This window comes from Dasypus novemcinctus, chromosome 7 (assembly GCF_030445035.2).
Source record: "Dasypus novemcinctus isolate mDasNov1 chromosome 7, mDasNov1.1.hap2, whole genome shotgun sequence".
Lineage (NCBI taxonomy): Eukaryota > Metazoa > Chordata > Mammalia > Cingulata > Dasypodidae > Dasypus > Dasypus novemcinctus.
Window position 1 is genome coordinate 123338985 of NC_080679.1, and position 71046 is coordinate 123410030.

At 51.6% G+C, this 71046-nt stretch overlaps 1 protein-coding gene across 1 annotated transcript; it reads right to left on the bottom strand.

Annotated features, from left to right (window-relative positions):
• Positions 1-17952: 17952 nt before the first annotated feature.
• On the bottom strand, positions 17953-22170 carry EN1 (engrailed homeobox 1). The gene is made up of 2 exons (XM_058301274.1): positions 21309-22170; positions 17953-18307 (listed from the first exon to the last, which is right to left on the bottom strand). Exons 1-2 carry the CDS (start codon positions 22168-22170, stop codon positions 17991-17993), a joined length of 1179 nt encoding a protein of 392 aa, XP_058157257.1. The 3' UTR covers positions 17953-17990.
• Between the last annotated feature and the right edge of the window lie 48876 nt (positions 22171-71046).

Here is a 71046-nt window from a genome sequence, read left to right on the forward strand (position 1 = left end):
TATTTTATGGCCTGAGCTGATTTAGGGTGCGGGAGACCCGGGCTCCTCCCGAAGGCGAGGGCGCCCTGATAAAGTTACCCAAAGCACATTTTGTCCACACCTCCCAAGGAGGCCTCGTGCCTCTTGGGAATGGGTACATGGTAAAGTAGTAAATTATATTCCTCCCCATCTGGCCCTGGTAATAATAAAAGTAAGGTGAAAATCTTCACAACTTTTCGGTAAATCTAAAATTATTTTAAAATTAAAAGTTTATTAGAAGAAATAAAAATTGTAAAAATAAAGCAGTATCATGACTGTATAGCATCCACCTCTAGAAAGAAGATGCAGCAGGAACACTGTGCTACGTCTTGGTTTACTTTGAAAATATCCCAAGTATGTATCCAAGTGGTATTTATATGTCTCTCCTATGTGCCTATCTATTAATCTCTTTAATAATCTCGGAACGATGATGCACACAGGTTACACGAGCGGCTTGGGATGTGTTCGCATGTCCAGCAACACAAGAAATTCCACCACGTATATCCAGCTTGCCTGCTGCGTTGTTTCCAGGTCCAGCAGGCCTTTCCTTTCTTCACCCCAATTTCAGCATGTGGTGAAGGCATTAGCGAGGGTCGCAACACATTATTTCCTGGTTCCACTAGGTGAGAGGGATTAGCTGACTGGTACTTAAAAGTGCAGTCGCTTTGGAAAGTGTGCTCTTTTTTACAAACAGCCTGGCTGGAAGAAGTCTGTTGTTTCCTAGTCTGTCGAAGGACTCCTAAAAACCAAACCTCTTTACCATTGTTTTCTTACTCATTGGCCAAAAAAAGAAACCCACCCAATCCCCCAACCACCCCCCATAAAACAAAACTCACTTCTGACGTGTCTGATAACATCCTTCAAAACATCTTAAACAAATTACGCCTACATTGAAAGTGCCATCAGAAAAATTACATAGAGCCAGGGGCTTTCCAGAATCTACATCTGCACAGGAGTTTTCTAGTTCCATGAAAAGGTTTCTAAGAAGTGCCCAGAATATGAACTTCCAATAATTGTCTCCACAGTATTAATGTGTATCTTCTGTTGGGAGAAAATCTGTAACCTCATCTAGGAATTGCATTCAAATAAATTTTCATTGTCCCACTGCACAAAGCTAAGCTTAGGAGAATCCTAATTTGTTATTCATTCTTCTTGTTTAATTCATAATTTGATGCTATCCACGGTGAAACAGCAGTGCCCCACAAATTCGATTGCATCTGTCCTCAGATGTATTTCCTGAAGCTACACAGGTTTGAGTTTTATTCTAAAAATGTTTTTATAGTTATATATGGACGACCTAACAGGCAAGTGAGTTAGTTAGTTTTGTTATGTATATCGAGCCAACATTAATCTCTCTCAAAAGCCAAGGTCTATTTTTTTTATGATGCCCATACCAGCTAACTGCACTTCTCTGTATTTTTAGAACACTTATTTGAAGTGTTTGAAGCAAAAACTCCTCCTGAAAAAAAAAATGCTTTTGGCCTAAAACTAATGTTTGCCCCAATTGGGTGTGTGCCATTGAAGTAAAGAAAAAAAGGGGGGGAGGGCTTTTGCAAAATATTCCACAACCTTATTTTTAGTTTACTACATCTTCAGCCACTTTTACGATAATACTTAATCTACTGAAACAAAACGAGTCTCAGGGGGAAAAGAAACAAACAGCAACAATAAGAAAGTGAAAGATTATTTTTAGGAGCTCCATTCTCTTGTAAGGTGGCTAGTGAAAAACGAAAATGGCCTCTTTAGGGCACTCATCTCACTTTCTCTCTCTCAGTCTTCCTCCCTTCCACTTATTATTTTTTTTCTTTTTTCCCTTCTTTTTTATTTTCCCGTGACTGGGCTAATCAAGTTAAGGGTTATATTTCACTAGCTACAGTTAACAAGTCTCAATAAGCAGGAGGCGCCCGGAAAGAAACTATCCCCCTCAAAAAGAAATTTATAACATGATGATAAGTGTAAATATTCAACCACGGCCCAGATGTGCACAGCCTAAAGTGAAAAGAACTTCCGTGAATGTGCCACTTCATGAGATCGGGTTTAGAAAATGTGGCTCCGATGCCCCCAATTGCCAGGCCATGTTGGTGATAATGGCATTATTTAAAAGTTGGGAAAAATAGGGAACAGCCTCAAATTTTAGTGAGCTATTTCAAAACAGCAGCTTCAAACTTGTTCGTCCCCAGAGTTCATCATTTTTTTAAACGACAACTCAGATGGAAGTAATGGCAAACCCAACGAAGTATGCTGGTGGCTTTTTTGGTCTCTGTAGCCTATGTCTATTAAAACAGGAATTAAGTACCCCTGAGAGACAGTGAAGCCCACCCCGTGCAGAGAAAACACTCCGAAAAAACGAGGCGCTAAAGATGCAAACTGAGAGGGAAACTTAGGCAGGCCAAGGGATCCCTTCTTTAAAGGAGCTACTTCCAAACAAAAGGAGAGCCCCACCAAGTGCCTCGGCATGTTTAAAGGCTGGCCCGAGCTGGGCAGTCGACGCCACTGAAATCGACTCTTTTGCGTCCTTCTCCAGTAGCACTGCTGGTCGCGCGTGTTCAGCAACGGAGAAAATGTCACTCGAGCATGAGCTGTGACAATAGCAAGTACATAGACACGCAAACACTCGTCTGCCGAGCAGCTGCTGCAGCTGCGAACCACAAGGCAATCTAGAGGACGAAAGAGGCCAAAAAAACCCCCACCTCCAGTGATGAGGGCCATGGAATGTTATGAAAGTTCAGGTTTAGCTTTTGCCTTATGTTAGGACGTTTCCCCTGGAAATGCAGGGAAGTTTCCTAGAAGCTGTAAAATTAGCTTGTTTGAAAGCTGATTCACCTCCCCACCCCAATTCCTACTATCATGAATTTTGCATTATTCTATGCACACTAATGCACATAAAATTAAATAAACAATTTAATTAATTTAATTAAAATTAAATATTAAACATATTGTGTATAAGGAACCTGTGCCTTTGGTTTAATTGGGCAGGAGTACCCAAAGCAGTTTGGGTAACAGCAGAAAATAATTAAAAACAACAAGTGCGTTAGCCTCTGGGTACAAGAAATAGTTGGGAGCCTCCTCTTGAGAAAGGTTTATTTAATTAAAATTAAACTAATCTTTGGAAAACATTTGATAAGCATTTCATAATACAAATCATAATCCAAAAAATGAGGCTCAGCCTGACGCTACAATACAGGAAAATCGTGCTAAATAATTTATCTCTGCCAGTAGCTACCTTCTCCTTTACACACACTCACACACTCCCACACAGAGAAATTCAATCGACGTTTGAATTTGCTAGGTTTGAATTCTAGATAAGTCTTGATTCATCTAGAATCTAGATAAATATTAGCAAAGTGCATTGAGCATAATGTCGGCAGTGAGAATTGAGGAAACTCGGTGCTTCAGTTTGAATTGGTTGTGGATTTTTGGAGCCAACAAGCCCCTACCAAAAGAACATCCCCGTGAAGTTTATTAAGAGGAAAACTCAAGTGTTTTGACAAGTCACTATTTTGCCCAAAGTGCAGAAAAACCTGTGTTCCCAAGTCATCCTCAGCTACATTTTAATTCACAAGGTACCACCGTTAGCACCTCATGCCAATTCATACGCAATCATTTCCTCCAGTTTGTTGGAGCTGTTATTCAGTTGCAGAGTATTGGGTAAGTTTAGACAGAGACCACAAAAGAAAGTGACAGGGACCTGGTTTGTGTACACACATCCCTCTTCCTTAACTGTGCCACAACCTGCACCTAGCCACAGTCTTTCGCCAAAATTGGGCCCACTTTTGACACTGACAGCCTGAGAAAGAACATCACTAAATGGAGATGCCTTATGGTCCCATTCCAAAGTTACAGAATGCATGCCTCTCAGCTGAAAAGTGCCCGCAGACAAAACTCTGAGCTAAAATCATGGAAATTCCAATTGCCCACCTTTTCAATATCCTGCACCCCTAAATGAAGATCAAAGTTAGACTGTGCATTAACTTGAATAATTCTTTTTACATCTGTTTCAGCACAGATAGTAACTTAGTCTATCACACAGGTTAAAATATTTTATTACATTCAAGTGATTCAAAATGGATAAAGCAACTATATTCACCCCCAAAGATTTGCTAGAAGCATATAATAAAGCATTTTGTTCTATCTTTGCAATGAAAGATTTTCTATATATATCCTGACATCAAAAATCATATTTTTACAGTGGTCATAGGGAGCATAAAAGTCATTGTTGTGGAACAGGTGTCACATGTTTTGGAGAAAAAAAAAACTGAATCAAAGTTTAGACCTGCCTACACAAAGTTTATTTTGTAGTGGCTTTCCTCTGTAAAGAAAACCACAACAATAGACAGCATGCTATTTTATAAGCGATAATTCCTAATGACAACCGATCGTTATTCCTGCAATATTGAGCATTCCTCCAAAAATTCAGCTAAGCTTTTAACCCTTTCTCTGGTTGGTGCAACTTTTCTTTGATCAGAAGAACAAAGTACCTTTGGAGACTTCCAGGTGGGCCAAGAGACACGCCGATCCAAAAGGTGGGCTGTCTATTGTCAGACTTAAACTAAAACAAACAAACCAGCGTGCAAACAAACAAACAAAAAAAACTGGAGACCGGGCAGAGCCAAGAAGTACGCAGGTCAAAGGTCCTAAAGCCAACTCCAGTTCAAGTAACACGTCCACACAGTCACTGGAAACGGTGCTTAACTCTTCAGAAAACACCCAGCGAAGAGCCCGGAGTGGCCCAGGCTTCCTCCAGCCGGAACCACAGCTGCAGGAGGATTTCCCTCGCCATCCAGGGTTTGTCAGTGGTGCCCTTCATTTGCATGTCAATCCTTCTACATGATTAATATGTATTTATTGACCAGGAGGCCTTCCCAACCTAGGACAAAGAAGGCAGGCAGTCCCCTTTTACAGGGCAGCCATAACTTTCCAGGCAAGACTGACAATTGTGCACGGAAATAATTCTCTTCCAGATGAAAAGTCCCCGCTGTTCAGATACACGGGGTGATGGGAGGAAAACAGTCTAAATTGAGCACCACAACTCAAGCGCCCCTCTCTTCTCCCTTCCGCACAGAGTCAGCAGTCTCCATTTTCTACCACCTCAACACCCAGCGGGATGGACAGGCCCTTCAAGAACCAGAGGAAAACAGCAGGCAGCTGGGACTCTGCACCTCCCCTGCCCATAGAGGCCTCCGGGTGAGGCCAGCCCATGAGGCTGGGCCCACTCCAATCCTGAGTCACCTGCCCTTTCCCCAAAGTGAATGGAGAAATGGAGTGAATCTGTCACCGACACATCCCACTTTTCATTAATGTCTTATCTGCTCCCATCTATGTCACATTTCTCAGCTTGACATCTGGAGTTTTATTTATTAAACAGCAAACCCATTTTTAAAAACACCTCACTCTACCAATATAGTCTCTCCAAAAATCCTCTCTTCTTACGTCCTTCCTTCCTCCCGCACGTGAACATGAATAAGGACCATGTTCCGTGTCCGAACAGGGTGGAAACCTCCAGTTTTGCTCGGCCATCTTCTGCCTCTCACAGTGTCAGAGATGAGACTCTAGATAAGTTCAGAAAAACTGTGTGTAGGATTAGGCTGGCGCTTGCTCATCCTGGTGCCAATGACACTGAGTCAGATAATCCCAGAGGGTTCGCTTTCTTTTTTTGTCCCTGTGGTTCTGGGACCTGCTCAGTTTGATCCTGGGCTTCCCATCTTTGTTCATAGTAAATTCTTGGCCCCATGGAGAGGCTGACAGTTCACTTTCTAAGGTTCCCACGTCAAAGTACAAGGAGCCATCTCTCTTATAAGGCTTTTAACTGCAGAAAACAATATGAGAAAGGGAGCTTTCCCTTAGGCTGAACTAGATGGAGTCCGGCCTCCATTTCCACTCTATACCCTCTTGAAGGAGACACACACGCCCTCGTCAGAGGTCTAGGGTTTGAGTTCCTAAACTGGACGCCGACAGAAACAGGCATCGTCCTGCTCAGAGGCCAGCTCTGAATTCTTCCCCAGAGTTCAGCCTCCGTAGACCTAACCTTCGGCATGCATTAGACGCAGGTAGGTAATGTGACCTTCCTTTACAGGAATCCCGCTAACGCGATGACTCCTACGCATTACCCACACCTCATCAAACTCTAGAACATCAGACGTACTTAGTAGACCTTCCCAGGAGCCGGGCCACAGGCCTGCTTGGCACCCGCGGTCGGGGCTGAGAAAGGTGGCGGCAATGATTTAAACAATCCCATTACTGTTGGACTTCAACCACTATCTCCCTGTGTTGTCTATACTCGAACTGGTCTGCATGTATAGACTGTGCCTAAGAATTCCAGAAAGAATCCTAGAACTCCAAGAATGTAAACTTCAGCGACTAGGCCTGCAAAGGTGGATTTATCACAAGCAATTAAACCTAATATGGCTCCAGTAGGAGGTTTCCGATTTCTGCCCAAGTTTTGCCCATACTGAAATGGGATGCATATAATAAAGAGGGATTTTCCCTAGTAATAACTCATAATAGACCCCAAAATAGACCTGGGAGTCATTTCAGTGGCGGCCCCCCAGCTTCATCCACTTCATGCAACACCCGGAAAGCAACACATCTCCCCATCTCTGGGTCTTAAATGCCCCGCAAAACCACACTTCTGCACACTCTCTGGGACTGCTCCCTACAAATCACAGCTCTCCAGAAAAATTCGTTAAAAATGCAGGCACATGTGTCAACAGAACTTGAAAGCAAACACAAGGATAAAGAGGAAAAGTATCAAGGAAAAGTGAATACACTCTCTACAGTCTGTGGTTTCATGTTTTTCCACCTGAACAGATGCTATGGGATAGAAGGAAGGATGGAATTTTTTCGTTTCCTGAAGTTTTTGACATAATAAAGTAAGAGAGGCACACCTTACCTGGCTTTGTTTTCTATTTTGCCGTACTCAGCTGAGTTAACCGGCCAAAAGCGGTACCATGGGAACTGCCTCTGACATCACCTAAATGAAGAGACGGGCTCCAAGTGTGTTAACGACATGCCAAATAGCCAGGCAAAGGCTCCAGGAATCTGAGCCTCCGGGCCAGGCCACACCAGCACACCTAGGCGCCCGGATCTCCACCCCACCGGCCTCGGCTGGTCCTAACAACATCACCAGCATTTGGTTCGGGTCCGGGAGATTGATTAATTGATCAGGATTCAACGAAAGCTATTCCTTCCGATGTCTGTCACCATTAGAATCCAACTTCTGTTCACCAAGGGATCATTTTGGGTGTGTGTTTTTAAGTTGCCAGCTCACTGACCACTACCGTGGGCATTTGGGCATTTGGGAAGCAGGGGGCAGGGAGGGGAAGAGGAGAACCAAAACAAGTATAAAATAAAACAGCAACAAAAAGAAAACGCTCTAGATTCGAAAGAAGGATTGAATACTCCTACACATCCACTCCTCTCTTCACCGCCCCTCCCAACTAATTTTGCGGGCCAATAATCCAAAATGGGCACAGAGCATTTTGGTATTGGCTTTCACATGGAAATGACGGAGTAATTAATGAAAGCTGGCAACGGTTCATGCCAGCCGTAAGCCTTCTTGCCTCCCTTCCTGAATTAGGGTTGTGTGTTCACACATACGTCATGCTGTGCGCCCCTGACCTGGCTGCCTCGCCTTCCCTTACAGACCGTGGGGACCCTGCCCAGTTCGGAGGGGTGATCTCGCTCTCAGTGAGCCCTTTACCCCTCCAGGCCCCTAGGACCTGTCATCTCTCAAGGGCAGAAAGGGCAACTTTTAAATGGGCCTGCAGCTCTAGATAAGTCAGCAGCTACACGATAAGGGAAACTGCCTCCTTCTCAGCCTGGCCCACGAACACACCCGAAGGCACTTCCTTAAGTTGTCTTCTCAAGAAAAAGAAGTCCCTCTAAAACAAAAGCGTCACTTCCACCTCCCTGGCATCCAGTCTGTAAGCTGGGTAAGGTGGGGGGCAGGAGGGCCCAGAGCCCCCGTGGTCGACCCTTCCCCCAGAACAATAGCTTTGTGTCATGAGGGGCTACCAGAAAGGGATGACTGGAATGTGGAGAAGCCACCGGGTTGGAGGTAATAACACAGTGTCACAAAGGAATTTAAGCCTGAACTCTGGAAATTCTCCTTCCAGGAGAGCATATACTTCTCCCTCTTCAAATGCCTCTGCTCGTTCTCAAAAAATGAGAAGCCTCTGTCATTTTACTCCTGGCAAAAACGACATTCCATTTCCTTCTTTGTGAAATGACCAAAGCACCCGTGCTTAGGGAGGAGAGACACCGGGTGACCCGGCGAGTTTGGTAGACCAAAGGTTATCCATCCCCAGGATCCATTCCCAAGATAGCTCATGCCTTCCAGAGAGAACGTGTACAAAAGACAGCCAAAAGAAAAGAGCCCCGGCCAGAGCCATCTGGGGCACAGGAAGCTCATTGGCTGGGCATGGCTGGGTGGGGGGAGGTTGGGGCTGGTGTAGGGTTGGAGTGGGAATGCCAAGGTTAGGAGGTGGTAATTGGGTGTTGGCTCTCCAGCAGTGCACCCCCCACCCCCTGCAGTTCATCACGCCACTGTAAATCAGGAGCAAAGGGCCGGTGTCCAGTAACACCAGGATCCCACCTACACCTGATCCCACATACATCTGAGCCTCCGGGGTACATCCTGGACCCCGCCAATTTCCCGGGTTCCCTTCAGCCCTCAAGTCGCGGGGCTGCCACCCCCCCCCCCCAGATTGCTGTTGCAGCTGAGCGAAGGCCCGATTTTTGCAGGGGCATCCCCCCGACGGCGTCTCACGCCAAGCGAGCTTGTGAACAAGGAGACGGCTGAGAATCCGAGACAAGGGGCTCGCTAGCTCGGTTTTCCCCGGCCGTGTTTGCCATTTGCGGGAATAAATGAAGCGGCGGTAATCTCCATAAAAGGCTTTCACGCTTCATTCTCTGAAACTAAGTTGGGGGTTTAGACGGAATGGGAAAAGGGGGAACTTTTAATTTAAAGTAATGATCGTCAACACTGGCACTAGAAGGGCTCTGGGGGTGACAGGGTCCCCACCCTACCCGCGGAGGCGGGAGGGAGGGCGGCGGTGGTGCCTCACCTGGCAGGTCTAGGCTTGCTTGGATTGGTGGGCCAGATTCAAACCGGGGCCGCAATCCTGGAGGGGAGACAGAGATAGCAACACCGGTCTTGACCGGCTTGTGGGCGAAGGGTCGGAGACCCACAGTCCAGGGAAAAGAAAGCAGAACAGTCCCGACGGAGGCCGGCCACGCCAAGGCCTCCTTGCAAGTAGCCGCGGCTTCTGCCCGGGACAGAAGTTGCCCACTACAGGAGGGATGTCCATGCGACGCCTCCCCAGCCTCTGCACATCTCTGGTCACTTTCACCTGGTGGCTCACTGTTAGCCGCCAAAGTTTGCCAGCAGGGTGCAAGAAGGACTCAGAACGTTCCCCCGGGCGGGACCCAAAAATAACTCCAGCCCGGCGAGGGTACTTTGTTCACTTCTGGCTGAATGGGGCACAGGAAGGCCATAGATTTCCACCCTCTCGCCCTCGCCAAACACTCAGCGGCGCCCGGGGTCCCTCACTTCCAGGCCAGTCTCCAGACCAAAAAGCACGCAACTTCTCAGTTTGCACCGCTCCAATGACTTCTGCCCTTTGAGTACATTCTGGAGACTGGAAAAGAAACTGGTGGAAGTAGGTTCCGCCTGGGAGCTCCCGGATTCCACTGGGAGCTCTTGGCCTCGGCCTGCCAAGGAGAGCCGAGGGTGCAGGACAGCGCTCAACCCGCAGGACTAGGGGAAGCGGGAAAGTGGGCAAAGTTAGCCCGAAGGCGCCCCAGCCAGGCCCGGGTCTCGCTCTCGCCCGCCACCCCCGGCCGCGCCCTTCTGGAAGCTCTGCCTGGCCGGGCGCCGCGCAGAGAAGGCGCAAAGCCGGGGCACGTTGGCGCCGCCGGTTTTCAAGGAATTCCGAGTTACCCCTGCGCCTGAAAGGGAAGTTGCAGCTGTGCCTGGGAGGCGAATTGGCCAGATATCTCCTGAAAAGGAGAGGAGGAGGTGGGCGAATTTCTGAGCCCGGAGGGTGGTCGCTTTATTTGGGGGAAGAGGCGACCGGGATCAGGGCTGCAACTACAACTTTTTCTCTCGCCCCAAAAAGGATCCCACAGCGAGGATTTCGGAAGGCGCTCACCTAGTCCGGGAAAGTTCAGCCGGGCGCCCTTCGCGGGCCGGCCCCGCCCCAGCCATTCACCGAGAAGGGAGGCGCCCGAGTCTTCCACCCGGGGGCTCCAGGGCGGCCAAGGCCGCGGGAGGTGGCGGCCGAGCCAGCCCAGCTTTGGGCTCCCTGTGGTGTGTGTGCGAGAGCGCGCGCCTCGCCTAGCCTTTCAGGACAAGTTGAAGCAACACAAATAAAGCCGGGTCTCCGCAGGCCGGAGGTCCACCCCTCCCCCTTCTTTTGCCAGTGAGGTTTGACCCCGGGCCTGGCCACGCGGAGCGACAGTTGATGCAGCCAAGGTTGCAAGCCAGTGCTCGCCATCGCTCGGGGAAGGGCGCTCCCACGCCGCCCCCCAGTGACCCCCACTTGGGAGTCCCCGAGTCACCGGGGGTGCCGCCGGGGACAGCGTGCCCGGGCCTGGTCATCCCCAGGGTCAGCGCTGGTGACCCCCGGCCCACGCGCCGGCCGGGGGAGAGCTGCCGATGTTTGGAACAGGGGGCGAGGCAGCTGGGGGAGTAAACTTGGGAGCTGGGCGGAGGTGAGCGGAGAAGGAGGCCGGGCAGGGAGTGAGAGGACGCCCGTGCAGTGCACATCCCAGCCGAGGACGAGTCGGGGCGACCGCAGGAGGCCCCCGGAGCGAAAACGGAAACCTTGGAGAAGACGAGCCGGAACGCAGAAGCCAGGAAAACCTTGGAAAGACGACGAAATGGAAAAGAAAGGAAAGCGAGCCCGGCCTCAACACAAATCGAAACAAATACAAAGGACAGCCACCAGGGGGGGAAGGGGGCTGGGTGGCTGGAGCCTGTGGCCCCGAGCGCCCGGGAGCCGCTCGGAGAGGCGGCGGGGGCGGCCTTCGCCGGCGCGCCCCCGGCGAGCGCATGGGCAGGGCCCGCGCCCCGCGCGCGGCGAGCAGACCCGGGAGCTCGCGGTTCCTGGTGGAGGGCGAGGTGGGCTCCGAGGGCCTCGGCCGATCCCCTCATGAGCTCCATAGCTCCAGCCCCGACTCGAGGGAGGGGGCCCAGGGTGGCCTCCGGGGCGGGGGCGCTGACCGGAAGTGATCTGCGAAGCGCCGTCCGCGGACGCGCGACGGGCGCAGGCGGCTTCGCGGCGGCTGGAAGGAGGCCAAAGCCGAAGGTGCCCGGATGGGGCGGGCTGCCTCGGCGATCCAGCCCGGGCTCGGCGGGGACAGCCGGGCGCGTAGGAACTGCTGAACGCCGCGGCGGGGAGGGGCGTCGTCTTCATTGGGGAAAAGATTGGAATCTCCCGGGAACCCAATCTGAAACTGGGTGGGAAGTGTGGAGTGGGCTGCCCGAGTAAGGGGTTCGGGACCTGGATTATTAGGCGAGGAGGAGAAGGGGTTGGGGAGACTGAGGACGACTCCTTCAGGGTCAAGAAGAGGGAGCCCAGCTCCCAAGCGTGCGCCGAGTTCTAGAACGTACGGCAGGGACTGCGCTGTGCGAAGGCAAGTCGTCTCCGCACCTTAGGATACATTGTTAGAGCGTAAACTTTAATGTGGTTTGGTGTGAGCTTGCCAAACGACCTTGGATCTCACTTTTCTTATCTGTAAAATGGCAATAACACCCACCTCAAAGGATCTTTGCGAGGCTGGATGAAGCAAATTATGTAAAGTGGCTTGCAACGTGCCAGGCGCACGATTTGCCCTCAATAAACGATCATTATCTCAATTTTAAATTTATGGGAGTGTCAACTTCGGAATTGCCTCCGCTCTGTCAGGTGGACAAATCCTATATGGTGGGTAAAGAAGGAAGGGCAGGGAGGGATCTGCTGAGGTGGAGCCCGGATTTACTTTTGTTTTCTCTGGCGTCTACATTGTCTTCAGCTCGAATGAAACTGAGTCCATGAACAGCCGCGTCTCCCCAGCGAGACGGCGCTTCCAAAAGCTTCGCGGCCCGTTTCTCCGTTGTGTTCCCCTTATCAAGTGGCAGAACTGCGGGCCTTTCTGCCGGAGTTGGTGGGTCTTCTGAGAGGGCCCCAGCCCACTCCTGGAGCAGCTCTGATCGCATCTGCAATGCTCGTGGGTCCCTCCTGTCCTGAGGTTCCCTTCGTCTCGCCCACAGGAGGGCGGCCGCGGGAAGGACCAGCGGACGGCAGACCCGGCGTCCCAGCGCCGTGCCCTTGGCCGGCCTGCCCAGTTGGGGAGAAGGGGCGGGGGCGGAATCTGCTGGTGGCTGTTGGTTCCTAAATGCGTGCCTACGAATTTAGACCCCCTTCTCCCGCCGAGCTGGGGAAGGGAGAGGCTAGGGCCCAAGGCCTTCCCAGCACCACCCTACAAACGCTGCTACCGAGAGCCGAGCCAGGGGTGTTGATCCCAGTCTTCTCTCAGGTTCAGATGTGTGGGTCCGTGCACCACAGTACATCTCTGCTTGCTCATACCCAGAGTTTTCCATTATTGTGGCCTGGGATCTTCCCAAATGACCTCCCTATCAATTATGGAGAATTCCAGAATGGAGGATCCCACTTGGCCTCCAAAGTGGCCCTTGCAGCAGGGAAAGGCTACATTTAGAGGCGAACTCGGGGAACCGATTGTAACGACCTCCAACTTACCAAGACCGCCAAGAGACCTGAGTGGGAAAAATTGGCCCCGCCTGCGCTTAGCCCGCCCTATTCCCTGGAAGCGCTTCCGGAAAGGCGCGGGGGCGCACGTGCTGCACTCGCACCTGCGCTTGCATGGAGGGTGTAGCTGCTGATCTGTGTCTAAATTCCGAGTCACCGGACCCAGCCGCCCCCGAGATGAGGAGAGAGAAGGGACTGCTTCTCCCACCCCACACCCCCCATCCCTGGCTGCCCTGATTCCAGTATTCCCGGCCGCCACACAACCAGCCCACCCGCGCAGGCCCAGTTCTCCCCGGCGCGCAGGTCTGTCTGGAAACAATGCCTCGCTTCCTACACTGGCTAGGAAGGAAGCCCTGCAGACCCGGCAAGCGGGTTTGTATTGAACGCTGGTAACCGTGTACCTGGCCCATGTATAAATGTGCACCAGAAACTTCTACACACCAGTGTTCATGTGCTTGCTGTGAGCACGCCTGTGGACATCAGTCTGCTTCCACGCCTGTGCACGTGCACGCTGCTCCACGTGTGCAGGCTGGTGCATTTGTATGCGTGGGAGGTGTGCACTGGCCCTGGGAAGAGCACAGACAGGAGCTCTTGTGTCTGCCTCTCACTAGCTATGTGCCTTTGAATGAGGTAATTTCCCTCTCAGGATCTGTCTCCCCTTCTCCCTTCACCCCACCCCCACCCCAGTGAAAACCTTTGGGTAAGAAACCATAAGGGGGGGTTCCAACAACCAGACTGCATTAAAAGAGTAGCCTAAAATATTTGGGGAAGAATAGGGGCTGGCAGAGACAACCCCCTCCACTCTTTCCAAGACCGCCCCGTCGCATCTGCCTTGGAAGTACCAGGGGAAGGCTGAGCTCGGGGGCAGGGATGGGGCAGTCTCTGGCACCTGGTGCCCCACACACAAGGTTGAACATACCTCTAGTTTGAACCCATTGTGGTGTCCAGATTAAAGTGACTCCAAGCTGTGTGGCAAAGCTAAGGGAGGCGTGCTGGGTGACCTCCCTGCCCCCCAACATGTAGGTGCTAGGTTGGGTGGGGAGAGGAGGATTGCAGGAGGATGACAATGAACGGCTTTCCTTAGACAGGTAAAGGAAAAAGTAGGCTGGACCACTGGAGGACCCGAGGGCGCTCAGAGCAGCGTGGCAGACACTTTCCCGCCGGCCGAGAGGTCTGGGGAGGCTCTCTTGGCCCTGGCCTTGGCCTCTGCCTAGGAGTCAGCAGAGGCTCACCTCTGCCCCTGGAGCTTGGTCTTTTCTGCTGAGGGCAGAGGGAGGCAGAGGCTGGGACACAGCCGTCTCCCTGGTGACGTCATCCACAGGGCTGTAGAGACCACTCGCCTTTGTACCCTGGGCGGCCCAGCCTAGGAGAACTGGACACAACACACCCCACACTTACCACACACACAGATACCAAGCAATCATTACGGCCCCCAAACACCCAAAACACACACCTCTGCCTCCCAAGCCATGCTCAAGACCACCCTGTACAAAGGCCCACACACGTCATATATGTGCAACCACGAGCATATGTACATAGACAACACAGCCTTCCCTACACTCCCAAATACCAAAATACACCCTCTTCTCCTTTACTCATGCCTTCCTCCGCCTCCGTGCCCGACCCCCTCCCCATGACCCTACTGAAGGAAAAGGAGTTTCAGAGCCCTTTGCCCTCAGAAAGGCCCAGAGATCAATACTGTTTAGACTCAGCTAGCATGTATTTCCTCCTGGGCTGGGCAAGATTTAAGTTTATGGTTCAAGCCAATCTTGAAAAACAGGGAGGGGGCAGGAAATGAAGAAGTGGGGATGGCACGCTCCAGTATTTATTTCGATGCAGCCCCAGACTTTAATACATAGGCAGCTCACTAAGCCAGTCCCATAAATCAGAGAAATCAATGCCTGTTTATGATGATTATTACTTTCTTTTTTTAGAGCGAGTGCCAGAAAGAGAGCTGACCAAAGTCCTCCTCTGCCCCAATCAGGAAGAAGGAAAATGGGGAAGGGGGAGGGAGAGAAGATTGGAGAGTCCTTCTAGACATGGATCCAGAACGGAGGCCAAATTCCTGAAGTGAAGGCACCTGTAAAGATTAAGCTTAGACCCAGAGAAGGGCAGGCAAGGAGTCAGGGACAAAATGACTGAGTTCTCAGAGGCTCAACTGAACAATGGGAAGAATTCCATTCTAATGAGAGATAATGAGCAAGAAATCAAATTGCACGGTAATGGCATTCAGGTCTATACACTTCACTAATATAATCGTGGGGAGAGGTAGCCACTTCCTCCCTCTCCCCCAGGGTTAAAAAGAGGAGCTCTTGGCTTTGCTCTCTTGGGGGAGGGGGAAAGGTACCCTCAGGAACCGGAAGGCTCTGGGAGATGCTGGGTGGGCTCTTGCCCCAGCTGCTCACTTTGATGCCTGCTTCACCCTCTCGATCTGGGGCTCTTGAGGGGCTTGCGGACCAAAGGGGTCACGGTGGCCAGGGAGAAGGGAGGGCAGCCCATTTCCCAGGCACTCAAAATGGAAGTTTCTCTGTAGAGCTGAGTATCTCCCAATATAGCATTTGGATGTGCTTGGAGGAGGAGGGGCTGGGACATTAAATTCTAAGCAATCTGGATTAGGGGGGAGGTATCCCAAGAACCAGCTCTCAGACACCCCTAAACTGGAGACCTCAAGTGAGCTTGAAGAGTCCAGGACCCACTCCATAAATGAAGAGAAGTGTGCACTTCCAATCACCAGCCAACAGCTCACTTGGGCCATCCCCAGGGAAGGGGCCATCCCCAGGGAAGAGTCCATCCCACTGCTTCCAACTCTGCAACTCTATGAACGAACACCTACTATGTGCAGGGGCATACCACACATCCCAAGAAAAGAAGGAGAGATGGAAGGAAGGCATTTGCTGCAATGAAGCTGGGGATCCAAAGTGAAGTAAAATGTGCCCTCCAACTCCCCTTCAGGCCACCGAACCCCAAGCCCCTAAACCTTGCACAGGGTCTTGGCTTCCTGGCCTAGCACTGTCACTTCCCTGGCTGGGAGTGAACGGACAGGGCCCCAGAGGAAGGCAAGTTTTCAAGAACAAAGGCTAAATGACTGGTCATTTTCACTTCTGACAAAGTCGATCCTGTGGCAACACGAGAGACCTGAGAAAGCGCTGGGAGAGCAGGGTTCCCACATGTACACAACCCCCCTCAAACACACTTGGAAACGCCCAGGGGTGCAAACACCATCAACCCCATGTACACACACTGTGGACTCACAAGCACCAGCATCCAATTGTGCATCTAATTTAGATCCAAGTGTGCATCTAATTACCCAGCCACGCAATACTCACACGTACATGAATACACAAAATGGGTACTTTAGAACCACCCAAATCAGCATATGAACACAAATGCATATGAGCAGGTGTGGACACCTTGAAGTGCTGCTACACATATACAGGACCACACCTACATAGAATAGAAAGGAGAAAGAGAGAAGAATAGGAATTTACAATCCTCTTCCCCCCCACCCCAAATCCAGAACAAAAGGAGGACAGGGATACCTTGGGCAGGGATACCCCTTTCCTCCCCTAGCCCCTGAGTGTCCAGCCAGGAAGGGCGGGCCCCGGGATCTGAGACGAGAGGCAGAGATTTCCTCTGGGGAGCCCAGCAACGTGGAGAGCCCCGAGGGCTTATGTCTGCTCCCCCTCGGTCAGGAGGCAAGCCAGGCTTTGTCGGGGCTCCTGGAGAGACCCTGCTTAGGTTTCGGGTCGTGAAGAGACAGGCCCGCACCCACCTCGGGGCCCAGAACCAACCCAGGAGCAGATCCAGCAGCTGCGGCCCCGCACAATTTCCCAGCATCCGGGCCTCCTCTACCCTGGCTGGACCGCAGCGGAGCGTCGGCTCATGCCTTGCGAGGCTCTGGGCGCCGCCAGGACACACTGCTTGCCAACAGAGTCATTTCTCCCCAAGCAAGGAGCTCAGAGTCAGGGCAGCCGAGCTGCCGAGCCCATGCACCCCTAGCCCCAGCAGGCTCCTCTGGAAGGAGGGAGCCCCCACCGCACCCTGGGAAGGCCTCCTACCTCTGGAGGAGAAAATCACCAGCAAAACCCACACCAGGAAAAAAGAAGAAAAAAAAAGGATACAAGGTGGAGCGAGGAGCAGGTGGAAGAGGAGGCCGCAGCTGCCCAGGGCCCGGCTCAACACATGGGCAGCCCTGGCGGGGTTTGTCAAGCCAGGACTGGGGTTTCCTGCCTCTGGTTTCCTTGAGGGTGAAGGGTGACCAAGCGGGTCGCCAGACCCTCCAGACCCCTGCCAAACTCGAATCTGGGCCGCCTCTGCCACCGAGCTCCCCGGGCCCCCAGCACTCGTTGTGCTGCTTGTAAGGCCGGCCCGGCGTCCTGGCTCGCAGGCTCGGCGCCCGGTGTGTGCGCCGGGGTGGCTCGGCGCGCGCCCTCCCCAAGCCCGCAAAGAGGAGGGCCGCCAGGGGCTCGTGAGCACAGTGTACACTTTATTTCAGACTACAGGTTTCTGAACATAATAAAATCTTTGGCTTGTAGCGGCGGTTCAGTCTCGCAGTCCGTGGGGTTGGTATTTCTCAACAAGTCTCCGGCAAACGAAAGGGGACAAACAGACCGACAGAAAGGGGCCGGGGAGGGGGGGAAGGGGCGAAGGGCAAACACGCGAGGCCACACACTCTCACGCACACAAAGAAAAGCCCCCGAGAAACGAGGGGCAGCGATGCGGGGCGGGAGGCACCGGAGAAGCGCTTTAACATTCAAAGAAAAGAGGCAACGAAAACGAAACTGGGTTGGGGGCAGCGGGGACGGGGGTGGGGGATAAAATAATTATAATAATTATAATAATTATAACAATAATTATAAAGGAGATTAATAAAAATGTCCAGCAAATAGAGATCGCTACACATATTTCTGTTCCTTACCTGAAATTAAATATATACAAGGTCGTAAGCGGTTTGGCTAGATAGGGCTCTCGGGAGCTCGCGGTCTCGCCCCTGACACTGGGAAGGGAGAGGAGAGCTTAGTTTTCCAGAGCACCTGTCCGAGTCTCTCGCTTTTGGAAACACGTTTCCTTGGAACGCGGCTCTCCACTCGGAGGGCCTCTCCCCGTCTCCGTCCTCTCCCGGTGCCCCCTCCCTCCTGGGCGCCGTCCTCTCTCCCCGGGCGCGGGGCGGGCGCGGCGGCGGCGGCGAGGCCGGGAGGGGCGCGCGGCGGCGGCCGGCGGCGGCTACTCGCTCTCGTCTTTGTCCTGGACCGTGGTGGTGGAGTGGTTGTACAGTCCCTGCGCCATGAGGTGCAGCGCCAGGCCGTTCTTGATGCCCGTGGCCTTCTTGATTTTGGCGCGCTTGTTCTGGAACCAGATCTTGATCTGGGACTCGTTGAGGCTGAGCTCCTGCGCCAGGGTCTGCCGCCGCTGCTCCGTGATGTAGCGGTTCGCCTGGAACTCCGCCTTGAGTCTCTGCAGCTGCTCGGCCGTGAACGCCGTCCGCGGCCGCTTGTCCTCCTTCTCGTTCTTCTTCTTCTTCAGCTTCCTGGTGCGCGGACCTGCAGCGGCGGAGAGGGCGGGGGGGGGGGGGGGGGGGGGGCGGAGGGCAGAGGGGAGGGGGGAAAGGGCAGAGGAAGCCGTGAGAATGGCAGAGCCGAGCCGGGGATGGCGGCCCCGCGCTTCCGGGGGCGCTCGGCGGAGGCCCTGCTGCGCCCGAGCGCCCTCCCTGCGGCCAGCTCCCCTGATCCAAGCACCCCTCGCCGCGCCGCTGCGCTCCTCCGTTCCCTTCCGGAGGACCAGAAGAGCCTCCGAGAAAAACAGGCTGGGGTTGTGTGGGTGGCCCGCACCCCAACTCAGGACAGGACAGCCGGGCACAGGCTGAAGTCACAGCCCTTCCTGGCCAGGAAGGCGGGAAAGGAATCCAAGATGGTCAGATTCTTGGAGCCCCAGCAGACCCAGCCCAGAGCTGGGGGTCAGGGGCCTGCCCCCTCCACAGGCCTGAAATAAATAGAGGCTGGGCCTGAAGCCGGGGAGGGCAGGACCTTGGGGAATCCCCTTCCATCCAGCCTGCACACGAATCCCCCCTCCCTGCAAAAGCCTCCCACACTCCCTCAGTCAGGCCCCAGTGGCTTGTCGCTGCTGACCCCTGCAGACACCGGGCTAGTGAAGAGCTGAGCGGTGGTGGCCCGGCTCCATTGCAGCTGGGGTCCGCAGGCTCTACCGCCTCTTTTTCTTTCTTCTTGGCCTAAACCAAGCACTTTTTCTGTCCCAGGCAGTCTCCGGCCTCCAGAGGTGCGCTTTGTCTCTTGGATGGCACAAGCAAGAAAGAGAGGTCCCTCCCCATTTCCCCACCCACCTGCCCAGGCCGGGTCTCCCTTATCTCTACGTGAACAACCAAAACAAGGCGGACAAGCTTTCCTGCGGGATTTACAGGGAACCTGCACCCCCAGCCCACCCCTGAGCAAAACAGGGGCAGAAGGACAGAGGCAGAGGGACAATCCCGACAAAATTCTGGGCTTGAGCCCCGCGATGGATATGGGCAGAGGCCATAGGACGCCTCCCCGAGGAGATGAGGTCTCCCTCAAATAGGAGCCTGGGAGGAGAGCTGCTCTGGGGACGCCAGAGGCAGAGAGAAAAGGCAGACAGGGAGGATGCGGTGGTGCCTGCACAGGCTGCAACCGTGCCCAGCCCCTTCTACACCCAAGCCTTTTGGCATTTACTTCCTGGGCCTTGCCATGGTTACAGGAGCTTCCTGGGTCCAACCAAGCCCCTGCCAGGCCTCCTAAGTCACAAAACTGGAGGGGAGGGTTTTTGCCGGCATTCCTAACCTGGCCACAGAGACGCAAGCTAGACAGCTTCTGCTTCCCAGGGAGGGCCAGGGGCTGGGTCCCCCGTTGTCCTATGACAAGTCCAGGCCTAGCAGACCACAGCAGCTCAGGCCTGGGTTGAGTCTCGGGCCCTGAACTGCCCAGCCAGTAGTCAGGACCTGGCATCCCCAGGCCCGGAGGAAGGAAAGTGGCCAAGAACAAAGAGGCACACCCGCGATCAGGGTGCAGAGAGGACCCGGAAGCAGGATGGCGGAGATGAGGCCTTGACTTAGATTCCTGATTCGGGGAGCAAGCAGAGATGAGCCAGGAGATGAACACATCCCAGAAAGGCCCCGCTACGCATTGTGCGTTCGGGACACGTTGGAGTGTTGTTGTATATGCGCGCGGAAGGCACGGACACTTGTAATAAAATCGTAGCCTCCTGGCCGGCCCGAGCCGCACAGTCTGACAGCTCAATCACTCTATCCATCAGGCGAGTCAATCAAAGCAGCTTTTCGGAGGTTCAGGGAGCCGGACGTGTCAATAACGGGGCTCGAGATGGCGGGGGCTGATAGTGCGCATCGATCCGCGCCCGGCCGGCTGCGGTGGGGAGGCGAGGGCTCTGCGGGAGGAGAGCGGCGCGTGGCGACCCTGTGCCCGGCCTCTTCCCGGTCCTGGGCGCCCCCGAGCCCGGATCATGGGGCCAGGACCTCGGCCGCCCTTCTGGCGGTCCCCACCGTCTTTGGGGCGCTGCCGGCCGGGGCGTGGGCAGGCCTTGGCCTCCTCTCCCCGGGCGCGGCGACTGCCTCACGGCAGGCCTCAGCCTCCGCTCCGCAGAGCGCGAGGAACAGTCGGAAAGAAGGCCGAAGAAAAGCCGAGAAAAAACGGGCCTGCGAAACGGCAGACAGGCACCAGAAGGAGTGACAGGAGGAAGGTGCCGGACAGGGCCGGGAGAATACGGGAGCCGCAAAGCGGAGAAACTGCCGAAGAGGCTGGCTGCCCGCGCGGTGGGCTCCGCTTCCCGGCCTCAGCCTGACCTGCCCTCTCTCCTCCGCGACTGTCAGCCCCAGAGAAGCAAGTGCTCCCGGCACCCACCGCTTCAGCACTCGCCTCTCCCTGGGATTCTACCCACTCGGGTCACACCAGCCCTGCTCCCCGGCCCGGGAGACGGAAGAGGGGACCGTTCCAACGCCTTTCTCTATCTTCCTGTGGGTCTCCATATCTAACTCTGCGTAAACGAACTCTCTGAAGAGAATCACGAGCTGCTGTCTGTGTCTGTACGAACAGGCGGCGAAGGTAATTTCTCTGGCCAAAGGCTTGCTCGATTTCAGTCTCGGCAGGAGCAGACTGGCAGGGTTTCAGACTCAAATCACTAGGCCCACCTTCCTGCGGATTCTAAACACCCCTTCCCTGGAAAAAAGACATCAATGACTCTTGTGTAGCTTTCCGAAGGAAAATAAAGGTAAAACAAAAGAAGGCGGCCCCAGGGGTTCAGAGTTCGAAACCGAAGGCCCGAACCTCGAGCCTTGCTCGCCCTGAACCGTGGCCCTCTGGGCAGTGGCCGCCGAGCTCCGGAGCGCAGACCTGGGCGTGCGGCCGGAGGGAACTGGGCCGGGGGTGCGGAGAAGGAAGCAGGCGAGCGAACCGAGCGCGCCCGCGCTGGGTTTGTTCTGTCCAGCGCAGCGGCTGGGCGTCTTGGGGGGCATCCGCGGGGCCAGCGGGCATGACGCAGCTCTCGAGGCTGGGTACTCACCGGAGGACGGGCGATCCGAGTAGCGCGTGCAGTAGACCCAGGCGGGCCACACGAGAGGCTGCTGCGAGTCACTTTTGACCACTGGCCCGCCGTTGGCGGAACCCATAAGCAGGATGGCAGGGTTGCCGTGTTCCGGGTACTTGGCGCCCTGCGCGCCGGGACTCCCCGCGCCAGCTCCGCTGCCGCCGCTGTCCGGGGGCTTGGTCGCCGCTGCTGCCGCCGCCGCCGCCGCCGCCGCCACGGCCGCTGCCGCCGCCGCCGCCGCCGCCGCTGCCGGGTTCCCGGCTTTGGACGCACCCGCGCTGGCGGCAGCGGTTGGCGGGGAGCCGTCGGGCGGGCCACAGTTCGCGTCCGGGGCGCAGAGGAGCGAGGCGGCTCCCGGCGCCCGTGTGCCCAGCGAGTGCACAGGGTCTCTACCTGCTCCGGTCTGGCCTCTGTCGCGCTCGACCCGGCCTCCTCCTCCCGCGCCCCCTCCGGCCGCCGCCGCCACCAGCAGCTGCGGCGGCGGCGGCTCCTTTTTGCAGCCGAAGTCCGGCCTCAGGATGTTGTCGATGAAAAAGTTGGTGGTGCGATGCAGCTGGGCCGCGGGCGGCGGCTGATGAGCAGGCGCCGCGAGATGCGGCGGCGGGGGCGGGGGCGGCGGGGGGAGGTGCGGGTGGTGGGCCAGGGGCGGCAGGCAGGGCGCCGCGGGCGGCGAGGGCGGCGCGGGCTGCGGGGACACCGGCCCGCTGTCTCCATCGCTGCCGCTGCTGCCGCTGGCGCCGGGGCTGAGGCTCAGGCCGAGGCCGCCCGGGGCCGCCGCCGCCGCCGCGCCGAGGCCCGAGTCGCGCTGACTTTTAGGTTCCGGCTGCTGCTCTTCCATGCTCGGCCGCCCCGCCGCCCCGGCCGCCGCGCCGGCCCCCGCCCCCCGCGCCTCGCTCCCCACCCCACTTTGCCAGCGGCCCGTGGGGGTGCGCGGAGGAAGGAGGCAGGCGAAGCCCCGGCGAAGGCACGGGGCGGCGCAGGAGAAAAAAAAAGCCCAGGCGCCGGGCCTGGATCGCTCGCCCTTATCGAGTAGACAGATCTTGTTGTCTCGCCCTCTCTAATTTGTAGACATCCAGATATGGAGACACTTGGCTATGTCTTTTTTCCTTTCTGCCACCAGATTCAATGATTTCTTTTAAATGGGGAGTAAGCCACGGCCAAAAAGACAAAAAGAGAAAGGAAAAAAAAAAGAAAAGAAAAGAAAAAAGAAAGACAGAAAAAAGCTCCGGGAATTTTTTTTTTTCTTAAAGGGGAAAAAAAAATAGTCTTTAAAGTCTAGCCATCTTCCTAGGCAAGTAGTGAGGGGTTTGACTTCCCCGAGTGTCACGCTCAGCTGTGCCCAGAGCGCGAGGCTGGCAGCGCCTTTAATCGCCTTTGCTTTTTTTGCAGGGAGAGCGCGTCTCCGCCAGCGCCGGGGCTGCCTTTTTTTTTTTTCAAATCTCTGACAGCTCGGATCTTTGCACAAACTCTCTCGCCTAAAAAAAAAATCACCCAGGCACACTTTTTGCCTTCAAACCGGAAGCACGTGAGTCAGGGCCGCACGTGTGCGGGGCCAATGGCGAGACGGCACCGGCGCTGACACCCGGGCCGCGGCCCAATGGGCGCGCGCGGGACATTGCGGATAAATAATCCGGGGGCGGCGGCCGCGGGCGGAGAGGGGGCGCCGCGGCGTGGGCCCCGCGCGTCTGGCCCGCCCTCCCCCCTCCCTGGTCTCGGTCCCTCCCGCTCCTTTAGGCCGGGACCCAGGAGGGGGCAGAGGAGACAGGGGGAGGGGTGGTTTTGGGGGTGTAGGCAAATAGAGAAGCAACTCCCAAAACAACTTGTTGGAGAAATGCAGGATTATGGGTGCGCGCGCGCCGGACGCAGGGTCGGGAGACAGGGACCTCGGCTCCCTGCGCCCTCGAGCCTAAGAACCTCAACCTTTTATTTTCTCGTTTTTTCTTCTTGCTATTAAGGAGGAGATGTGGTTGTCACTGCCCGTGTGTGTGTGTGTGTGTGTGTGTGTGTGTGTGTGTGTGTGTGTGTGTGTGTGTTGGAGGGGATGTGTTGAGAGGAAGAGGAGGTCGCTACTGTGAAATAGACCTAGCTGGAGTTGGTTACTTTCAGAGGCGCAGTTTATTTTTCAGTAATGGCAAATGCGGGAGGCCCGCCGTGCCTGGCCGGCAGCGCCCGCTCATGGGTCGCATGCCGACCGCCCGCACTGCGTGGCGAGCCGGGGGATCCACGCCCACGCCCTTCCCTGTCCAGACCTTCGACAACACACGGGAGCTACCCTGACGCCATCGGAGCCAGGCCCAGAGGGCGCGGGGCAGTCGAGAGCCGGGCGCGCGGGGGAGCTCGTTCCTTCGCCGGCCGCGGAGTCTGGGCCGCCCGGGCATCGGGGAGTTGTCCCGGGAGGGCGCGTGGACCAGGCGAGTCAGGGCGGCGTTGCGAGCGAGGCCCGGGCTCTTGGGTTCAGGGCAAGCTCCATGTTAGAGTTCCCTGCAGAGTAAAATCCAATAAATAAAAGCACTGCCCCACTCGGTGTTTTCCTGACTAGCTGGTGATGTGAATGCGAGTTTCCCACCCTCACCCCCTTTGCGGGGCAAGTGATTTTTCTGTAATTGCCTCCAACTTCCTGAGGGCCTCCGGCTCTAGTCCTGTGCGTCCATCTACAGTTTTGGAGGTGCGGGGGGGGGGGGGGGGGCGGGTTGCGGAGTTCCAGCCACTCCCTCGCTCGCTGACATCCATCTCCCATCCGCTGGGCTCTTTTTTGCTTGTTTCCTGGCGAGAGCACCCCACAAAAGTTCTCCCACAGCCAGGAGCAGGGGAGCGAGGCCTGGGTACCGGCGGGCTCGTCTGCCCTGCCAAGCAGCCAGGGTCCCAAGGGCGGCTGGAGCCTGCGATGTCCAAAAGATAGGAGAAAGTTTCCGACAACCGAGGCCGTGGCAGGGTTATCGTTTTTGCAGCTCCAGCGGACCTGCTCGCCCTGACCGCCAACGCCAGCTGAGACGACCGAGGGAGGCTCTCTGGAGGGATGTTGTCTAGCTGGGACATGCAAAATAATTCCCCAGTTTTCCAGAAAAATCACAGGGAGTTAGGAAGAGAATAAAACGAAAACCACAAGAGGGTGAGCTATCGTAGTAGCCGAAGTTACTGAGAGGGGCTGGTGGAGAGCGGGAATTCGTTTTGCTCTCTGCGTCTTCAAGCCAGCCGAGCCCCCCCCCCCTTTTCCCAAATTCCTGGCTGGACCTGAGTGGTGATGAGGGCGGGGGGGGGGGGGGGGGGGGATGGGGGGCGGTGTCAGCGAGAACCTCACTCCCGAGCGCTCCGATGGGCGGCCGCCGAGGTCTCCTCAACCCCTCTCCAGCCGCCCTCTACCCCACCTTGGAGCATCCTGGGTCCCCTTCAGTCCCGTGCCCAAGGGCACCCCGAAATCTCCCTGGCGCCCCCTTCCCCTAATCCCCGAAATGGGGGTGGGATTTTATTTATATTTAAGTTCGGAAAATTGAAATCTTTATCCCGCAAGCGAGCGTGGGTACTTAATTAAATTCTAATTAGGACACTATCAATATCCTATTTAGCCGCGTAGCTTTTGTGCTCCGCGGTCCCTTTCAGCGCCGTAAATAGGGTCTCGACGCCTTATCTCGCCTGCAGGAGACGCCTCGAGAAGGGCTGCGGAAGATAATTTATAGGTTTTAATTACTCTTCATTCCGCCTGATCAGCTTGGCGTTCATCACAGGCCTGTGAATAAAACCCTGGTCAAAAGCTCTGTCACATCGCGCTGGCAAGACGCTTAATCAAAGTGAGCGGCCCCGCGCGCCGCGCGGCCCGGCTCCTCCACGTAATTTCCAGCCAGCTGATAAAGCCAGCTGAATAATGCGGCGGCCCTTTGGAGACACCATTTACAGAAATGACTTTATTGACGGCTTAACGTCGGTAATTCATTTTACCTTTCATGTAGTGGAGCCCGGATTTGTTACAGTAATGGGATGATAAATGCACCCGCGGCCCACGAGCTGGGGCTGGATTAGGCGGCGCTGGGCGCGCTGGCTCGCACCCCCACCCCTCCCCAGACCCAGCCAGGGCCGGATGCTGTGCCCCCGGCGCCGCCCTCGCTCCCTGACCCCCACCCGGGCCGGCGCCCTCCTCTCCCCTCTGAAAATGAACATACTCTTGAGAAGGTGGTGTGAGCGGCTTGGTGTTCTGGCAAGCCTGGGAGTGAGGTGTGAGGGCGGAGAGCGAGCAAATGTCGGCAGCGACGGGGCAGGGCGAGGGGTCCGGAGGACTGGGCGTGTGGGTGAGAAGGTGCACGGGGTGGGCTGCGTGTGCAAGAAAAGAGGTTGGCTGTGTGTGGAGGGGTGTGTATGCGCCAGTGGGCGCATATGTATGGCCATCTTTTCCAGGACTTTCTTCTGTCTTGGGGAATTAGGGAATTTCCTCCAATTTAATAGATACCCAGGCCGGGATGGTAGGGAGATAGGTGGGCAGAAGGGGTGTGGGGGAACCTGCCAGGAGTGGAAAGGAGCCCCTTTCTCCAAAAGCCCTCGGCTCCTGGGCCAAGTGCAGAGCAATTTCAGAGCCGGGGCTTCCTCCTGCACCGCCTCGTGGTTCTGGGCAGCGCAGTTCTCCCAGCGAGTCCCCGAAGAGGGCCTCGGACTGGGCCAAGTCTCAGAAAGGAATGCTGATTACCCCAAGTTCCCCTTCAATACCCAGCTCCGAAAGAGGAGGAGGACAGAAAGAAAAAGGTTTTGTTTTGTTTTAAATGTCCAAGTGGGGAAGGGGGTGATTTCCCTCCCCTTTTGGAAGCAGGAGGCCCAAAGATACCTTTGGGGCTAAGTCGGGCAGAGAGACCCCCACCGCCTTACCTCGTTTCCACCCAGGACACTTCTTCTGTGCCACAAAACAGGGGCTTCCTCTGAGCCAAAGGCTGCTGACCACACCAGTGGGAAGAGTATACTGTGTGTGCTTGGGGGGCTGCTAGAGAAGTTTGGGGGTCATACCGGAAGAAGATCCATTTGTGTTTTGGAGCACTCAGGGGGAAAGCTGAGAAATTGTACCTCTTCCCCACCCCAGTCTTCTGAAGACCACTAAACGCTGTCAGAGTGGCGGGGAGCCGGGGGGCCGCGAGCTTGTGTGTCTATTTTCTGTATTATGGGGGGAGAACACTGTTCTGTGAGTGTGTGTTGTGTGCTGGCAGGAAGCCCGTGTATGTGCACACTCGCGTGTGTACCCGAGTCAGCCCGCCAGCTGGACAGGCAAAAATGTGTTTGTGTGGAGGCTCGGGGTGTGTGCTGCGCAGAAAAAAGAACTCTCTCCCCAGCCCAGCCTGAGTTTGCGCAGAATTTTGGATTGCGTTTCGGCAGAGACAAATGTTGGGGGTCGTACAAGCTTCCACCCCTCTCTTTCTAGGATGCGGGCCGAGAGGAGAATTGTGAAAGGAAACCTCGCCGCCGGGCGGGGCGTGCGCGCGACCGGCCGGGAGTGCGAGCGTGTTGCATGCACCCGGTGGTAATCGCATTTCGAGTGTAGATCAGATGGCTGTGGGGCCTCGTGGCGCGGGACATGAATGAGTTGTCGCAACACAATAGCGCGCAGCCTTCCTACGGGGACTGGGTGACCAGCGGTTTTGTTGGGAGTGAATGCGTAGAGATTTCTGCTACAAGTGCCGCGGTATTATGATGAGCCGGAAGGTCAGACCATACATCGCAGGTCCCCAAAGCCTGTAGACCTTGGGAAATGTGGGGCCTCGAGCCACGTCATTGTACCTGACAGTCCTTTCAAGAGACTAATTCAATTAGCGCTCGGGTTTCGGTCTTCATTTGGAGGCGACAATAATGTGGGGGGTGGGCCTGGGGGGTTTTCGTTAGGTAATGGTTGCGGAACCGGAGCAATTCTGCCCGAAGCTGGGAGTGGGACTGGGGGGGTGGGGGGACGGGAGAAGAGAAAAAGTCGAGGTGGGCAGGGGTGCGTGGAAGACGATCCATGGAAAATAAGACGCTCTCTCGGCTCCCCAAATTGGGGCAGCAGCTTTGTGCATAGACGGCTCAAAAAATACCTTTGAGGGCGTGGGGGTGGGGTGGGGGTGGCATTTTTTTTCCCTGTGTACAATGAAATACACCCCAAAATGCCCGGGTTCTTAGAAAGCCCGAGAAAAAGCCTGCTGTTGGAGTTGGCACTTGGGAGGCTTTAAATATTTGGATTTTTGCCCCCACGCCCTGCCTCCCTCTAGACTTCTTTTTATCTGAACATAGAGGGCTTTTGTAATATGTGTTTGGTTTCCTCTAAAATCCTGACTGTCAGAAAAAATTGAGTCCTTTCTCGGGTCTCGGGGGCCGCGGGAAATGGGGGAAACACTTAAGTGAGTTCCGTGAATCAGCAGTCGGGGTTCGGAAAGGGCTTCCAGGGCCGTGGTTCGCATCCAGCCGCGGAGGAGCGCCCGAGCCCCCGCGCGAGACGCCGGATGCCGAAGGACCGGTCGCTGCTCCCGGGTTTACGCGCGGCGTTTGGGCTGCGCGCGATTGTCCGGGAGCAAGATGCAGTGCTCCCTCGCTCCGATTTCGGAAATGAGACCTTTCATCACCCTCTCCGTGTCCCCAAACAGCTACAGGACTGTAGCCATACAGCCAGCCAGGCCCCGGGAGCCAAAGATTTTAGAGCTCTCGGCACCGGAAGGCCAGGCAATTACACATATTTCTCTCTATATTTTTTCTCCACTTAAATGAGACATCACGTTTTTCTCCGTACACTCAGTCTCATGCAAACCCCCAAGCTGTGAAACCCTGGTGTTCAAACACGCACATACACCCAAGGAAAAAAAGCTAGACTTAATGCAGTGCTACGCTCGAATTTTCTTTTATTTGGCTTCTCACCCTCCCTCGTCCTCACCCCTTTGGAGTAGACGCCCCGAGGCCAATTCCCCCAGGCTCAGGGAACCCCTGTGCGCGCCACCCCAAAGTCCCCACCTGTCCGAATGGCGATTCCCGCCTCGATCCGGCTCCGCGTGGTTCCGGGTCCACACCGACTGGCCTCGAGCGAGCGCGCGAGGGGGTGCGAGTGTGCGAGCGGGTGAGGAGGGGCCAGCGCGGCTTCCGGTTTCTGCTGCCCCCCCGCCAACACCTCGGCTCCGTCCTGCTCCCTGGGAGGCCTGGACCGGACCCAACCCCAAAGTTGGGGACCACCGCCGCCACCAGAATAATAATAATTACGCGAGGAGAGGAGAACAAACGCGCTGTCCAAGTCCTTTCACAGGAACGCTCATGCGGCTCCAAATCCGTGTTCTTTTTGCTTCGCCCAGAGCTAACTGTCCCCCTCCTCCTTCCCGGACTCCTATAGGGGTGGGGTGTGTCTCTGGGCTGGTCTCCCACTGACTCGAGGAAAGAGAAGTCCGCGCGTCGGACTGTCGGCGACCCCTCCCCGCCATCCCCGAGGCGCGATCCAGGCCGCGTCCCCTTCCCGCACTTGGGCGCTGCAGCCTCGGGACCCGCTTCCTGGGGAGGGTGCGGGAAAGGCTCCGGGTTCCGACCGAGCTCGGAGCTGGGCAACTGGTGTGGAGAAGGGGTTGAGGAAAGAATAGTCCGAAGGGGAGGCCGGCGGGGTCGGTGGGTCTCCTCGCCTAGGGGCGGAGAGGGAGAGTCGGGAACCTGTCTCCCCCCCTTCCCCCGCCCAGGTCCCCACCTCCTTTTTCAAACTGGGCCGGGTAGGGGGTGGAGGTGGGGAGTCACGGCAGCACCCGGGCCTTCCGCCGCCACCTTTCTCGTCTGCCTGCCGCTGCAGAGAGTGAGGTGGCGGGACCAGCGTGCGCCCGCGCTCGTGCGTGTGTTACGTGAGTGCGTGCGTGAGAGGTTCCCTGTGCGTGCGTATGTGCGTGCGTGTGTGCCCGAGTGTGCACGGAAGCCTTATGGGCGTCCGTGTGTCCGTCTGATCCTGGGGGGTGTTGAGCTACGTGCGGGGTTCTGAGCCAGTGTGTGCCTGCGCGTGTCCACTCTCTGGTCTCCGGGTGAGCCTTTGCGCGCGAGCTGGGAAGGGGGCAGCGCTCCCTCCGACTGAGGCTCTGGAAATGAGGTGTGTGAAGTCGCAACGACCTAAGGGGCTCTGACCCCAAACCAACCGCTCACTTTCCACCCTCATCGCGCCCCCTACCCCTGGCACTGAACTTTGCAAAGCCAGAGCAAGCAGCTGTTGGAGGCCGGCTGAAAACAACCGCTGGGTTAAAGGGGTTCTCTTTCCTTCCAAGATCCACCTTAGCATCCGCGAGGCCCAGAGCCTTGCCTGGGGGACGGTGGACAGCGCGTTGCAGTGTCAAGATCAAAGGCACCCCGGGAGGCGCAGAGATCAAAAGCCCGCTCCGCAGATGAGGAAACTGAGGCCTGGAGAGGGGAAGGAGCTCCCCCTGGTCTCCGGGCTCGACCGACGGGACTCGGGATCCCGGTACTGCTCTGCGGCCTAAACCCCTCGTGACGCGCAGGGAAGAGCGGTCTCCTTTCCTTAGCCATCAACCCACTTACATCACCCCCAAAATTAGAGCCACCCTCTTCTCTGGGCTGGGGGAGCAGAGTCGGGGTCTTTGGGGGTTAGCCGCTTCCTCTTAGCCCCCATTCGCCTTGGGCATTTTGCAGACGTGAAGGGCAGAGTTAGGGGTGGGGGTCGGCGAGGGGACAGCAGGCCTAGATTCCCGCCAGCGGGCTGGGAGTGGGGACAGAAGCGGGGAGGATTACCAGCCCCCCCCACAGCCATTCCTGGCCCGTCCCTCCCTCCCGCCGCCCGCAAGCCCGCCCCCAAACTGTTATGCAAAGGAGGCGAATATATGATCTTTGGGCGATCAAAGCGGGAAAGCCAAATATTACAGGAAAAGTCAATAAAAGAGTGAGCAAATCAAGAAACCTATCTCGCGGGCAATTATCGCCGCAAGTGAAAAGCTCGCGCTTTTCCTCCCCACCGGCACATAAAACAAAAAAAAAGCTGGAAGGGTGGGGGCTGGGCATGGCCGCTAAGGGGGCAGTAGACCAGCGTGGGTGACCGAGGCGAGCCGCGGACCTGTGTTTCGAGGGGTGGAGGGCAGGTAACGCCTCCTGGGGGTGACCCTGCTGGGTCCGGGCGCTTTCTCTGGCCAAGCCGGCCCAGCCTCGCCCTCTGCGCCCCACGGTTACGGGCCCCCGAAACGGTGCAGCGTGAGGCCGCTCCGAGCCTCGACTCACGACGAGAGTCGGGGTTTCTAGGGTCTTTCTTTTTCACTTTGGAACATCCAGCCCAGGCTTTCCCTGCAGCCCCCTCTCCGTCTCCCTGCTCTCGGGGGAGGGACCTTAGGCTGGCAGGGACTGGGCACCGGGCGCAGGCGGATTCCCCGCCGGGTTTCCTGTGGGAAACACGCCACCTGTCGGCGCCTTGGCAGCACTGCGGCTGACGGCGGCTTTCCGAGTCCGCGAGGCTGGGGCGCGGGGTTTGGGTCTGAGTTCCGTGCCGCTGGGACCTCTTGCCTGACAGTCGACGCCTGAAGGTAGCGCCTGCTCTGAACTCTTCTCTGGAAGAGGGGAGAGATATAGGGATACCAGGAAGGCGATCTTTCTCGAGATCCCCTCACTTCATGAGAGCCAAATCTGGAAAGGCCCCCGGGGTTGGTTGCCCTGTGATTCGGCAGAGTGGAACGGGCCCTGCTCTGGGAGCCGGGGACTGGGTTCTCTCATCCTCTGGGACTGCTGAGTGCTGGGTGACCTTGGGCTGGTCCCCGGCTCTCTCTGGGCCTCAGTTCCGTCTTAGTAAACGAAGGGGGTTGGATTAGATGGATGCCCTCCCAGCCATAACATTGAATCTGAGCAGAATGCGTAGACAACTGTGTCTTGTCACTTATTTCTAGCCCTTTTGTAGATCTGGGCCTTTAGTGGTCATTTATATCCTAGATCTCGTATACATATTGAATGTGTAAATGCTTCGGTTTTGTGGCTATTTTCTCGATTGTATGAGGATCTTATCTCAGCGAGGTCAAGATGTTTCTTGGCCGGAAATACCTGGAGAATTGCCCATAATAATTAAACCTTTGTCTTAGAATCAGACCAACAAGAAAACTCCGTTCACTTTGCAATGTGGCTGGTCTGGGGATAACCCGGTGTCGTGCGGCCAGTGAGGACACAAAGGGGGCGCATGTGGAAAGCGCAGGACCCTGAAGAGTGCCCGAGGCTGGCGGGGACCACGGGGGAGGTCGAGGCCACCGAGCCGTCTGGTGCTGCCCAGAGGCTCACTGCCGGACAGTGTCCCCATGAGTAGAAAAGCAGGCGCCGAAGCCCTTGTGGGATAGCCCAGACCCTAGCAACTTACCCTTGAACGCTGCGTGAAATGTTAAAGGCACAGTAAAGGGGGGAGGGAGCGGGTAGTATTTTGCTCAATTTATCCGCCCATAACTTCTGCTTTGCGGCCGACTCCTCTTCGGGGGGGGGGGTCCTTTCCCGCTAGGCCCCCGGCTCCTGCCCCGGACCAGCGGGACCCGAGCCGGATGTGCCCATCCAGGAGACCCGGCACAGCGCGAGCAGCCGGCCAGGGCCAAGGGCAGGAGCCGCCCGGCGAGCAGGACCCGCGGTCCCCGGGCTGCCCGCCGCGCGGCGCTGGTCCTCTGCTCTGGGTGGCCCGACGGGCGGCTCTTCCAGCAACGTCGCATCCCACGCCTGGGGGATCGAAGCTCCCCTTGGGACATTCAGAGGGACTGCCACTTTGAACTCGGGATCCTTTACTTTCGGGATGGAGAGCAAGTTTGCGGGACTCGGCCTGGGGCGACACGCTCCGCGAAGCGGTGGTTTCAGCCTCCGGAGAAGGGGCGCCCACGAGCGCTCCAGGCAGTGTTGAACGTTCCTATTCAGGTTCTGCCTGCGGCCGCCTGAAGCGCAACCAGCTGGGGCCTTGCCCTGAAGCGCGGCGGTGTGTGCCGCTCGGGACTTGGAGCCCGCTGGACCGGGTGCCCCTCGCGGCCCACGGGGACAGACGCGCCCCTCTCCTCGGCCTCCGCGCCTCGACGCAGCGGGACTTGCCCGGCTGTGACACACCCCGCCGTGCCACTCGCACATCCCCGCCCCCTCGGAACCGACCTCTGGAACTCCGGGCTTTGCACCCCAGGCTCCACACCGGCCACGCGCCCTCTGGCCCCCCGTCCGGGCCCGGGAGCGGGCCTGGGAAGCCGCGAGCTCCAGGCCTCGGCCTAGAGCGGCGGGCGGGTTGGGGCCTGGGGCGAGCCCGCAGCGGGAGCCGCGGCAGGAGCGCGGTGGCCGCGTGGCCGCCGTCGCCGGGTCGGACCGAGGGACGGCCGACACTCCAGCCATCCTGCCGCCCGCCGGAATCTTCCAGATGGGCCGTGAAACCCAGATTTGAGAAATCCAGATTAAAATGCCAGGGGCGAGTGAGCTGCGGAGAGCTGACAGCGGCCGGGAACCTTCCAGAGCCTGCCGCGAAGCCGCGCGCGCGGGGGCGGCGAACCCCGGCTGCCACTCGCGCAGCTCGGACCGGCTTCCGCGGTGGGACTGATGGGGGTCAACAGAAGAATTCATCCTAAACATCTTCCCCTTTGCACTCAGATGGTGGCATCTGAGAACGCCGCGGGTCCGCTGGCTGGTGGGGAGGGGCGGCCGAAGGGAGGATTGAGCGGCCCACCTCCTCCCCAAAACCGGGTGCCCAGGAGAACCTGGACATACCCGGCCAGGCACGGCTCTGCGCCCTGCGTTTAGGTTAGCTCATTTCACTGCCACAGTCACCCATCGAGGTCTTACAAAGGAGGAAACTGAGGCACGGAGAGAAGGAAAACTGGCCCAACGGCATGCCCCTAGCAAGCGGGAAATGAAGAATCAAACCTGTCCCCGGCTCCGGGGCAGCCAGGTGGGGACCAGTCCGCCCAGGGGACATTCGAAGTCGCCCCCAGGTCCCCGGGAGGATGGGGGTCATAGCTTCCCCTGCACGACGCGAGGCCCGGGCGCTCCAGGCGCTCAGCTCAGGTGGCGTTCCCTGCCCGGCAGCGCCCGAGGCGACAGCGTCCCGTCCCGGACAGGGTCTTCGGGTTCCCTGGGCCAGACGAGCCCCGCGCCAGAGCAGCGCCGAGGCCGCCGCCTTCCCTGGCTGCTATTGTTCCCCGTTTTCTTTCTTCTCGCTCGCAAGCTCAGTGACCCGGAAGGGGCCGAGCGTCGGACTTGGCGGCCTGGGGCGGCATCCTGGGGTGGGCAGGGGCGGAGGCCGGGGCACCTCCGCGCCCTCGGGGCCTCTGAGCCTGGCGCTCGGCGGCTGCGGGGGAATCGCGAGGGCCGGACTTTTGCAGATTTTGCTTCCCGGTTGCAGGCGAGGACCCCGGCTGGCGCGCGCCGGGGAATTCAAGTCCCGCCGAGACGTTGGGGCCCCGGGCTTTCCCCGAGCAGCTGCCGGGGCGGGCGAGGGCCGTGACAAATACCCAAGGACCCGGCGTTTCCCGACGGGGCCGGGGCGGCCGCCCCCTCGGGTCGCTCCACTCCCGGGTCCCCGCAGCCGCTCTGCGTGTCGGCCACCACCTCTCGTGGCGCAACCGTTGCAGCAAAGCGCGCGAGCTGGGCCGCTGCTCCCGCAAGCGGATGGGGTGCAGGGACGCGAAGGGTGCTGGGGAAGGAGACCCAGAGCCGCTCTCCTCCCCCGCCGGGAGGCGTCGTCGCGCCCATTGCCCCTCTGGCCCTGATCACTCGAAGACCGTCGCGACACCCCGCTGCCCCCAGAACCTGCAGCCGGGGGTTCCGCCCCGCCCGGGCCTGGTGAAAGGGCTTCGCGGGCAGAAAGGAGACCTCGGCTTGCTTTGCAGGGGGTGCGGGTAAGCAGAGAGGGGGGCTGCCCTGGTGGGCCTGTCGCCTCCCACAGCCAACGGTGGTTCCCCACTTCTCTCCATCTTCCCAGCCATTTGCGTCTTCTTCCCCCTTCTCTGTGGCGTCTCTTTTAACCAGGCGAGCAGAGGAAGAGGCCTTGCAGGAATAACGTCTTACTACCTCCCGAGGTGAGACCCTTGGTTCCTCAAGGCTATGGGGTGCAGAGAGAAACCCCCTTCACAGCCCAACTCCTAACACCCCCCCCCTTCCCCCAGCCACAGTCTCCGCTTCATGCACCACTCCTCTATTTTAACAGACCTAATTAGGATTTGTAGGATGCTAAAACCTTCCTATCAGAAGCTGTCTTAGGTTTGAGAATCACAGCCCTGGGATTTTATAGGCACTTTTAATGGAGAGGTTTGGAAAGAGACTGAGGGTGTCAGCACTTCTGAATGAGTGTGAACTTGACGCAGGCTTTTCCCTTCTCTCTCTCTCTCTTTTAAAGGTATTTTGGCCCTTGAGCCAAAATACATCAAGGAAGACATCCTCCCCCTACCTGCTCCTGGAAGTCACAGGTACACTGTAAATGAGGTTCTGGGGGAGGGGGTGCAGAATTTGGGGGGCACTAGGGGAGATGGTTTATCTTGGCTAAGTCACTGGAAAGTATAAGAGCCTAGAAATTCGGGGGCCGCCATCCCCTCTTTCCCTTCGACCTTTAGCATTTATCTCTTGCCCCTGTCATCCTCTCCAGCCATCAAGTGTGGACTCGACAGGGATGTTGCAAGAAAAAAATAATTAAATGGCAGCACAGTGCTTTGAAAATACTAAGTGTCATGTAAATGCCTAATGCTAATAATAATTTTGATGGTGGTAATTAGGGGCCAGGAAGCACATCCCCAGACACCCAGCGCTGAGCCCAAAGGTACTGCGTATCTAGGAGGATCCCGGGGACGTCCACCCTGTTTGCTGTGGAGCCCCAGCTCGGGTGGCCATGTGGAAGGAGGGCTCTCCAAGTCACGCCCCTGTCGCCTGGTGCACGGGCCAGGTGTGACCCTGGTTGGGAATCCTGCGCCCTCACTGATGCGAGGGCATCACCTGTAAAGTTGGAGTAATGGTATCTGCACCATGGAAATGGGGTGAGGGTGAAATGGGATCCTAAGGGGTTCTTAACAAGGCAGAAGGGGTTCTTAACAAGGGATCCGTGAGCTTGAATTGCAATTAAAAACAAACCGTTCTCGTGGGGACGTGTTGGTGCAGGTGTGACCTATTTATTAAATAATACCCAGCAGAGTGTGGACTTTTAAGGGGTCTGTGGTTTTCACCCGGCTGGCAAAGGAACAAACGAGGTTAAGAATCCCTGCTGTAAGGGAAGAGGCAAAGAGCAAGTGCCAAGGGAGCGGCAGCCTTGGGTCCTGCTGCGCTGCCCCAACTTGATGGAGCTGGGCTTGCACAGCCCACCCGGCTGTCACCTTGTTCAGCTCTGGTCTGTTCGTAGGGATCCCAGCACCCTTTCCTCTGCACATTTGGCTGGGCGTGAGGATATGTCCGCCTGGTTATCTGCACTCTTTGGAACTGCCTGTGAAGGTCACTTCCAAGTTGCTGCCCAGCCAAAGGGCTAATGAGCAGGGGAAGTCCAGGTCCAGGACTTGCTTAATCCCAGGGCATAGGTGCCCCCCGCCCTGCGCCTTCCCCCAGGCTTTCTTCCCACTCTCCCCCAGCCCACTGAGATGCCCTGGTTAGGTCAGGAGGCTGGGCTGATGCTCAAAAGAGCCTGAGACCAGAGCAGACAGGGGGGGTCCTTTCCTACGCAGCTTTATGGTCAGCAACTCTGGAATATGGGTCCTGAGTAGAGGTGAAGAAACAGACTGTAAACAGTGAGTGCCCCGTCACTAGAGGTGTTTAAGCAGAGTGAACAGAGACAGCTGATTCCAGAGAAAGGAGTCAAGCACCAGGAGCCCAGTGGGATGTGGTGGTCCATTTCTACCGAGTCCACCTCCCGGCACGGGGTGCTTCCAACGGTGTGGCTGGTCCTCGGGTTGGATGCACCCTGGGTTTTAAGGCTGAGTCCTCAGTGGTTGTGACAGACTCCACGGCGTGTCCAGTGGCCTCCACCACGTCCATGCCATCGTCTGACCTTCATGAGCTCAGCGCCCAGCTTAGCTAAGAAACCACTGCTTTGCGTTTGTGTGGGTTCCCCTCCACGGCTGAAGAGACGGGACCAAGACACCAGATCTGTGTTAGAGAAAAAGGCATCTCCCCCTCTCCTCTTTTTCCCTGAACTCCTGGCTGGGTGGAGCACGGGAACTGGGCACTTTCCTTTAACATTTCTGCTAGTGCAGTGAGCCCTCCAGACCTGCCCAGGATGGCTGGTGTCCTTATAAGGCTATTTTGCCACCACCGGTCCCCCTAGCCCCTTCCCACAAGAAGCATCCCTGCTCCGGCTGGAAATGAGATTTCGGGCACTGATTTCTGCCAAAACTAGCGGAGGCTTTGAGGGCAGCAAATCACAGTGAGTCACAATTGAGACTCTTGCAAATTTCCACCATAGAAATCTCGGGGCCCTTTAGGGGATTTATAGAGTCACCTTGCTTTTATGACCTCCGTCTCCCTTGAATGTGCTCTCGTTTCATCTTTCAGTGACTTGGAGAATAATAACAAACTCCAGCGGCCTCCTTTTTTGTCTTTCCCAATCTGCTTCCAGGTTCTGCTTTTACTGCTGTGTGAGGATATGCCCCTCCCGGTTTGAAAAGACTTGAGCAGGCTATTTTTTTCCTCATTCAAAAGAAGCAAGTTCTTGTCTACTTTAAGTTTAAAAACAAAAGGCTTTGTTTTGTTTGAAGTAGGCATCACTATCCCAAAAAAGCAGCTTACTTTTAAAAAGTAAAACTTTCGACAAGTTGTACGGGCACAGGTGTCTTCCCAGGTATTCCTCCGTTTTCTTTTTTATAATGGCAGTCAGATATAATGCTGCCAACAGTGATAGTATTCGGTTTTTGGGGTGTAGGCCATCTGAGATTTCATGGTAAAATTTGACTAGAGATTTATAAATTCAGAAATTGACGGTGCATACACACACAGACATGCAACACAGACGCACATTTGCAGGGAACTTATAGATAGGAGTTTGCGATTTCACTCTTATCTGTCCAAATATATGCTTTGCTCTTTCTTTCTTCTTTATAAGGAGAAGCATGGATATCATTGCATCCAGACTCCTCTAGTTTCCAGTTGGGAAAACCAAGGCACAGAGAAGTGTGTGCCATGTGCAAGCTCACACCTGAGTTAGTGACGGGGAGAAACTGATTTCCAGGTCGACGCCCTGTCTGCCATGCCATCGGTCTGCTGCTCCTCTTGATAAGAAGAAAAACCCACAGGCAAAAGCCCCCAGAGTTCCCAAGCTGGGCCTTCCTGCGGCTCAAAATATGGTTCTCCCTGTGAGGAACCCTCAGCCCCACAGACAGCCTGGCAGATGCGCGGACAATTCCCACACCACATTGTGCAGTTATGTATCCAGGACAGTGGACAATGGACAATGGACAATCCTGCCCCCTCCCCATCCCGGCCTTCTTCTCTGGGTAGAGGCTGTAACCTAGGAACTTCTTCACATGAATGGGAGACTTTGGGAGAAAGTGGGATATTAATACACATACATCACTTTTGTAACTTTTTAGCCAGTTTGTGTGTATGTGTGGGGGTGGTTTTACTTTACTCTTGGGGCATCATGAAGAATTCGCTTCCAAGTCAGATACATCACCCAGTGAAACCCACTCGATCTCGCAAGCAAGTTTTCAGCAAACAACAGATGGAGAATCTACCTTTTTGTTTCTCCTGAAGGTCTTGTTAATCAGAAAACATCCTCCTCCAGGGATTTCATAGAAAATTGTTTTTTTTATTTTATTTAATTTTTGACACCTGGGTTCCCTTTGCCGGTGGTAGGGGAATGTGGGGTGCAGTCGAGGAGATAGAGAGGGACCGGGTTCTAAATTCCAGGGGAGGAAAGGATGCTTTGGAGATGTGGGACCTGTCCATGCTGTAGATGTCCGCGCGGCATGCCGGGGACCCTAGCCTTACTTCCCGCTTCTCCTCTCCAGTCGCAATCTTTATTTGTAGTCCTGCACTGGCCTCTGGGTTTGCCGTGGGCTGTGGGGACCCAAACGTCTTGTTTGGTAATTTTACTTAATCATTTCTTTTCAAGGCGCACTCTCCTCGGAGCAGGCTATTGGGGAAACGGGGCTTGTATTCCCGCGTGGCACAGGGCCCCCACGTCGCCGGCAATCGCGCGGAGGGTTCCCCACGGCGGGCCCCGCACGGTGGACCCCTGCAGCTGGAGTGGGCGCCTGGGACCCGAAGGCCCAGCGTTGCCTCCGGATGGTGGCGTGTCACCCTGTCTCCCCCCCAACCCGCGGCCCTGAGCGCCTCCCTCCTCCCCGTGGAGCAGGATGGGTCAGAGGCCTGGAGATGCGGCCAGGCCCAAGTCCACCCCCCCGCTTGCAGGGACGAGGGGAGACGGCGCCTTTCTGTCCGGGGGCACTGCCCAGGCAGGCCTAGATGAGACGCTCTGGCCCTGGGGACAGGCCGAGCTGGGCCCAGGGCGGGGCCGGGGCAGACCCGGGGAGCACAGCCAGACGGTCCAGCACGGCTCGGCAGCGGCACAGCTGTCTGCCGGCACCCCAGTGCCCAGTCGGGGAAGCAGTTTCTGGCGCTGGGGGCGGGGGGGAGGGCAGGTAAGGGGCCTTCGTGTGTCTCTTGAAATGTGGCTGGACCTAACTGAGATGTGCTGTGAGGAAGATAGGCCAGATGCCGAAGATTTAATGAAAAATAAAGTAAAATAAAATAGCTCCTTAATATTTTACGTTGATTGCATGTTGATATAATATGTTGTACGTGTCGGGTTATATATATTTGTTAAAATTAATTTCACCTTTCTTTTTATTTCTTCTTTTTTTGAAAAAGATTTATTTATTTATTTATACACCCCCCCACCCCCCCGCTGTTTCTGCTGTCTGTGTTGTCTTCTCTTCTCATTTTCTCTCCTCTAGGATTCACCGAGGTCCAATCCTGGGGACCGCTGATGTGGAGAGAGCTTCCCTGTCAAGTGCACCACCTCACTTCCTGGTTTCTGCTGCGCTTCACCTGGACTCTCCCCTTGTCTCTCTTTTGATGTGTCATCATCTTGCTGTGTGACTCACTTGCGCAGGGCACTGGCTCACCACGCGGGCCCTGGCTTGTCATGCACGCACGCTTTCTCTTCTTTTTCACCAGGAGGCTCCAGGGATCAAACCCAGGTCCTCCCATATGGTGGGTGGAAACTCTACCACTTGACCCACATCCACGTCCCTATTTCTTCTTTTTAACGTGGCCACTAGACATTTTTAAGTTATACCTTTGACTCTCACTCCGGTTCACATTGTATCTCTGTAGGCTAGCACAGGCAGTCTCTTCCCTTCTGAAAATATTTTGAGGATTATCTCATTAGGTCCCCTCTCTTGTTAGTCACATTCATGAACGCAGCTCAGAACTTCAGTAAAATTTCCTCTTTGCCAGGAGGGCAGAACCAGGCAGGACCCCCTTGCAGACAAATTTCCAAATACTGGCTTCTGGCGACATCTTGTGGCCAATAGGCAGTACTACACCAAGCCCAGGCTGTGCGCAGGTCCCTCCTTTCTGGGGGCCTTTTGTGGTTGTTACCACGCTGGATGGACCAGTCCACCTGAACTCCTCAAGTCTCCTAAAGTCTCAGAAGGATGCCGTCAGTGCACCTTGCTCCCTTCCTCCCTCCGCTGGTCTCTCTCCACCTCCTTTCAGCTCTGCTGCCCCTGCCATATTAGGTCTGGCAAGCCACACCGCTGAGAGTCTGCTTCTCACCCAAGGTAAGAGCCCTGAGCTTAGAGCTGGGAAAGAGAGATCCGAGCCCAGCAAGTCTGCACAAGAGGAGGGTAATCTTAGGAAAGTCATTCCATTCTCTGGGCCCCAGTTCCCTCACACGTTAAGCCAGGGGATTGAGCTGATAACCTTTGGGCTCTCCTTTGGCTCTCCAAGTCTGTGAGGGTAAGTGGTGGAATTTGAGGCATCTGTGGAAAAGACTCTCAACTAGTGCCTCACTGGAGGGCACCTACAAGAAGGGCTAGCCTGGGTCTCACATGAAGCTCAGGGAGGTGACCAAAAATGGAGCCGAGATGGCCACCGGTGATTTCTGAGAAGGTAGCAATACTCACGGACACCATTGTTATCATTTGTTGAAACTAAGTGCATATACTATCTCATTTAATCTTCAAAAGAATACTATAAATTAGGCACCTTTATGCCCACTTAAAATATTCTCATATAACATTTGACTCATGTAAGATATAGATGCATATATATGTATGCAAATATATGTTTTAAAAAAATATTTTTTATTATTACCTTTTTTTTTTTTAAAGATACATAGATCACAAAAAATGTTACTTTAAAAAATATAAGCGGTTCCCACATCCTCCACACCCCACACCCCCATTTTGGAGCACTGCTGCACCGCATGGCTGATAGTTTACATTGTAGTTTACACTCTCCCCCGTCCATTCAGTGGGTTATGGCAGGATATTTAATGTCCTGCATCTGCAATATTCAGGGACAGATGCAGGTCCAGAAACCCCAATTCCCAAAAATGCCCTCATATCACACCTCCTCTTCTCTCTCCCTGCCCTCAGCAACTCCCATGGCCACTGTCTCCACATCAATGCTACAATTTCTCCCATTGCTAGAATCACAAGAATTCTATAGTAGAATACCAGTAAGTCCACTCTAATCCATATTTTATTCCTCCATCCTGAGGACCCTGGCATGGTGATGTCCACTCCGCCTCTAAATAGAGAAGGGGCTTAGATCCCACATGGCTGATGGATGGGATTCTCCTGCTTGTAGTTGTAGACTCTCTCAGTTCCCTGCTGTGGTGGTTGACCATCCTCACCTCCCTGTTAGCTGACCCGGGTAAGTCCAGTGAACCGGAGAGTAGGTGTTACAACTCTGCTGAGGCTCAGGGCCCAGCTGGCACATGGATGTCTAGAGATTCAAGTCTCCTGAGCATACACCAATACCAGCACCAACCACAGGTTCAGTAAAAGTGAAAGAAGAGGCATGTGTAGAGAGGTCACATCTGAGTCCAAGTCTATCATACTCAGGAGCACAAATTCCAAAGTAGGGCCCACTGGCAAGGCACTGAACTCCAGAGCCATCTGCCATGAGTGTAGGGCCTGGGAGTCTCCATAGCCCTCAGCAGCACCACTACCTGGGGTTGTATCTTCTTCGGCTGTCTCTGGGATCCTGCTGAGATGTGAGTAAGTGCGACCCCTCTGATGACCTCCTGACTCATTTTGAAGTCTCTTAGCCATATAAACTCATTTGTCTTTTGTCTGAAACCGGCGGGGGCAGATTCCAGGGGCCCGTGGGAAGAAGCGGGGGGAAGGGGGAGATGGAGGCAGGAGACGAGAGGAGTGGAGGCAAGACAGGATTCTGATCAAGCCTCATTTATTGGGGGTAGAACCTGGGAATTTATACTGAGGGAAGGGAACGTGTCCATGGGTGATAGGCTGGTTTTGCGGGTGGCAGACGTCCAAGGAGGGGATTGGCTGAAAGTTCGTGCCGGGTCTGCAGAGTTACGCGTCTTGCGCATGCGTATCGCTGTGGTCACCAGAGTTGTGGCGGGAAGGGGAGAACAAAGACACAAGGAGGAAGAAGAAGGAGGAAGTGGCGGGGCAGGGCAGTAGTAGTTATGAGCTCCGCCGTGTCGTTGGAGGCTGTAAACAGACCCCACAGCGGGTGGCGCCCCACAGTCTTTACCATTCCCCCCCTTTTAAAAAAATATTTACTTTTATTCATTTTCCCACCATTTCCCACTGTCTGCTCTCTGTGTCCATTCACTGTGTGTTTTTCTGTCTGCTTGTATTCTCCTTAGGCAGCTTGGGGAACCCGTCCTGGGACCTTCTGGAGTGGGACAGAGGTGATTACTCTCTTGCGCCACGTCCACTCCCTGTTCTGCTACATCTTCTTATTTTCTCTCTTCTGGAGCGTGGGGCCCCTCACCGCCTATCAATACCAGCTGGCCCTGGAACGATAGGAGTGGAACGAGGTGAAGAATGTCAAGTCCATCGTGCCCATGATTCACATGTCCTGGAACGTGGCTCATACCATCAAAATCAGCAACCCAGACTTGTTCAAGATGATCAAGTTCTGCCTCCTGCAGTCTATGAAGCATTGCCACTTCTGTAGTTTCTTGTTGCATCACCTTGCTGCACCAGCTCTCATCATTGGCTGGTATTCCTGAGCAGGGCTGCATTCCCCAATGGGCCAGCACTCCGCGTGAGCCAGCTCACCACGTGGGCCAGCTTGCCCTCACCAGGAGGCCCTGGACATCGAACTGTGGACCTCCTATATGGTAGACGGGAGCCCAATTGGTTGAACCACATCCATTTCCCCATTTCCCCCTTTTATTCAAGGTCTTTTTCCAATTGCATCACCAGCTGGTGATTGGTAGTAATCCCTTGATGCCAGGGAGGCTCATCCCTGGGAGTCATATCCCACACTATAGGAAAGGTAATGCATTTATATGTTAGGTTTAGCTTAGAGAGTGGCCACATTTGAGCAACATGGATTATCTCAGGAGGTGACTCTAAGGCACCCTGCAGCTTTAGGCCTAGTTGAAATTTGAAGCACAGAGGCTCATAAGCATAGTCTTCAGTATCTAGGGCCCATCACTGGACCATCCTTCTTCACTGGTCTTTGTACTTGCACTTGGGGGATTGTTGCTGTTCTATTGGGGAATGTGACTGAGCTCCCCAGGATGGGAACTCAGCACTCCCTCAGTTGTTGTGTGTTACTCTACCCACTAGGACAATACCCAATGAATATCCAAACATATGTATATACCCTATATGCATGCCCTGGAGAACTCCTTCCCACCCATGCATCCACCATCAATGACACCCTATACCAGTACTCCTCCCCTGCCATTGTTGAACCCCTCTGTGGTCCAAAACCTCTTCAAAAATAAGGCCTAATATGTTACCAAATTCAATTAGTAGGAAAATGAAGCAGTAATGATAGGTTTAAAGATTAGAAATAGAATACAAAATAATTTACAAAAACTAAAATAAAATAAAAAATAAATTAGGATTTTAAAAAATGAAAAATATCATAAAACTTTTTTTTTTGACATTTTGCCTTTCATCACTGTAATAGGTGTTGCCCTGTGTGTGCAGTGGCAAGGTACTCTCTTCCATTTCTTCCTCAGTGTCTATATCCTTTTTAAAAAAATTTTAATTATGTACTCAAAAAAGTTTTAGGTCACAGTGAAGACACATATAGAATATAAGGGACTCCCATATACCCAACATCAAACTCTTTTCCCCCTTCCCCAGCAAGGATCTTTTTACATATGGATGTTACATTTACTACAACTGATGTACATATATTGAAACATTGCTACTAACCATGTTTCCATTATGATTTACATTATGGTTTACATTTTAGACTACACTTTTATGAATTTTTGGTGAAATTTAACATGACGTATCCATCATTGCACGATCTTGTGGAACACTTCCATTGCCCCCAGTTACCCCCTCTTCCATCTATTCTTTTTTTTTATTTTTTTAAATTAAATTGTCTTTTTTATAAGGTACATAGATCACAAAAATGTTGCATTAAAAAATAAAAGAAGTTCCCACATCCTCCACACTCCACCCCCCATTCCTCCCACATCAACCTCTTTCATCGTTGTGGCACATTCATTGCATTTGGTGAATACATTTTGGAGCACTCCTGCACCACATGGATAATAGTTTACTCTGTAGTTCACACTCTCCCCCAGTACCTTCTGTGGGTTATGGCAGGATATACAATGTCCAGCATCCCACCCTGCAATATCATTTAGGACAATTCCAAGTCCCAAAAATGCCTCTACATCACATCTCTTCTTCCCTCTCCCTGCCCTCAGCAATTACCATGGCTACTTTCTCCAGATCAATGCCTCAGTTTCTTCCATTACTAGTCACAATAGTTCTATAGTAGAATACGAGTAAGTTTACTCTAATTCATATTTTATTCCTCCATCCTGTGGACCCTTAGTTGGTGATGTCCACTCCACTTCTATATCAAGAGGGCACTTAGATCCCACATGATTGATGGATATGATTCTCCTGCTGGCAGTTGTGGGCACTCTCAGTTCCCAGGCGTGGTGGTTGACCATCTTCACCTCCCTGTTAGCCAACCTGTGCAAGTTCAACAAATCAGAGAGTAAGAGTTGCAACTCTGCTGAGGCTCAGGGCCCAGCTGGCACATGACCAGTCCAGAGATTGAAGTCTCATGTCTTCCATATATTCTATTCCCCTCTCCCCCTTCCCTTGGGGTCCACAGTGACAACCAAGCTTCACTGCTTGAAGAACAAGATTCATAGATACTTGCAACAATGCTGAGGGCTTTACACACTAGTCTGTCCTCCCTCATTGGGAACCACCCATACTCTGGAGATACATCCTCCCCTCTGTTTGAGAACATCAGGCCTCCCCAGGATGGAGGTACACCTTCCTGCTCATTGTATGAGTCTCCAATTACTGATACAACATGCTTTGACAAGATGAGCATTCACATCCTCCCTAGAAGCCTGTCCCTGGTGCACCCTGTGCCAGATGCGCCCCCCCCCCCACCAAACACCCAAAACCAGTAGCCCTTATTATATTTTCTGAAGAGTTTTCTCAACATTATAGTTTGAAACACATACCCGACAATGTCCCATGTTCACTTGCTTGCCCCCAACTCTCCCCCCCAATTCCATTGACCACCTGACCCATCCTCCCAACCCTAGAACACCTCAAGGCTGCAAAGCCCCACCCTATAGGATCTTATGCCCCCATCTTATCCCTTCACTGCACAAACTACTTACCACAATTTTATCATAGATTTCGCCTGTGTAGACGTTGGCTCACAACTTTCTTCTCCCACCCTATTTACTGTAAGCCTATCTTCCAGCCTCTAGTTCTCTGAGACAGCTTGATTTGCTTAATCCATATCAGAGAGGTCATGTAGTATTTGTCCTTCAATCCCTGGTTTGCTTCATTCAACATAAGGTCCTCAAGATTCATCCATGTTATCCCATGTGTTAGTATTGTATTCCTTCCTACTGCTGAGTAGTATTCCATTGTGCATATATACCACATTTTGTTTATCCATTCATCTGTTGATGGGCTTTTGGGTTGATTCCAACTTTTGGCAATAGTGAATAATGCCACTATGAACGTTGGTGTGCATATATCAGTTCATGTCCTTGTTTTCAGTTTTTCTGGGTATACACCCAGCAGTGGAGTTACTGGGTCCAATGGCAAATTTATAGCTAGTTTTTTGAGGAACTGCCAAACCGTCCTTCACAATGGCAGGATCCTTCTGCATTCCCACCTGCAGTGGATGAGGGTTCCCATTCCTCCACATCCTTTCCAACACTCGTAGTCCTCCATTTTTTTAATAGTCACCAGTCTAATGAGTATAAGATGGTATCTCATTGTAGTTTTGATTTGCAACAAATATATGTTTAAAACTGTAGTAATATGATGAACTCTTGTGAACATAAGCTCTGACTTGCTGTTATCTGTTTTCTCCTCTTCATGCCATTGCCATGCCTCTGCAGGAGTAACCAAGGCCCTCAATTTTGTGTTTATCATTTCCTTGCCTTTTACAAAATGATTTTATTTAGTAATATATTGTTTACTTTTTCTTGTATTTGGTGTGCTTTGTAAATATGGTGTCATAGGGCCTCTGGGAGTTACTTTTTCTCTTAATATTTTCTAAAATTCATTCATGTTGCACATAACTGGATTTAATCATATTCACAGCTGTATAAGATTTCATTCTTTAAGGATACCTCAATTTATTTATCCATTCTTCCATCAATGGACATTGGGGTTGGTTTTAGTTCTTTGCTTTTGTGAACATTCTTGTTAATGTCTTTTGGCAAATACATGTAAAGTTGCCTCTAGAAGAGAGTAAAAAATATCAGTGAACGTACTGGGCGCTTTGGGGAAAGGGTTAAGTAAAGTATTGGGGACTTGGGGGGGTCATTGAAATTATTCTGTATGATGCTGTGAAGATGGATAAGTTATATGATGCATACATAACATTAAAGTACACAGAGTGAGCCCCCATGTATGTAAGTTAAAAAGTTCATTTAGGAGGTTGCGGGATTCCCAAGAAGGAATGCACATTGTGACAAAATAATCTAACTGTATTACTAATGTATGAAACATCCTCAGTGTTAAACGGATGGGAGAAATTGTTCTGACCTAAGTAACTTTGGAAATGAGTAAGACTAAGTAAAAAGGAACTGCTCATAAGCACTGTACACTAGTTGATAAAGTTGTTTCCCATGGGGATAAGGGCTAACACTTCTGATACTGTAATACATTGTAATGGAATAAAATAAATTATATTAGGTGCCTTGACATTTTTTTGCTTAGTCACAAGTCCTCTTTTGAGTGACCACCCTGAATAGCCCTGACCTGGGTATAACTGCAGCACTTGCATGTGGTTTGGGTGATAAAGCTGCTCTTAGTTTCTTGGAATGCCCCCTGTCACTTCTTTTTCAAATGACCCTTTGCCCTTTCACACTGCATAATTTACTAGTAAGGAAAATGTCTCCATATGACTGGGATGATAGAAGCTTCCCTTAGCTTCTCCTAATGGCCCTTGCCACTTCTGGTTTTTTCAGTCTGTTGTTGAAATGGGCAAACCCCAGTATCCATGGGAAAGCCCTCCCCTCTCCCGCTGTGTGTCACAACAAAGGCAAGAGCCTGGGACCCTCAAGAGCTCTTCCACCTCCTCCTCCACAGACCCTCATGGGAGCCTAAGTTAACTAAACTGGCCCTTCCAGGTCCTTCAACATAACAAAGCTGTCCTTTCATGCATTCTCAGCTGACTGACTATCTGTGTTTTACCTCATCACCCAAAGAACAGCCACTTAACATCCAATACATATATACCAGAATTAAGCATCCTCTTATTAATACATTTATTCCAGAATTAATTAGATACATTGCAGGGAATGGGAGCCAGGTTTCTCACTGTTGGAATGGGAATTTCCATATAAGCCAAGGGAGGAGGTGAGAATGAACCATATGGTAATGGATAAGAGTTAGAGACATCAGTATAAACTCATGTTTAGCTTCCTATAAATACAATGTGTTACACATATACAGATATTTGTAGATGTGTGTATATATGGGACTTAGTATAAAACATACATTTCCTTGTTTTGTCACCTGAGAAGGACTAGAAGCAATGGCACCCCAGTAACACTGAGCACACCTACTGCCCACATTTTGGTTTCTAATACCATTCTCCAGGAAAAGGAAGCAGGCTCCAAAAGAAATGGCTGATTCTAGGACTGGAGAAGGGCATATATAAGATAAACTTGGAATATATTCTAGTACCAGAAAGTGAGGAGGTGCTCAAACATTTTAAAAACCTACACTGGCTGTAGTACATCAAAGGGACACAGGAACCAGCTGAAAGAGCTCTCAGTGGCCAAAACTGGAACAATTTGAGCAACAAAATACAGTAGGATTAAGTCATAATCCAAAGTACAAAATAAACATCCATAAGTCTTCACTGATATAAATACATAGTTGAATAAGTAAATAAATGAAGGAGAAGAAAGAAATCTTCCTTGCAAAAGAATTCCAAATCACTTAGGCAGATATTCTGCCCTCAAGGAGGGGCAGCATAACTCCCTATCGTTGTCATAATCCCAGTGAAATCATAAGAAAAACATCAGACAAATTCCAACAGAGGGCATCTGTAGCAGTTTGATATTATTTATGAATTCCAAAAGGAGATACTGATTATGTTTGTAAACTGGTCTGTTCCTCTGAGTGTGATACTCCTTGATTGTATTAAATTCAGAGGTTTCACTTTTACTTGATTAAATTAAGATTAGGCCTTTGATCTAACCATGCCAGTGGACGTTGAGTCCCCACTTCCTTCACACAAGAAAAGACACAGCAAAGGAGAGAGCTTAGTTTTGACACTGGATCCCCTAGAAGAGAGTTGAGCCATTTGCCTGATAGTTCACAGCTGGCCTTGTGGAGAGAGCAGAGCTCCTGAGCCTAGGAAGAGATGAGCTCCAGGAAGAGAGAGAGCCTTATGCCATCCTATAGCTGAGACCAGAAGAAGATGGGACCATGAAGCCTTAAGAGAATGAGGAATGCTGAACCCTCACAGAGACAGGCAGCCGTCTTGCTCCAACATGTGGCAACAGACTTTGGTGAGGGAAGTAACTTACTCTTTATGGCCTGATAACTGCAAGCTTCTACCCCAAATAAGTACCCTTTATAAAAGCCAACAGATTTCTGGTACTTTGCATCAGCACCCTTTTTGGTTGACTAATATAGCATCCTACAAAATACTTGGTCACATACTCCTCAAAACTGTTGAGATTATGAAAAACAAAGAAAGCCTGAGAAAGTAATCCAGCCAGAGGAACCTAAGAGGGCATGACAAGGAAACATAATGCCCTAACCAGATGGGACCCTGGAACAGAAAAGCTCATGAGGTAAAAGCTAAGGAAATCTGAATAAACTATGGATTTGAGTTAATAATAGGGTTAAAAATTGGGAAACTGGGATCTCTTTGTACTAGCTTCTAATTTTTTCTTTAAATCTAAAGTTGTTCTAAAACTAAAGTCTATTAAAAGATGTTAGGGGAAGTGGATGTGGTTCAAGTGATAAGGCTTCCACCTACCATATGGGAGGAGCTGGGTTCGATCCCTGGGGCCTCCTGGTTAAAAAGAAGAGAAAGCATGCCTGCATGGTGAGCCGAGTGCCCGTGCAGCGAGCCATGTGCCCATGTGGTGAGCTGGTGCCCATGCGGTGAGCTGAGTGCCCACATGAGTGCCCATATGGTGAGCCAGTGCCCATGCAGTTAGCCAGTACCCACATGGTGAGCCAAGTGCCTGCACAGCAAGCTGAGTGCCCATCTGAGTGCCTGCTTGGCAAGCCAGTGCCTATGAGGTGAGCCGAGTACCCGCGCAGGGAGCCAGTGCCCGTGCAAGTGAATCATGCAGCAAGATGATGACACAGCAAAAGAGAGACGAAGAGGAGAGTCAAGGTAAAGTGCAACAGAGACCAGGAACTGAGGTGGCACAATTGACAGGGAACCTCTCTCCACATCAGAGATCCCCAGGATTGAATCCCGGTGAATCCTAGAGGAGAAAGATAAGAAGAAAAGACAAAAAAAGAGAAATACATACAGAAGATCACACAGCAAATGGACACAGACAGCAAAAACAGCAGGGCGAGGGCAGGGGAGGGGGATGGGAAAGGGGAGGTGGAGGAAAAAAAGATGTTAAGGGGTAAAAAAGTTAAAGCTAAAAACAAAATGATGCTTAAGTAAAAAAGGTTTTAAAGCAGAATTGACAGACATTGTAAAGGGCCCACTGGAAATATTTTGACTTTGTAGTCCATTTGCTCAGCTGTGCTGTTGTAATACAAAGGCAGCCATAGACAACACATAAGCATTGAATGTGGTTGAGTTCCAACAAAACTTTATTTACTAAAAAATGTCCCATGGGCCATAATTTGCCAACTCCTGCCCTAGTGTATATACTTAAAGGCAGAATTGCTAGGTCACAAGTATCCAGACGTTCAGTTTTACAAAATGTCAATTTATTTTCCCAAGAAATAAGCACTCATCAGAAATGTATTAATGTAAATATTACTGTTGCTTAATATTTTGTCCAAAACTTAGCATTTTTGCTAAGTGGGTGTAAAATGGCACCACAGTGGGCCCTTATTTTGCATTTCCTTGATTTTAATGGGGTTATTTTTTGTGTTTCCACTTATGAGAGATGCCTGTTCATGGTTTTTGCTCATTTTCTATTGAACTCTTTCTCTTTTTTTATATTGTGCATTAGTAGATGTTCTTTGTATATTCTGGATACTAATCTTTTAATAGCTATAGATGCCTCAAATATCTTCTCTCAGTTTATGACCTGCCCTTTCACTTTCCTTTTTGGTGTCTTTTGATGAAAAGAGTTCTTAATTTTAATGTAGTCAGGTTTATTAATCTTTCCTTTTAAAGTTAGTGTCTTTTTTTTACTTTTTTAAGAAATTCTCCTCTATCCAAAATCATGAAATCATAAAGATATTCCCCTATCTTTTCTTTAAAATCTTGAGGTCTTTTCACCCGTAAATCCTAAGTACATCTGGAATTGAATGCTGAATGTGCAGTAGAGAGAGAAGGAAAGGATCCAGTTTAATTTTTCACCATTTGGGTAATCGGTAGTCCCAGCACCACGTCCTCTTCCCCCACTGACTGCAGTAGAGCCTCATCGCATTGTACAGTTCCTCTGGGTAGGTCTGGCACTGATCTCTGTTTTGTTTCCTTTGTCATATAATTTCCGTAACATTATGATAAGTCTTGTCAAATTACCCAAATTTATTTTTTTACCCCAACAAGGAAATATAGTATATTCACTATTTTTGGCTGCCACATATATATTTGTTCATGGTTAATATATATTTTTTAATTAGAGAAGTTGTAGGCTTACAGAAAAACCGTGTGTAAAATACAGAGCTCCCATTCATCACTTTATCATTAACATTGTGCATTCATTTGATACGTTTGTTACAATTCATGAAAAAAACATTTTTATCATTGTACTACTACCTATAGTTCATTGTTTAGAGTAGGAGTTACTGTGTTTTACAGTCCTATTTTTTTTAACCTTTTATTCTAGTAGCATATGTACAATGTAGAATTTCCCTTTTTAACCCCATTCTCATATGTAATTCAGTGCTGTTAATTACACTCACAATGTTGTGCTACCATCACCACCATCCATTATGAAAACTTTACCGTCAACCCAAATAAAAACTCTGTACATTTTAAGCATTAACTCCCCGTTACCCTATCCCTGTTAACCTAAATTCTAAATTCTGCCGTACAAATTTTTAAATTATTTTAAATTTTATGAAAAAAAATCATTGGGAGGTTATTGAATTCACAGATTGGTTGGGAGGCAATCAACATGTTCACAATACTGAATCTTCCTATCTATGAACATATTCTATTCTCCTTAGTAATCCTTATTTTATAGAGCAGGAAACTGGCGTTCAAGGTTAAGTCATTTTCCCAAGGTCACACAGCTGGTCAGTGGCAAAGTGACGTTTTTGCCCAGGGCTGTTTGACTCACAAGCCCTGGCTCTGAACTCCTAGACCGTACCATTAATTAACTGTAGTGAGTCCTCTTTCCTGGACAACCGTCCCTTGTAGACTGGAGACCGCATGGCTCTTGTTACCAGGTCCTCAGGCATGAGACTGCAGCGATTCACTGGCCAGCCAACAAAACCAACACATTATTGTTTTCAAAGAGAGCCCCAAGGCTTGAGCAGGATAAAGACCGGGTGTCTCTGCCCTTGTCTGTTCCATGATGTACCTGTGAACAGCTCCAGGTTTTATTCCAGAAAAAGGTCTGTTTTTGGGGAGAAAGTGGACTTGTGCAAGGCAGGAGCAGGGTTGAGGAAAGAGCCAAACCCTTGCTTGTGAGAACCACGTCAGAAGGTTGAATTCCAGTCAGTTTTGCCATTTTCTAGCAGTGTGACCTTGGGCAAGTCCCTTAACTTCTCTGAGTTACTATTGTTTCATCTCTAAGAGAGGGATGCTTATTATTTCTCCCAGGTAAGTTCATTAAGTTAGGTAAGGCACATAACATACTTTGCCCAGTGCCTGACATCTATTTAGTGTGAGCTCTGTGAACTAATGGTGACTGCCCCCACCAAGGCTCTCCTTTTCTAAGATAAATATTTTCCTAGTTGGCAAGACTGTAAAGAGGGCTCCCAGCTACACTAAGCTTGCTCATCCACCTGTGAGCCCAGAGCGGCACGACAGCAGCAGAGAGCATCCTCAGACCCTGTGAGCGGCTGGCCACTCCTGCGGCAGCACAAGCGTTTGCTGAAAGCCCTCTAAAAGAGGCTCTCCATCTGGGAGCCAGCAGTTACCTAGGCAGGGGCCCGGAGGCAGTGGCTGGGAAATCTGATGGAATGAACGGATAAGAAATGGTGATAATGAACACAGTCCATGTGGAACACACATGGTAACATACATAGTAATCTTCCAAAGCATCAAGAAAATTCTCAAACAGGCCTTCACTCGTGTGAGGAAGCTTAGCACATCCATTGTGTATTCTATGAACTTGTTTTCACAGAGAACAGATAAAAACTCCAGCCTAGCTTGTCTGTATATCTGCCAAGTCTAAGTTCAAGGAATTAGAGTGAATAGGCACTTAATAGTTTTCCAAGTGTAGGTCTTTTCTGAAAAACTTGATGAAGAAGAGCTTTCCTCCAGCCAAGTTCACAAATCGGAAAAGCGCAGCTTACTGAACTTCCACGTGACTGCGCCTGCGTCGTCACCACCCAGACGTGGGTGCTCAGCGCTTCCAGAGGCCTCTGTGGCCCCCTCCACGCCACTTACCCCCCAGAGGCAGCTTCTGTTCTGACTTCAACCACCCATGGATCAGTTTTGCCTGATTTTGAAGTCTTTAGAAATGGAATCGTATCGCATGTACTTCTTTCACTCAACATTATGTCTGTGAGATTCAGCCTTGGTGTTGCATGTCGCCATAGTTTGATTTTTCCAATTGCTGTGTGATGTCACATTGAGTGATTTGCCACAATTCATCATTTTCCCGTTGGTGGGTGCTTGGATTGTTTTGAGTTTGGCGCTATTGGAAAGAAGCCTGCCACGAACATCATTGAACCTGCCTTTTTAAATTTCGTGATATTTTCTTCTTTCCCCTTCCCCCAGATGGTTCCCTTGTCTGTTTGCTCGCTGTTTTTGCTTGTTGTCATTGTTTTTGCTCATGGTCTGCTCGTTGACTGCTCGTTGTCTGTTTCTTCTTAGGAGGCACCAGGAACCTAACCTGGGACCTCCCATGTTGGAGATGGATGCTCAACTGCTTGAGCCACATCCACTCTCTGCTCATTTTCTGTTTTTGCTTGCAGTCTGCTTGTTGTTTCCTCACTGTCTTGCTTGTTATTTATTTATTTTTGCTCATTGTCTGCTTGTTTTTTGCTCATTGATTTTTTTCTTCTCTGATTGTTGTTTTTTGCTCATTGTCTGGTTGTGGTTTGCCTGTCTTCTTTAGGAGACACTGGGAACTATACCCAGTACCTCCCATGTGTTAGGCAGGAGCCCAACTGCCTGAGCCACATCTACTCCCTGAACTTGCCTTTTTGTGCACATGTACACGCCTTTATGTTGGGTATAAATCCAGGACTGTGATTTCTAGATTATGATAGGCATTGCGTTTTTTTTACTTGAAAAAACACATTTATTGAGGTATCATTTACATGCAATAAAATCCACCACTTTCAACTTTGCAATAGAATGCGTTTTAACAAATGTATATAGTTGTCTAACCACCACTGTCATCACTATATAGAACATTTCCATCATCCCAAGAACTTCCCTCGTGTTCCTCTGCAGTCATCTTCCTCCACCCCCCGCCCCTGGCAGCCACTGCCCTGATTTCTGTCACTATAGTTTTACCTTTTATAGAATTTCGTATAAATGGAATCTTACACTATGTAGCATTTTGTGTTTTGTTTCTTTCATATCAGATAACTATTTTGAGATTCATCTTTGTTGTTGCTATAAACTCTCAGTAGTTTCTTTTTATTTCAGAGTGCTATAGTTCATTGTGATATATCACATTCTGTTTATCCATTTACCAGCTAGTAGATTTTTAAAAGGCTTTTTCTTAATAGTGTCTTTTGAAGAAATCCAGTTTATTTATCTTTTCCTTTATGGTTCATGTATTTTAGTGCTTTATCTAAGAAATCATTGCCTAATGCAAGGCTGCAAAGTTTTATACACATATTTTCTTTTATAATTTGTATAGTTTTAGTCATTACATTTAGGTCTATGATCCATTAAAGTTTGTATCTGATGAGAGATAAAGGCCAAGGTTTACTTTTTTTCATATGGATTTTTCGTATTATGGCCCAGGATATTTGACTATCCTCCTCCCATTGAATTGCCTTGGCACCTTTGTGAAAAATCAAATATATATATATACACACACACGTTATATATTCTATATGTATGAAAGGATTGTTGAGATTGTTTTGAGAATTAAATGGGACTTCTCAAGCACTTAGCACAATAGCTGGCACTTAGTATTTGCACAGTAAATGTTCACTATTATTTGAAAGAACTTTCCTGTAAAATAAACGTAACGTGCACACCTTGCAGGGTGGCTGTGAGGATTTGGTGAGGAGTTACTTAAATAGAACTTCTCATAGTGTCTACATGTGGTAACTTCTCAAGCCCTCTGTAACAGTGCCTACAAGTGAGTAGTCTATTATCAGCAACTGTTATCTGGTATATATCCCCTTCTGCAATGAAAAATGCACAAAAACATCTTATGAAATTTTTAATGCTAATACCTGATATGAAATGACAGGGAGTTATTCTTTTCTACCTTTCAAATTTGGCAAGATTGAAAAAAACACACATAAAACCTGGTGTTGCTGAGGATGAGGGAAAATGAACACTTTTGTATTTTATTGGTAATACCACAAATTAGTTCAGACTTCCTTCAGGACAACCTGGCAATATAAATTAAAGGCAGCTAAAACATGCATATCTTTTGACCTTAACAATTCCAATTATAGGAACCTTAACCCAAGAAAATAATTTAAATTATATGTTGAGAACTGTGTGCAAGTTCACTGCAAAAAAAAAAAATATATATATATATATATATATATATATATATATATAATCAGGAAAAAAAAACCCGGATAATGCCCAAATGCCTGACAGATAGTTAAATAAGTTGTGGTACATTCATGGAATAATACACAAGACTTCCTTTATTTTTTAATTTATTTCTCCCCCTGCCTCCCCCCTCCCCCCCACCATTGTCTGCTCTCGGCGTCCATTCGCTGTGTGCTCTTCTGTGTCTGCTTGTAGTCTTTGTCAGCAGCACCCGGAATCCGTGTCTTGTTTTGTTGCATCATCTTGCTGCATCAGTTCTCTGTGTGTGCAGCGCCATTCCTGGGCAGGCTGCACTTTCTTTTGCACTGGGCTGTTCTCCTTACAGGGCACACTTCTTGCGCGTGGCACTCCCCTACATGGGGGACACGCCTGGGTGGCAGCGCATTCCTTGCGCACATCAGCACTGTGCGTGGGTCAGCTCACCACATGAACCAGGAGGCCCTGGGCATCAAACCCTTGGATCTCCTATATGGTAGGTGGATGCTCTATCTGTTGAACCACATCTGCTTCCCTAAATATCTTCTTATATCCATCCATTCTTCTATCAAATATCAATATCTATCATCTATCTTTTATCTATAGCTAATCTATATATACATATATAATTCGAAAGATAAGAAGAAAAAGGAGGACAATGGTTCTCTTTGATGGGAGGGATTATCTATCTACCTAATATATATGTATGTATATAACATGTAAAGTACATATGTATATAGCATGTAATTAACATGCAATGCTTTTCTAAAAAGAAAAGACAACAATAAAAGATATATATATTTAAAATTTGCAATTGCTGGGGTCCACAAGTTAAGAAACAAATTTACAGCTATTCAATGAGTGAGAGAATGCACCAAAGCTATTCCATTGCATATATTTAAATCAGTATTTATGCCTGTCAGTAACTTGCAGTGAAGATTGAATGAAAAATAAAAAGTTGCCAATTTTGCCCCCAAATGAATCCATCAACTAGCAAACAGATGTAAACACATGGGATGGTGTAGCAGTTTGATATGGTTTATGAATTCCAAAAATAGATATTGGATTATATTTATAAACTGGTCTGTACCTGAGTATGATTAAATTATGATTAAGGCTTTGATTGGGCCATGTCAGTAGGACAATAAAACTGCACAGCAGAGCAGAGGAGTTACTATAGCTGGAGTTTTGATGCTGGAGTTTTGAGCTGAAGCCCGGGAAGTGAACACACAGGAGAAGAACACAGAGGAATAGAGATGGCTCCTTAGACACGGCAGAAGTTCTGGGGGGGAGAGACAGAGCTGTTTGCCTGATAGTCTACAGCTGGCCTTGTGGAGCGAGCAGAGCAGCTGAGCCCAGATAGAAATGGAGCCCCTGAAAGAGAGGAACCCAAGAAGCCTGTACTATTGGCAGCCATCTTGCTCCAACACGTGGCACTGCCTTTGGTGAGGGAAATAACTTACACTTCATTGTCTGGTAACTGTAAGCTTTTACCCCAAATAAATACCTTTTATAAAAGCCAATAGATTGCTGGTATTTTGCACCAGTACCCCTTTTGGCTGACTAATACAGAATTTGGTACCAGAGAGTGGGGTTGTGCTTTTTCAATTACCAAAATGCTGGAATGTTTTGTAAATGGGTAAGAGGTATTTTTTTGAAGGAATTGTGGGATGCTTCATAGAAAAGACTGAGATTGCTTTGCAGAGACTGTTGGTAGGGATATGGATGCTAAAGAGACTTTTTATGATGCCTTAGAGGTAAATGATGAAATTATTACTGGAATCTGGAGGAAAGGTGATCCGTGTTCTAAAGTTGCAGAGAACTTAGAAAGATTAACTCCTGGTGTTTTATGGAAAGCAGAATTTGAAAATGGCAAACCTGGACATCTAGCTGAAGAACTTTCCAAAGTAAACTTGGAGAATGTGACTTGGCTTCTCCTTGTAGCTTATAGCAAAATGCTAGGTGAGAGAGATAAGCTAAGGACTGCACTGTTGGGCAGAAAGAAAACAGAAACTGATTCTGGAAATTCCAAGCATCTGGGAATCAAGCACTCAGATGATAGTGCACCATTTGAGGACTTAGCTACGCTTGGAACTTGTAAATCAGGACTGAAGATGCAGTTGTAATGTAAGCAGTGCCAAGAACACACATTGTTCCTGGGGTTGCTGCACAGCATCAGGGGATCAGCCAGCTGAGTGCTCCAGACCCCAGCAGACCTGGTTTCAAATCCCCACTTCCTGTGAAATAAGAATGATGAATTCAAATAATTGTGTGGCCAGAGCTCTCATCCCCATGTGGGAGTGGGGAGACTGCACTAGGAGACGTGAAGTTTGTCCAGCCAGCTGGTGCCGCAGGGACTGCTGGAGCCAAGACCAACCTCCCCCAGCACCTGCCTCCCCCACGCCCATCCCAGAGCTGCCTCCTGCTTCAGTTCCATTTCCCCACCTCCACCACCGCCACCACCGCCACCACCTGGCGTCACCTAAAAGCTGACCCAGGGAGGGTGACAGCCCTGGCACCCCTGTGGGAAGCAGGGAGGCAACACTTTTGTTCTCAATTTCAGTGTTTCTGGCCAGAGGTCAGGGGCTCCACTGAGGTCTTGATGAAGCAAGAGGCTTCCAGAAGTCTCTAACGCAGATCTGCCTCTCCGGAGCAGTGGCAGGGGCCAACAGAATTTCTGGATTTGGGTGCAGGAAAGGGGAGCTGAGCCCTGACCTTGCAAACATGCCCTTTTCACTTAAATTGCACACTATTGGTCAATATAAACGCAATTTTCTGAAGGGACTTTTATTCCCACTTGAATAAGTTCAAGCAAACATTATTTACAGTGTTCAATGTTACTGGGTTTGTTTTTTTTTTTTTAATTTAATTTACATCACTATTCTGACAGGTTTAACTTCTTAAAGTCATTTACTGGGGCATTAGCAGTTGGTTTGTTGTTGTTGTTGTTGTTGTTGTTTTCTCTCCCCCCTTCCCCCTCCCCCCTCTCCCCCCTCCTCCCCCTCTCCCTGTTGTCTGCTCTCTCTGTCCATTCACTGTGTGTTCTTCTGTGACCGCTTTTATCCTTATCAGCGGCATGGGAATCTATGTTTCTATTTGTTGCATCATCTTGCTGTGTCAGCTCTGTATGTGTGCAGCACCATTCCTGGGCAGGCTGCACTTTCCTTCACACTGGGCAGCTCTCCTTACAGGGTGCACTCCTTGCGCGTGGAGCTCCTCTACGCGGGGGACACCCCTGCGTGGGACGGCACTCCTGGCGCACATCAGCACTGCGCATGGGCCAGCTCCACACGGGTCAGGGAGGCCCGGGGTTTGAACCTGGACCTCCCATGTGGTAGACCGACGCCCTAACCACTGGGCCAAGTCTGCTTCCCTTGATGTTATTGTTATAACTAATATTGTCCCTATTGCATCTCCATAATCCTTTATTTGTGGTCATGAATTCAAAAGGTTCAGAAAACCGAGTTTTTTGTAACTTGTTTGGCAGTCTAACCTTTCCTAAATGAATGTGAGCTCTTTCATAGTCTTTATTTCTCTGGCTTGGTTTCCATATTCATTTTGCTCCAGAAATATTAGTGTGCTGGATTATGGAGCGTTGCCCCAGACCCTTAGAAGGTGTCAGGTACCCTTCAGTGTTTACACCCTACTGCCTGCCTTCCTCGATCCCACCCCACTCCCAAGGCTAAGCTGCAGAATGCCTCTGGGTCCAGGGGTTTGGAATAAAGGATCATGGGCCATCTTATGACTCTTACTGTCGCTGTAGCTGCTATTTTGGGTTGGTGGTGATGGTGGTAGGACTAACGGCCCCTTCTTCCAGGCCGCCGCTGGCCTCACCGTGGCTCTTCTGTGAGCCTCTGCTCTCCAGCACCTCCACGGGCTGCGGCTGGCTGCACCAGCTCCTTCTCAGGGCGGATCACTGCCAGGGCTCGAAGCTGCAGCCAGGACACCGTCTCCATAACAGAGCCCCCCAAAGTCCTGCCTGCTTTCCCAGCCCATGTGTGGGTGAGTGTGGGCGTCTCCCATTGGGTCGCAGGGTTGACTGTGGCTCAGAGCCCCTGGGCAGAGTCAGGGAGAATGCCAGGGTGGCCGTTGTCACCCAGCAGTAAAGAGTCTTAGGGAATCAGATACCAGGGCGATTATTTCTGGCACCTTCATCAAAGGCACTCTCAGCTGGAACTCTTAAGGACCTGCTGCTGATTCTTGTGAGCTGTCACCCCACCCAGCTCTGTCCGCATCTGTCAATCAGGCTGAGAAGAGGGAGGGTCAGAAATCTCTGCCTGAAGAGTTCCTGGCACAGAAGGACAGACAGACACAGGGGTTGCTGTGACTGGGGCAGGATGCCCCAGAAGGACAGAGCTGTGTCCATTCTATTCTTTCTGCCCGAGGGGCCAGGCACAGCACCTGGCACTTAATAAAGGCTCGGTGCTCACTACTTGAAAGAACTAATAAATCCAAACATCAAGCACTAAACTTGTCAGATGATGGCAGGGAAAAGATGAGGCATTCGATGAAGTTGGTAGTAGCCGTGGGAGCTTTAATGCACTGCCTACTGTGTGTGGAGCCCAGCACGTGCCAGGCACTGTTGGCATACCAGGCAAAGACATTTGCTCCCTCGCTTTATAACAATCATTTGAGACAGATGGAAGTGAATAGCCTTTCTAAAGGTCACAGGCCAATGAATGGTGGAGCCGGATTCCGACCCCAGTCTGTTGACCCCCAAGCTTCCTCCCTCTGTTGCCCAAAGGTCACACGTTGGTCCTTTGCCAACAGTGGGGCTAGGCTAGTCTCCACTGTCCATCTCCAGGAAGTAAAGAGAAATGCCAAGAGGCCAGGAGGTGAGGATGGAAGAGATGGTGGAGGAGGAAGAAGAGTTTTCCTCCCTTCTGGGGCTTGGGTTCCCAGTCCTTAGCTTATCCTGCCTTTCAAGTCCTCTCCACCACTTCCTGTACTTCTGAACCACAGCATGTCACAGCTCCAAGGCTGCTCTCTCCTCATCTCCTATAACTGAGCCCTGCCCATCTTCCCCGTGAATCGGGCTTTCTGGTCTACCTGGATGGGCCCCATGGCCATCACCATGCTGCGGATGCTCAGTCCTTGGTCTTGGTTTCAGTGAAATCATAAGAAAGTGGATGTGGTAGCTCCCTTCTGCCTGTGGGAGGCAGCCTCTGAGATGGCTCAGGGACCCCCACCCCCTGGAATCCACCCTCTGTACAATCCCATCCCCTTAAGGATGAATGGGATTTGGTGGCTCCTTCCAGAAAACAGCATGTCCAGAGGCTTGAAGTTTAACTCTGTTGTTCATTAGTAGGAATCACCTTATCCTGGGGACCTGGGACAATGATCTTAGAGTCTGGTTAGAGCTCTGAACCCCTTCCCAACACAAATGCACATTGACTTGTACATGGCGAATTTTCAGCTATTTCTCAAGAGGTTTGTGAATCTCTTCCTAAAACCCTATGCTGGAAAATCTCAATTTATGGTTTCCAAGTAAAGACTTGCTTTCCTACATGGTTAATGTTGATTTTAAACAGCACCGAGGACTTGCCATGTGCTAGGTACTGTGCTAGGTGCTTCACACCTACCAACTATCTTAGTCTCCACCACAACCCTAAGTGGAGGTGCTGCCATTGCCTCAGTGGATGTCACTTGTCCAAAGTCACAGAACTGGCAAGAGTTGGAGACCAGGTTTGAATCCAACCCAATGACTGTAGAGTGCCTCTGTTTAAACAGTTTAGACAAATTGCCTCCTTGATTTTTGTTCATTTGTTTTTCAAAGCAATTTATAGAGGTTTTTGTTGTTGCTCAATTTGTTTTGTTTTCATGATATTTTTCTTAGATTGAAAGGCATGGCTTTTAATTAGACATTTTAATGAGTTTTGCAATGTGTATACCCGTGTAACCCACCCCCAAGTCAGGACATAGACGTTTCCACCACCCCAGAAGGTTCTCTCATGCCCTCTTCTCTGTCTCCCTCCCGGTCCTGCCCTCAGTCCATGCCGAGGCAATGCTCTTCTGACTTCTGTTACCCTAGATCATTTTGTTGCTTCGTGACCTTCACAAAAATAGAATGATAAATGTGTACACTTTTGTGCCTGGCTTCTTTCACTCAGTGTAATTTCTATGAAGTTCATTCACAATGTTGTGCATGTCAGAACTTTATTCCCTTTCATTACTGAATAGCAATTTTTAAAAACAATTACAGCATGTTTAATTATATCACCTTAAGAACATTAACAATCTATTGAAACTTCAATGCATCATACACCCTCCTGAAGAGAACAGCAAGAACAAGCTTCTGTGCATAGTAAGAGCTTCCCTACTTGGCAGATTTCTCTGCCACACTGTTTGCTGAAAGGTTGTGCCTGGATCGACAACCCAAGGTCAACACTAAAGACTTGGGAAGGAAAGGAACCCTAGAGCACTTCCACAAGGCAGCAGTGGCAGCAGCACTCCGGCTCTCTAACTGCTGGGTATTTCCACAAAGTATGCCTAGAGCCTCGTCAACTCATGAGGACACCGACTTGAAAAGCTCCTCATAAGAACTGTTCCACTGTCAGCCTCAGGCTGCATCTTGTCCACCATCCCCCTGGAAAGCACGCCCTGCAGCCGGCCAGGGAGGCAGGGCAAAAGGGCTCCTGGTTGGGAGGCAGAGTTCTGGGGAGCTCCGGACATGGTGCTCCAGCTGGCTGGACCTGCGGGGGCCCAGGGAACACAGAGAGAGAGGGGGGTAGATGTGGTCATTGCTCCCGTGCAAGGTGGACTTCGGAGTATCTTACCAAAGGCCTTACTCTCCTGCCAGTCATCTCTTGGGAAGATGACATTTCTGGAATAAAGAAAACCAACCAGAAGCAGTTGGCTGACAAGTATTTCCCTCAGGCATGCTATACATTTTGGATATCCATCGATTTTAAATTTGAGATATGGATGTGCCAGGAAGCTTAATCAGAGTTATTACCTTCTCCCCATTTTCTGTCAACTGAGGCAGATCAGCTTCAGTGAAGGGATGATGTGTTGGACGTGTAGAAAAAAGGAAAAGGCCAAAGAAAACAATCTCTATGAGCAGACAAAGAGACTTCTTGTTCATCTCCCGCGTCACCTTCCACCTCCCGCTTCCTCTCAATCACTGAGGGAGAAGGGAAGTGAGAGTCAAGGATTGTGAGGACTAGAATCCATCTTTTTTGTCTCATATTCCCCCACAAACTTGTCCTTTCTCTCCTACAACTCCACAGCTGGGGTTCTGGGGACAGCTTTCCAATTTTGGCAGGCACAGAGTTTAGACCACCGTATGGTGAACGAGCAGCAGTCTTTTCTGACTTTACAGCCTTGTAGTTGTGACTGCCTGGCCAAGACGGCGTGCTGCTTTCAGAAGTTGTTTTCTTATCAAGTCTTCATTCATAGAAGGTGCCATCACAGTCTTCGCCATGTTTTCTTTTTTGTCTGGAGCTGGTCTCTTGTGAGTAGAAGTTTTCATGCCCTCCTGAGCACTACATTTTGGAAGACTGAGCTTTACTCGTTTCATCTTGGTCTTTTCCTTCAGTTTTGATTTCTGTTCTTTACCTGAACTTAGAAATTTCACAGTAGCTGCAGCATTATTAAGAATATACGAGGGGGGAAGTGGACGTGGCTCAAGCGATTGGGCTCCTGTCTACCGTGCAGAGGGTCCTGGGTTCGGTTCCTGGGGCCTCCTGGTGAAAGGAAGCTGGCTTGCGTGGCACAGAGAGCTGGCGCAACAAGATGAAGCAGCAAAAAAGGAGACACAGAAGAGAGACAGTGAGGGACACAACAAACCAGGGAGCTAAGGTGGCTCAAGTGATTGAGGCCTCTCTCACACCTGGGAGGGTCCTGGGATCAGTTCCCAGTGCCTCCTAAGGAGAAGACGAGAAGAGAAGACAAGCAGACACAGAGAAGCCCACAGCGAATGGGTGCAGAGAGCAGTCAGCAAGTGCGGGTAACAAACAAACAAAAACAAAAACAAAAAAAAAGACAACTCAGGGGAGTTGATGCGGCTCAGTGGTTGAGCGCCAGCTTCCCACACAAGGGGTCCTGAGTCGGCTAGAGCATCAGGGCTGGTCCATTTGAGGCCCCAGGAGCCTCTATAACAGCTTGAAATATCTTGACTTTCTTCTTGCCAACTTGGATGTGCAGCCTTCTCAATTCTACCCTTTTTCCCTTGGTCTTCACTAGATTTTTGCTCGACTGTTCCTGTACTTGTAAAATCTGTGCCATCAGCATTTCCACGGCTAAACTTAATTTCCTGCTGGTCTGCGTTTTCTGAGTTAGCCTCACCCTGCACCTGTAGAACGATACACTTTGGGCAGATATAATCTTCCCCATTCCTTTCCAAAAAGCCTCCCTCAGGCCTCAAATCCCACCCAATCGCCCTGAAACCATTCTTCACGTGGGCCACAGCAAACCACGCTCCTGTTGTGATGAGGCCGCGGGCACAGGCAGCTCAGGGCGCTGGCGTCGCAGGCCTCCCGGTCACGGCTGGGTGTGGTTCTTCGGGTGCTGCTTTCCCTTCCCCCGGGCGCTGCTTTCCCTTCCCCCGGGCGCTCCCCGCCATCTTCCGCGGCCTGGGGCCCGCCTCGGGCTCCTGTTTAGCAGCCCGTAAGTTCTCGCCCCCTTCGCCTGCCGCAGCACCTGCCCTTTCTCTTGTCGCCCCTTACGACGCGGCTTCCTCACGACGTTGCTTCCTCAGCCCTCTCAGGGGCCGACCAGCCGGCTCCTGCTCTCGCGTTCCTGGAAGGCGACTCTGAAGTTCTTTCCAAGTCAGCTCACCGCTGTCACTGTCGGGGGCGTCGTCATCATCATCATCCCCTCCTCTTTGCCTTTTCAGAAACGTTTCTTAACACCCTGTGGCACCCGACTTGGGACCACTTTCAATTTCGGAGGTGCTTTCTACGCTCCCTTCAGAGGCAGTTTCAACATCTGTAACTGGACAAGACGTTGGCTCACTGGAATCTTCCAGGGAGACGGGAACAGTCTCTCGCGCATCTAACCGTGGTTAGAAATCCGTCCCCTCTCTAGGTACGCTTCGGTTGCCTGCCACCGCCTCACAAGGAGAGGCTCTGCTGCTGCCGCAGGCGCTGCTGTCCCCGAGGACCTCCGTCAGCGTCCCCTGCACCCTCGTGCTTGGCAAGCATGGTGCATCAAAAAGCGCCTGTTTGATAATGTAAACCATAATGTAAAACATAGGAGAACTAAAAATGTAAAGAACTGTGTATCCTAAAGTATGCACCATAATGTAAGCACAGATATTACCATGTTAGAAAGCTAATATCTCAGACTCTGTACATCACCTTAAGTAAATATGATGTGAATAGGGTGTAAGAGTATCGCTGTGGAAGGAAAAAGGTGTTGTGGTGGATGTATGGGAGTGCTGTATATTATATATATGCATTGCTGTGGTCTAGGACTCCTACGAAGAAACGCTGAATAACTGGGGGGGGGGGGGGGGGAAGGATAGGATGTGGAATTTTTTCAAGTCAACATTCTTTATCTAAGTTCTTTATCTAACTTTATCCAAGTTCTTTATCTATCCTTTAAACCCATCGCTATATGCCATTCCCTAGTAAGGGACCATGACATTATATTGGGCTTCAAATTTCGGGGAGTTCTGGATCACAGAGTGTTTCAACAATGGCAATGGAGGGATACTGGTATGGGATACCAATGACAGGTGATACATGGCTGACAGGGAGCTGTACAGAACATATGTCCAGGGTGCATGGTAATGATTGGATATACTCATAGTGGCAACAATTAAAAACCCAGCAGGGGGGGTACTGGGTTCCTGGCCAGTGGTGCTCTGTCGTGGTCCCTAGGGGAGCAGCGATAGTCTCCCAGGTACAGCGGCTGGGACCGGGAGGGAGTGAGGGTTCAACAGTGAGCCCCTGATGCTAATGACTATGCTTGTGAGCTGATAAACCTAAAACAAGAACAAGGCCTAGAGCAACATTGTGCCTGGGAATTTCCTCCTGTCAGCCTTCATGTTACTCAAATGTGGCCAGTCTCGAAGCCAAACTCAGCATGTAAATGCAATGCCTTCCCTCCAGCGTGGGACATGACACCCGGGGATGAGCCTCCCTGGCAACGAGGGACCACTATCAAATACCAACTGATGATGCAACTGGAAAAGGACCTTATATGGAAGGTTCAATGCGGATCAACAGAATATCCATGTCTACATAAAACAACATGACTTTAAAATGCTGTTTGACCTAAAGTAAGGGGGAAATGGAAAGGAGAAATGAGTTTATATGGCTACGAGTTTCTAAAAAAGAGTCTGGAGGCTGGCAGAAGGATTGCCCTCATGCACAACTGAGCAGAGTCAGAGAGACAGATAAAGCAGATACAACCCCCAGATATTGGTTCCTATGAAGGCTAAAGAGACCCATGAGAGTTATGGTCATGGCCGATGGGGTTTACTACCAGGGCAGATGGCCCCTCTCTGGAAATGGTGTTTATGTGTGATGAATCTGGACTCAGATGGGATCTCCCTTCATAAGACTTTCATACTAATCTGCTGGAGGTGCAGTTAACGTTGGGGTTTAAGATATAGTTAGGGGATTTGAATCTCTGGACTGATAATGTGATAGCCAGGTCCTGAGCCTCAACAGACTCCAGCACCTACAATCTGATTTATTGGACTTACCACACTCAGCTAAGATGGAGTTGAAGAAGGACAACCACCACACCATGGAGCCTAGAGTGATTACAACTGAAAATGGGAGGATTGCATCCAGCATCCATGTGGAATCTGAGCCTCCTCTCGACATAGAGGTGCAATGGACACAACCAATCCAATGTCCACATAGAAGAGGTGGCATTGGATTGGGAAAAGTGGACATGGTGGACGATGGGTATGGGGAAGGGCAGGAAGAGATGAGAGGTGGGGGCGTATTTGGGACGTGGAGCTGCCCTGGATGGTGCCTCGGGGGTGATCACCGGACATCGTGGATCCTCACAGGGCCCACTGGATGGAATGGAGGAGAGTATGGGCCATGATGTGGACCATTGTCTATGAGGTGCAGAGGTGCCCAAAGATGTACTTACCAAATCCAATGGATGTGTCATGATGATGGGAACGAGTGTTGTTGGGGGGGGAGAGGGGGGGTGGGGGGGTGGGGTTGAATGGGACCTCACATATATATTTTTAATGTAATATTATTACAAAGTCAATAAATTAAAAAAAAAAAAAAAAAAAAGCGCCTGTTTTCCTGAACTCCTACTGGCTGCTTGATGGTCTCAGGCTTTTCATCGCTGCTAGGGTCTCCTTTACCTTCCGAGCTTTAAGGCTTCTTTACCAAGCTTCAGTCACATTTACGTGCGAACGATGACTCTGAGTTTATGCCAGTTTCATCCTAGGAGAATGACTGGTGTAGAATGAAACCTGCCCAATGCTGAAAGCGTGGATACTTTTTTCTGAAGTCCTAAATGCAATGAAAATCCTGGCAAAGTCAGAACCAGCCAGGCCTCAAAATATTGTTGTCAGTCACTGTACACAAATAACAGAATTCAGATTTTCTACAACTGAGGTTATCTACAGACTGCTCCATGGAGTAAGTGCCTTCACGTCTGCTTCAGTCTAGATGTCGCCGTCCTGGAGCAAGTTTCCACACCTCGACACGTCAGCGGCACCCATCTTGCCAGGGCAGCCAATGCCTTTGACTCTCATATCACCTCGTAGCGCGAGAGCGCTGTGAAGGGCATTCTGTGCAAGAACTGAATAACAATTTATTGTGCGATTATACAATCAATTTTTGACCCTTTCTGCATTGGTGAACACCTGGTTGTTCCCATTTTTGTCTATTGTGAATAAAACTGCTATGGACACTCTTGTCAATTTTTTTTATGGGCATATTTTCCTTGAATGAATACCTAGGAATGAATTTGGTAGGTCAAAGAGTAGGTACATATTTAAATTCATAGGAAACTTCCAAATAGTTTTCTGAAGTGGTTGTACTATGTCTTCCTTCTTTTAATCTTCGATATTTGAAGTATTTTAAGTGCCTTGAGTACCTTTCAGAAGTAAATGGGTTTGGAATGAATGAGTGAATCGCTGATGCAAAAGCCACTCATCCTCTGATTCAGCATGAGGCCGTGATGGAGTCTTCCAGCTCGCCGGCCTCTCTTACTGCCCTCCTCCAACTCACGGCTGCTCTGCAGGTGCAGCACCCAGCACAGCCCAGCAGAGTCCCCAGGCCTCCCAAGCTGCCTGCTTCTGGATTGTCAACTACACTTATAAAGCAGATGCTTTGGCAGGAAACGCAGCCTGGTTCGTCCTGAAGGAACACCGTTCCCTCCACAAGGAGGGCAGGAGGAGATGCCCATGGATGTGGAGAAAGGCGCAGTCCAGGCACCTGTCCAGCTCCACCACCACCAGCCCTTCAAACAAGCCTGGTCCTCGAATGCCCTCCGGTTCCAACACACTCCCCTCTGGCTTCAGGCTGTCTGAGAGGTCAGCTGTGGGCTCTTGGTGCCTCCTAAAAAGAAGACGAGCAGACACAGAGAGCAGAGAGTGAGCTCAAACAATGGAGGCAGGCAGAAATAAATCAATCTTTAAAATAATCCCCACTGATATCGTGTAAATAGTTCAATGTGCAGACTCTGGGGACGGGTGGTTGGATCAAAACCTGGCCCCGCCATTTGGCATTGGTGTGACATTATTAACTTCTCTGATTCTTGATTCCCTTGTCTTTAAATATGAATGATACCTGCCACCTGCTGTGGGGGAAACACTGAGGCCATCACAGGCACTTGATAAAATGTTCTTAGACAAGACATCTGAATGGCTGTGTCTCCTTGAACCTGGATGCTTGGATAGCCCAGTTTTAAAAAGTTATAAATGAAGAAAGCAGTTGAGCAAGCAATGCTTTTCAAAGACTGTTGAAAGACAAGGGATCGTCCAAATGACTGCTCTGCCTGCGAGGAGCTCAGGCCGGGCACCTGCGTGAGTGGTACCGAGGTGCTTGCTTCTTCAGGAGGGTGACATTCAGAAAATGATGGTGGCCAGCACCGATTGAGTTTTAATCATAGCACTTCAGGAAGGATGAAGGTAAACCTTTGTTCTCCTAGCATAATTAAATTTAGGGTAGCATATCTGGAGATTCTAATCCCACACAGGTACCATTCCATCTTGTCTGAAGAGGGATTTCAAAATTGGGCATTGTTGTTTAATGGAAGGAGTGTAAGAAGGACACCTGAGCTTTGCGACTCTTTAATTAGGAATAGTTAATTGCAGAAAGAACCTAATTAGATTGCCACTGGAGGGAGAGGTAGGGAGCGGAAGACGGATCTCTTCCTTAGGGTTGGTTTCCAGGAAAGAGGAGCCACGTAGGCTAGTGGAATTCTGGGGGCTTCCATGCAGGGCAGTCATAATTTCAAGAGATCCCTTGTCTGCATGGAGTGGGGCAGCCTTGGAGAGCCTGCAGGTGCTTCTGAGAACATGGGTGCCCAGCACTGTGCTGGGGTCCAAAAGCAGAACAAGGCAAGCAAAAGGCACGGTCCCTTTCCTCAGATGCCTACATCTTGTTCTAGGAGACAAAATTAGTACAGTAAAGGCAAGGCAACAGGAAGCCTTCCTCAAATCCTGCATCCAGAGTCACTGATGCCAAGTCCCAATGGTGTCCAAGAAGGCGGCTCAGCAGGGGGCTGTGGGGCTTGCAGAGGCTGCACGGAATCCAGGTTAAAAATTCAGCTCCCCCACCTGTAATCGCTGTGGCCTTGGGCAGGTTCTTTGCCTGCTTGTGACTCAGTTTTCTCATCTGTAAAATGGCATTCACCTCTCGGAGTTGCACTGAAAATGGAAAGCAGTAAAGGGCTTCGCATGGGGTTGGCATGTAGTTCATGCAAAGAGAAAATAGTAGGGGTTCTTAGGCTCACCCAAGGGCCCTTTCGGTCTGAGACAGGGCTCCTGTGAACTCAGTTAAGCCTTACCGAACAGATTTCGTTTTTCTCCAAGACCGTTTCCTGGGCTAAGACCTGAACGCAGAGACAGGGGTCAGCTCCAAAATGCCTGTGTGTGCTGGAGCGGGGGGCTGAGCCGGGGATGCCACCAGGTGAAGCCAGCTTGTTGTTGGGTCTTCTGGAGGGCTGCGACTGGAGGCCGATTTCCACCTTACTTACATCCTGTGGGTGCCAGGGTGCGGTTATCTCGCCTGCACAGAGAGAGGACCACTGTCCTCCTCACCGTTTTACAAGGATGTTTGTTAAATACACAAGGAACCGGTTAGGTGCCCCAGGGGCTCTCAATCAGCGTGGCTTTGTCCGCCAGGAGACATTTGGCGATGTGCAAATACAATTTTGGTTGTCACAGTGGAGGTGCGGGGGAGGGGTGGGGGGGGAGCGCATCCAGTGGGTGGAGACCAGAGGTCCTGCCAAACCTCCGCCAAAGCACAGGATTGCCCCCACAACAAAGAATTATCTGACCCAAATTGAGGCTGAGAAGCCCTGGAGCGACCTGTCCTGGGTCGGGGGCCCCGCGCCTGGACGATCGTTCTCTGCTGCCCTCCAAGTGCGGCACAGGCCAGGCCACAGGCTGTGCTCCCAGCAGCCTTCATCAGCAGGCCCCTGGGCCCCGTGTCCCGCCGGTGAGTCTCCGGCAAACGGGGGCGGGGTGGTCAGCAAATCGAGCATGGGGTGTTTTCTGCAGTTTGGCCACCAGATGGCGAACCTGGGATGCTGCTTTCATGGAAGCCTTGCACCTGGGCTAGCAGGTCACCCCAAAGCAGCGTTTGCTCCTGGTCCCTCATCGTCTCATCCCCACCGACCGGCTGGGCCACTTCAGAGAGGCTTAGGAACCAGCCTGAAGCCACACAGCAAACCCAGATCCGATCCTCCCCACGACACCACGGAGCCTTCGTTCATGCCAGGGTGGGAGGGTTCCTGGTCTATAAACCACGGACAGTGGACTGAGCACGTTTAGGAAACCATGTACGTTATCACGGAAGGCAGGGCACTTTTGAGAGTGATGGGGGCTCTGTCGCGACGGTACCTGGGGCGACAGGTTCAAGGCCACCCTCGCCAAGTGGCTGCCTTGCCTAATCCGCCAAGCTGCCGTGAGATTCCAGCAGCAGCTGTTCTTGTCAGCTGCGTGACATCGTGAGGTTCACCCAGTGTCGCCGGAATGGAAGACCTGGTGGAAGACGGAGTTTAAGAAAACCGGGAGCCTGGGCTCCAGGGTCCTGCCTGGGACCAAGGGGTCACGGGGAGCCTTCCCTGGTGGTGCTGGGCAGGGGGAGCCTCTAGGCGTGCAGTGGGGAAAGTGAAGTGAAAAAGAAAGCCAAGCGCAGCGCTCGTTCCCTCATTTGCCACTTGATCCACCAGCTGTGTGTAGTGTGTGTTTAGGGGTGTGTGGTGCTGCTGTGTGGTATTGCTATGGTGCCTGTGGTGTGATGTGTGTATTTTGGTGCATGCGTATGTACTGGGTATGTGTGTGTTTTGGTGTGTATGTGTGAGTATTGCAGTGCTGTGTGTATTTTGGTGTGTGTGTGTGTTGTGATGGTGTGTGTGTATTGCAGTGGTGTGTATTTTGGTCCGTGTGTATGCATTGGGTTTGTGTGTATGTGCTGTGATGGTGAGTGTGTATTGCTGTATTGCAATGTTGTGCGTATTGCAGTATTGTGTCTGTGTGTTGGGTGAGTGTGTGTGTGTGTAAGCACCTCCTCAGTGATTGTGCTCCTGCTTATGAATATGCTGCTTATCAACCTGTTGCCTCGTGCTCATTGCCCTGCTCGTGCTCCTGGAGCTGCATTTTGCAAACCTCTCTCCTTGGACACCCGGCACAACGCTGAGCTTTGCCGGCAGAGGGTGCAGGAGGTGCAGCGAGGGAGGAAGGGCTTGTCTTCCCAGCTCCTGTGCCCTTGGCCTCCAGCTGGCTCCTGCGGTGTGTGGAGCACCCAGTAGAGCCCTCCCAGGAGTTTCAACAGTGTCCCCGAATGCAGCTTCTGGGTGAGATTAGCAGGTACCTCCAGTGAGTTCAAGGCTAGCCCGGCGCAGGAGCTTCCCTGAAGCTTTCTGGCGAGGCCCAGCGGTGCCCCAGCAGCTTTCCAGAAAGGGGACCAGGACGCCCTCCAGGCAGCTTCTTGGCAAGTTTCGTGGACACCCAGGGGCCCGTGCCCTGCGTGGCCGTCTCCACCTTGGCCCCTCGCTGACTGCCCGC

Coding starts and splice junctions, on each gene's coding strand:
- EN1 (XM_058301274.1), bottom strand. CDS start 22,170: ATGGAAGAGCAGCAGCCGGAACCTAAAAGTCAGCGCGACTCGGGCCTC. Junction 18,308..21,308: donor CTCGGATCGCCCGTCCTCCG/GTGAGTACCCAG, acceptor CCGCCGCTGCAG/GTCCGCGCACCAGGAAGCTG.